This window comes from Neoarius graeffei, chromosome 10 (genome assembly GCF_027579695.1).
Source record: "Neoarius graeffei isolate fNeoGra1 chromosome 10, fNeoGra1.pri, whole genome shotgun sequence".
In the NCBI taxonomy this organism is placed as follows: domain Eukaryota; kingdom Metazoa; phylum Chordata; class Actinopteri; order Siluriformes; family Ariidae; genus Neoarius; species Neoarius graeffei.
In genome coordinates, this window is record NC_083578.1 from 60,947,180 (window position 1) to 61,004,084 (window position 56,905).

Consider the following 56,905-nt stretch of genomic DNA (forward strand, 5'->3'; position numbering starts at 1 on the left):
AGTTGAGCCACTGCAGGGGTGCGCGGTCCAAACAGAGGGTGAAAGGGCGCCCCAGCAGGTAGTAGCGGAGGGGGAGGACCGACCACTTGATGGCGAGGCATTCCTTTTTGATGGTGCTGTACCTGCCCTCGCGCACCGATAGTTTCCGGCTGATGTACAGCACTGGGCGGTCCTCCCCCTCCACCTCTTGGGACAGAACAGGCCCCAGCCCCCTGTCCGACACGTCCAATTGCAAAACAAAGGGGAGGGAAAAGTCAGGGGAGTGTAACAGTGGCCCCCCACACAGTGCAGCCTTTACCTCAGAGAAAGCCCGCTGGCATTGCTCCGTCCACTGGACCGGGTCTGGTGCCCCCTTTTTAGTGAGATCAGTCAGCGGGCTGGTGACGTCCGAATAATTAGGTATAAACCTACGATAGTAGCCAGCCAGCCCCAGGAACTGTCTCACCCCCTTTTTGGTCTTGGGCCTTGGGCAGGCCGCAATCGCTGCTGTCTTATTGATTTGGGAATGCACCTGCCCATTGCCCAAGTGGAAGCCCAGATACCGTACTTCCACCTGCCCAATCGCACACTTCTTTGGGTTGGTTGTGAGACCCGCTCGCCTCAGCGACCTAAGGATGGCCCTTAGGTGTTCTAGGTGCCGCGGCCAGTCATTACTATAGATGATTATGTCGTCTAAGTATGCAGCCGCATAGGTGGCGTGGGGGCAGAGGACCCTATCCATAAGCCACTGGAACGTAGCGGGTGCCCCAAACATCCCAAAAGGAAGTGTGATGAACTGGTGTAAGCCAAACGGTGTGGAAAAGGCCATTTTTTTCTCGGGATAGCAGAGTCAAGGGGATCTGCCAATATCCCTTTGTCAAATCCAGTGTCAAATAAAAATAAGCTGTGCCTAGTCGATCAAGCAACTCGTCAATACGAGGCATTGGGTACACATTGAATTTAGACACCGCATTGACTTTTCTATAGTCCACACAGAACTGGACCGACCCGTCGGTCTTGGGAACCAAGACCACCGGGGTGCTCCAGTCACTATGGGACTCCTCGACGATGCCCATTTCGAGCATGGCCTCGAGTTCTTCCCGAACCACCTTTTTCCTGTGTTCGGGCAGCCTGTAAGGGCGGCTGCGCACTACCACTCCCGGGGACGTCTCAATGTGGTGTTCTATGAGGCAGGTGCGGCCGGGCAGGGGCGAGAACATGTCAGAAAATTCTGTCTGCAACTGGGCAACCTCCGTGAGTTGGGTTGGGAAGAGGTGGTCTCCACAGGGGACCAGAGTGGTAGGCGATGTCAATGTTCCCTTTTGAACCTCCGGCCCCAGCTCTGCCTTCTCTGGAACCAATGACACCAATGCCACGGGGACCTCCTCGTTCCAAAGTTTTAGCAGATTGAGGTGGTAAATCTGTAATGCCCCACCCCTGGCCTTTCGCCTCACCTCATAGTCAACGTCTCCGACTCGCCGTGTGACCTCAAAGGGTCCTTGCTACTTGCCAATCAATTTGGAGCTCGACATGGGCAACAACACGAGTACTTTATCTCCCAGTGTGAACTCCCTAAGGCATGTGCCCCTGTCGTACAGGTGGATTTGTCGTACTTGGGCCTGCCACAAATTCTCCTGGGTTAGGTGTGTGAGTGTGTGGAGTTTTGCGCGCAGGTCGATAACGTATTGAATTTTGTTTTTGCTTGTTGAAGGTCCCTCCTCCCAATTTTCCCTCAGTACATCTAGAATGCCATGCGGCTTACGCCCATATAATAATTCGAATGGGGAGAACCCTGTGGAGGCTTGTGGGACCTCTCGCACTGCGAATAACAGGGGCTCAAGCCATTTATCCCAGTTGTGTGTGTTCTCACTTACAAATTTCTTAATTAAGTTTTTGAGGGTGCAATTAAACCGTTCGACTAAGCCATCTGTTTGTGGGTGATAAACGCTGGTGCGGATAGGCTTAATTCCCAGTAACCCATACAGTTTGCGCAGTATGTGTGACATAAACGTAGTGCCTTGATCAGTCAGAATCTCTTTGGGGATTCCAACTCAGGAGATGACGCAGAAGAGCGCCTCTGCAATACTACGTGCTGAGATATTGCGAAGAAGCACTGCTTCCAGATATCGCGTTGCATAGTCCACCAGAACTAAAATAAACCGATATCCTTGTGTTGACCGATCTAATGGCCCGACGAGATCCATCCTAATTCTTTCGAACGGGGTCTCGATTAATGGCAAAGGGTGTAAAGGCGCTTTGGGAATGGCCGCAGGATTTACTAACTGGCATTCGCGGCACGCTGTACACCGCCTACGGACATCGCCGTGAATCCCTGGCCAATAGAACCGGGCCATTATTCGGGCTAGTGTCTTATCCTGCCCCAAGTGTCCAGCCATAGGATTAAAGTGAGCCGCCTGGAATACAAATTCCCGGCGGCTCTTTGGGATCAAAAGCTGTGTTATCGGCTCCTTAGTCTGAGTGTCCTGCGTCACTCGGTATAATCTATCCTTAATAATGGACAAATAGGTGAAGGATGGGGTGGCGTTTGGCTGGAGCGTTTGACCATCGATTACTCTCACTTGGTCAAACGCATCCCGCAGAGACTCATCTCGCGACTGCTCTAACGGGAAATCCGCGAGGGATTCCCCGAGAGAGAGAGAGAGAGAGAGGAGGAACCTGCTGTTCCTCACTCTGACGGGGTGATGACGTAGACGGCTCTGTGACAGCTGCTCCTGCCAATGCCACACCGGGACCTCCCCCTGCTGAACTATGGCAGGCCCCACTCTTCACTAAATGAGTCATTAATTCCCAAAATCCCAGCCAATCAGTCCCCAAAATTATCGAGTGGGTAAGGCGAGGATTAACCGCTGCCTTTACTCTAAATTTCTCCCCTCGAAATAGAATGTGGACCGACACTAAAGGGTAGTTGTGAACATCCCCGTGCACACACAACACCTTCACCAACTGTGCTCTTCCCAATGCCTCATCTTGCACCAGGCTTTGGTGGATTGAGGTCTGATTATAGCCGGAGTCCACCAAAGCCTGATACATATCCCCTTGGATACTCACCGGTATGCGATATGCTCCAGCCCAATCGAGCGCGGTCCCCGACGCGTTGGGGATCCGGACCACCGTGCCCACCTCTATCGCCAAGCACTGACGCTGGAGGTGCCCTGGCTCCCCGCGGCGCCAGCAAACCGGCCCAGGCTTTCTCTCTGCACTGGTGTTCCGGAGCTCACTCACCTGAGGGGGGGGAGAGACAGACACGGAAGTGGGAAATGGTAGGGCACCGCGGGTGTGGCGGGCCGGCTGGGGTGGAGCCGGCCTCCGCGGGGGGGGGGGGGGGGGGGGGGGAATGGGGCGAGGACAAGGAACAGAAGGGGAGGGGGAGAGAGAGAGGAGAGGGGAGAAGAGGAGACATGCTGTCCTGCCATCGGAACAGCCGCCAAATGGTCCTCCGCCAGCTCAATGGCCTGATTCAGTGACGCCGGGCGATGGCACTGGACCCACTCCGCTGTTCCTTTGGGAAGTCGGGCGATGAATTGTTCCAGCGCCACCAGATTGATGATTCCCTTGGCGTCACGGTTGTCGGCCCTCGGCCACCGCCGGCAGGTGTCCCGGAGTTGCTGGCCAAACGCGAACGGCCGGCCGACCTCCTCCAGGTGCAGTGTGCGGAAGTGCTGCTGTTGTTGCTCTAGAGTGCACCCCACATGCTGGAGGACGGCCCTGAGGAGGTCGGCATAGACCAGCCAGCTGTCGGTGGGGAGCTGTAGCACGGCCAGCTGCGCCTCGCCCATTAGCAGGGGGAGGAGGCGCGCCGCGCGCTGTTCCACCGGCCAGCCCCACGCCTCTGCTGCCTGCTCACAGAGAGCGAGGAAGGCCTTGGGGTCGTCGTGTGGACCCATCTTCGTTAGGGTGAGGTGGGGAGGGTCCGTGGCGGTGGAGGTGGTAGACCCCGCCGACGCGAGTAGGTGCCGGAACGCCTGGCGATCTTCCTGCTGCGCCAGCACCAGGGCCTCGAACCTTTGTTCCTGCTCCTTCTGGAGGGTGACCAGCGCCTGGTACTGGCTCTGTTGGGCCATGGCGAGGGCATGGATCAGGTCCTTGAAGGGGGTGGACTCCATGGGGCTGTTCTCCTCTGCACTTCGTTCCCGGGTTTCGGCACCGCTATAGGAAAGCTCTGTGGTGGGTGGAGCACAGAAGCATGGCAGGCCAGAACTGAGTTCTCTTAAACTCCTTTATTTAAGCTTTACAGCTTTTGGCATCCAGGACACTCTCCCAGGCACGCGCGCACACACACACACACACACACACACACACACACACACACACACACAAGTATTCTGGTTGGGGAGAGAGCTCCCTTCCTCTGCTCTCCCTCTCCTCTTATAGGGCACAGTCACTGGGGAAGACACATAAACACAGGTTAATTCCCATCAGGTGCAGTGATTCTGCCACTTACCTTCCCTGACTCCGCCCTCCATTCACAGACCGACGCTCGACCACGCCCCCGCTGCCACACAAATCTCAAAAACTGATATTGTATTCACAATAGAACATAGACAACATATCAAATGTCGAAAGTGAGACATTTTGAAATTTCATGCCAAATATTGGCTCATTTGAAATTTCATGACAGCAACACATCTCAAAAAAGTTGGGACAGGGGCAATAAGAGGCTGGAAAAGTTAAAGGTACAAAAAAGGAAGAGCTGGAGGCAGGGCTCGAAATTAACTTTTTTTCTTTGTGTCCCCCAGTGGTCCCGAATTCTGTGTTGTATTGTCCCGAATGGAAGCAATAGTGTCCCCATTTTTTTCCTCTCTGAAATAACCAGTGGTTAATATTATCATATGAAGTTACTATTATATTTGTAACTATGCGATTTTGAACCCTTTATATCATTTTTACAATAAGTCACAAAACACAAGTGACACATGTCCTATACATCATCTACTTCAAAATTACAGTTATTGCATTTTCAGTTTATTAAACTTTGGCGATCTCACTGTATGAATAGATACCCATTTATTTAAAGGGGCCAACTAGCTCATTCAGAAAATGTTTCAACTCACTACATCTGCAGTACACTTTAGTTGAAAATAAGACCCCTTTTATGTTCATTTCATCTACTTGTACCTTGAATATCTGTTGGCATTTATAAGCCCAACTTATCATTTTCACCATTACCATTATCCATTTTTATGTAATATACCTGTTGCCCCATTCAGAGATGTTTTGAAAGCCATCAGCCAGACCATCAATAGATGAAACGCCCTTGAGCAAGGCATCTACCCCAACATTGCTACAGGGACTGTAACACTGTAAAAAAACGTAAAGTCACTTTGGATAAAAGTGTCATATCATATAAGTGCAAACAAAGCAATGTAATCCAAGTTTTTTTTTTATTGTAACCTTTAGTCATAGAAATCATTTACATTATTTACAGTGCTTAATTTCATTTTCTCTGACCTAGATAAATTTCCCATTCATTTCTATGGAATTATTTGAAAAACTAAACACATTTTCAAACATCCGCTGCTCTGGCATGCTTTCACCTAGAGACATGATTCAAACTTTAAAACGTAGAGAAACTTCTCCTCTGTGGATCTGGCATTCGACTTTTTGCTAGGTTCTATACTTTTGGATCAGTCCCAGCTCAAACACCATGTGGGTTCCTGGAGAAATTCCGGCTTTATAATGGGTGTTTATTGCGTTACACACCAATGGAGCTCGTTAAGTTAGAGTGTAGAGAGCTTGGAAAAATAGCTCAAACTTTCTCATTTAAACTGTGTTTTCAGCCCCAATTTTCACTCTACACACACAATTTTCTCAAAAGTAGTAGCCACACTTGTCCTGATTCACAGAATGTGTCTACCTACACGATAGGACTTGCAGTTTTTGAATGAGAAGCCTGAAAGTGAGGAGAGGACAGCCGCGCAGCCCCATAGACTGCCATTATAAACGTGGCTGCGCTTTGACTGTTAAATCAGAAAAGCCACTCGTTTTTAACTCGTTCTAGTGTCCTCAATTTTTACACTACAGACAAAAAAAAAAAGTACATCAGTGTGTTCAGGAGACCCTTGTGGCACTCAATGTGAAATAAGTTTGTGAATATCTCCTTCTGTTTTCGTGTAAACCCCGTTGTTTGGAGGGAGCGCTCTGACGGAAAGCTGCCCTTTTTGTGTGCCCCTCCCCCACCCGCACGCTGAGCAGAGAGAGACAAAAATACAGTCCAGCTCAGCTCCGGCAACTGTGACTGCTACGCGCACTGCATCACTCTCACGATTTCCCCCGGGGGAATTGTCATCTCCGGGAAACCATACTGGGTGCCCGTGATTTTCGGGCCCTTAGATGGCACTGCATCACATACATGCATGCTTCTGTATTGGAAATCACAAAATGGGCTCAGGAATATTTCCAGAGAACATTATCTGTGAACACAATTCACCGTGCCATCCGCCGTTGCCAGCTAAAACTCTATAGTTCAAAGAAGAAGCCGTATCTAAACATGATCCAGAAGCGCAGATGTCTTCTCTGGGCCAAGGCTCATTTAAAATGGACTGTGGCAAAGTAGAAAACTGTTCTGTGGTCAGACGAATCAAAATTTGAAGTTCTTTATGGAAATCAGGGATGCCGTGTCATTCGGACTAAAGAGGAGAAGGACGACCCAAGTTGTTATCAGCGCTCAGTTCAGAAGCCTGCATCTCTGATGGTATGGGGTTGCATTAGTGTGTGTGGCATGGGCAGCTTACACATCTGGAAAGACATCATCAATGCTGAAAGGTATATCCAGGTTCTAGAGCAACATATGCTCCCATCCAGATGATGTCTCTTTCGGGGAAGACCTTGCATTTTCCAACATGACAATGCTAAACCACATACTGCATCAATTACAGCATCATGGCTGCGTAGAAGAAGGGTCCGGGTACTGAACTGGCCAGCCTGCAGTCCAGATCTTTCACCCATAGAAAACATTTGGCGCATCATAAAATGGAAGATACGACAAAAAAGACCTAAGACAATTGAGCAACTAGAATCCTACATTAGACAAGAATGGGTTACCATTCCTATCCCTAAACTTGAGCAACTTGTATCCTCAGTCCCCAGATGTTTACAGACTGTTGTAAAGAGAAAAGGGATGTCTCACAGTGGTAAACATGGCCTTGTCCCAACTTTTTTGAGATGTGGTGTTGTCATGAAATTTAAAAATCACCTAATTTTTCTCTTTAAATGATACATTTTCTCAGTTTAAACATTTGATATGTCATCTATGTTCTATTCTGAATAAAATATGGAATTTTGAAACTTCCACATCATTTGCATTCTGTTTTTATTTACAATTTGTACTTTGTCCCAACTTTTTTGGAATCGGGGTTGTACACCATAAATCCACTGATTCAGACAAACACAACCAGTTTACAGGAACTCACTAATTCAAGTGGTTCTTGTGTAGTGGTACCTGTGGTGATATCAGAAGCCAGGATATTTACCTTCATTGCAAAAAGTTTTGCTTATTCTCAATGTAGTTAAAAAAAGAAAATTGGAGGGGGAAGCTTTTAGGAGGGCAAAGGGTACAGGAAGTAAGCTGTTTTTTTTTTCAGTTTCTTAAGTAATTGCATAATGGTTATATTATTTAGAAAAACATCAGTATTTTGTGTTGCATTCCAGCTAAAATTATTGTTTATGAGGAAGGAACTGCAAGATTTATACACACACACACACACACACAATGCTGATTGCTCACTTCATCAAGTCTAGGCTTGTATGAGGTCTGACTGAGCTGAATTCTGGCCTTGACTCATTTCTGTCTGGATGCTGCAGGAATTTCCCTCTTTCCCCATTTCCTCTCCCTAAGCAGCAGTTTACTATACTAAGCTTTTTTGTGCCCATTGTGAAGGGGGATTTGCAGGACTGATGACTGATCTGTGGTCAGTGGGATTACAAGCACTGATACATTTGCATGACTGGTTATATTATTCATAACGAAGCACCATGAAACAGCTGAAATACAGTATAATGTTACACACATTACTGCCTACACCTCTCTCTCTCTCTCTGGGCATCCTCATGTTTGAGGGCCAGAGATCCTAGGACACACACCTGCACTCCTCCAACCCTGCCTGTCCCGTGCAAAGACAGGGCATGCGGCATCGGTCAGGCCCGTCCAGTCTTGAACGTCATCCATCCATCTCCTCCTAGGCCGACCTCTTGATCTAGTCACCTCCACTCAGCCCTCCAAGATGTTAGATCTCCAGCTCTTGTTACGTGGCCAAAATAGGTGCGCTTACATTTGGTGATAGCAGGCAGAAGTTTCCTTCGGGTGTTCAGTTGCTGCAGAATGGACTCATTAGCTCTATGCTCTACCCAACTAACCCGTAAAATCCTGCGGTAGCCAAACAACTTGAATGCCTCATGTAGGCGCCAGATGTCTATTTTACACATTAGAATATAAAATAAGTTAAATTTCATTTAGATTCTTGATTTGCATAATTCATAATTGAAGATTTAGTATTAGTAAATTTCATACGTAATGTACATGGTTAAACTTGGATTTATATAGCTTCTCTAAAGAGCTAAACTGTTTTCAGCTGTGCTAACATGATTGTACAAGGGTTTTCTAATGATCCATTAGCCTTCTGAGGCAATGAGCAAACACATTGTACCATTAGAACACTAGAGTGATAGTTGCTGGAAATGGGCCTCTATACACCTATGGAGATATTGCACCAAAAACCAGACATTTGCAGCTAGAATAGTCATTTACCACATTAGCAATGTATAGAGTGGATTTCTGATTAGTTTAAAGTGATCTTCATTGAAAAGAACAGTGCTTTTCTTTCAAAAATAAGGAAATTTCAAAGTGGCCCCAAACTTTTGAACAGTAGTGTATATAGTGTATGATTTATCATGCTCTCTCTCAAATGATTTTTCTGCAAAGTCATTGTTACATTTAGCTGATAATTAGTCCTTCTGGTGCTGTAAGAACCAGCAGAAACCAATAAGTAATACCTTGCCTTGGCATCATTTTGAAGTCCAAAAATCCCCATCTGCAAGTCCAGTGTATGAGCATTATGTTTGACGTAGGTGGAATGTTCACCCATGTATTGTAGACTGCATATTTCAAAACAACCTGGATTACTACATGGTCCATTAGTCACATGCAGCTGTCAAAATACTGTATACTGGTGTGTGTAATCTTATTTCAGGAAAGTTATATAGTCATGGTTTTTTTTTCACACATTAAATCAACACTACATTTAGGTTGTATAAACACATAACAGGAAGTTCTTTTTCAATAACCCTGTTTCCAAATAATTTTCACAACACACATTACAAAAAAAAAAAAAAAAAAAAAGGGAGACTATGGGAAGTTGCCTATGTAACTGTAGGTTGTGTATGTCAAAATCTGTGTCAGTCAGTGCAAAAGCCAGAAATGTGTATGTCCTTTAAAATTGACTGGAGACCAGTCCTGTACTACACATGTTTTAAGTGCATTTAAAATCTTTTTTGAGATTTCTGATATGACTGAAGTGGCTGGCTTTATTTCCATATGCCCAGTTACAGACTAAACATGTCACATATGATCAAACTGCCTGTACTTTACGTTCTATTAAAGGTTAATTGGGTAGAATTTGCACTCTAGGAAGAGAAAAAAAAAAAACACGATTTGTTTACTCCCATCCTCGTCCAAAGCACACAAAGCCCCTTGTTTGTCCTTTTTTGGGGGGGGTGGGGTGGGGGGTTGTTTTTTCACCATTATGTTTGTGTTCCTAAGTCGAAAAGATGCGGATAGAGTGAAAAGCTTTGGAAATGTAAACAAAATAAAGTTCACTGAATCCAGCACTGACCCATGTGTGTATCCCTGTAGTGTATTTAATACATTTGTCAATTTTTTTTTCCTTATAAGAATTTAGTTATTTCTGCAGGTCATAAAAACCTTTATTTTTCTGACCACTCTTTGGCTGGAAATCCCTGATGCTTCACTTTTTGGCCTATTTAACAAATTTGTATTTAATGCATTAAGATTTTTATTTATTTTTTGATGTGCAGGTTAGGTTAATTGGTGGCTCTAAATTGACCGTAGGTGTGAATGGTTGTCTATGTGTCAGCCCTGCGATAACCTGGTGACTTGTCCAGGGTGTACCCCGCCTTTCACCCGTAGTCAGCTGGGATAGGCTCCAGCTTGCCTGCGACCCTGTACAGGGTAAGCGGCTACAGATAATGGATGATTTATCTTTTTCAAAACTCAAGTGTAACCTACTGTATAATGATATATATATATAAATAAAACACACATACACACGTTTTGTAACTAAGGATTTGCCCTTACTATAGCAAGTTCAAAACAGACATAATTTGCAAAAATGTACATTTTAAAATGCACCACACAAATTATAAAGAGGGAATTTTATTTAATGTGACATATGTAATTCAAATATACAAAATTCATATTCAAATATTTTGACAGCTTCCAAGCTACATGGTTGTTTGTTTTTTAAACTGCCATTAAAACTTACTCCTTTGAGCTATATGACTCTGTGCACTTCTGAAACAAAGTGATCCTGAAACTGGCCATGATCCAGCAACAGGATCATTGCCAGCCAAGGCTCACTGATACATATGGGGCATGAAGGGAAGGGAACCTGTCTGGTTAGATCTTACAGAAGAGCTACTATAACTCAAATTGCTAAAAAATATTAATGTTGGCTATGATAGAAAGGTGTAAGAACATGCAGTGCATTGCAGCTTGCTGTGAATGGGGTTGTGTAGCTGCAGACTATTTGGCGTGCTCATGCTGACTTTTGAAAGCACCTACAGTGGGCACTGAGGCATCAGAACTGGACCATGGAGCAATGAAAAAAAGGAGGGCTGGTCTGATGAATCATGTTTTCTTTTACATCATGTGGATGGCCATGTGCATGTGCCTCACTTACCTGGGGAAGAGATGGTGCCAGTGTGACCCCAGAGGGTGAATTGAAGGGTCTTGGCTAAAGTGTTGGACTACACCACCTGTGGCCTTGCACCACAAGAGATATTGTACCACAGTATTTCCCCAGACCAGGTTTTAGACAAGAGGGCTCTCCCACACCGGTAAGTAAGTGAATACAGAGATATGAGGTTTGTCTAAATGTCAATATTTATTGAAAAATAAATAGTAACAATATTAAAATGCACTTTGATTTATTGGATAAAACAGACAAGACAAATTATGACGGTAAAAAAAGGAAAAAAAAGAAACATGGCACACGAGGGGGAAAGTAAGGGCTGCCACCTGGATTAACAATACTATGTATTAGCAATATAGACTAGAGCAGCTTCAAAAGTTGGTTACCTGTCCTGGAAAGGTGAGGCTGACACACCAAACGTGCTCTGGGTTTCCGGTGCCTACCTACACACACGGGAAGATACTCAGCCGTACAAACAGCACAGATACTGCAAAAAGGTGATCACAGCAAACAGTGAGGTGCTCGTTACCACTACAAGTAGGTGAGGTGCACGAAAAGGAGGACTCAGATCCGGTAACCTGCCCCATGGAACTGCCCAGGCTATAGAAAGATCAAGGGTAAGGTAAAACCAACAGTTCGAATCAAACAGCAGCTGAAAGTAGCCAGATCAATTACTAGTGGTGGCAGCCAGTACTTCCCCCATGGCCAACAACGTTAGACCAACACGTCTACAGCAGCAGCAAACACAAAAAAAGGGCACACCTAAGCATAGGCTGGAGTGGAGTCAGAAAGACACAAAATAAAGAAAATCCAAAGTAATGCAAGAAAGGTCAAATACTAAGGGCAATAACCGAACTCACACAAAGTTAGGCTAGGCAAAGCAGCAGTGGCATCACTGATGGAACAAGCAACAGTTAGATGCATGGTCACAAGTGTGCTTACAAGTTAAAAAGGTTTACATTACTAGGAGTGCTCACACAATGTTATTAAAAAAAACACGCAATTAAGAATCACACAGTTAAAAGTCACACAATGTTAATATCACCCAGGTAAAAGTAGTCAACACACCTAGCACATATGAACTGGACGTAAACAAAACACTGATTTACCTCCATGCATCAGACTCCGGCACAAACAATGGCGTCAGGCATCCCAAGCAGTCACAATGTTCACCTACTCACATGATGGCAAGACAGTGACAATTACATGCTAGCCAAACATAGTCAAGCATTGAAAACATTTACTCCTTGCCTTAATATACATATGAGCACAGATACAATAGAGTGCTTCGAGGTCAGCGCAAACCCAGCGGCGGCCATATTGGGAGTCAAAGCTCGCTATGTCAGTGCATTGTTGTTGTTCAGCGAAGCAAAAAGGGGTGACAATGCCGAATACGTGTGTCATTGTTGGCTGTAGTAGCCAGGGGAAAAGGGTGGCAAAAGCTTCCACAGACTTCCTAAAGTCGTGACTAACCCGGGAATTGCAGCACAGGAGAAAAGCGAGCGGAGGAGACGACAGTGGCTGGCTGCCATTAACCGATCAAATTTAGGACAACTTGACTGTATCCGGATTTGTTCTGATCACTTTGTGACAGGTAGGTTAATATTGTCTTGAATTTCATAGTTACTAAAATAAAATGTGTGATACAAACTATTACCTTTTCTATGTACTTTCAGCAATGATTAATGGATACATTTGTCACATTAGGTAGCTTATGTCTACTGCAGTGCATTGTTGTATCAAATGGCATTTAAGATCTAGGCCTAGTAATGTTTATGTACACATGCTTTAGTTCACAAAATGGGCTTGGGTGAAACACTAGATAGTTCACAAGATCAATGTATGTCACATGCGGCAACAAGCTGGGGTCAGCTTTCCATTCCTTCTCACCAAGTGTATGGATCTACATTCCCAATGAAATGTACCTTCTCGGCATAACGCTCCTGTGCCTGCTTATCCAAACTTTCACAGTAGTGCTCAATCACTTCAGATGTCTAAATTCTTAAAATCCAAGCTTCTAAGCCCTCTAACGCGGAAATGAATCGGTGAATGTATACTCTGATGTTAGTGACTTCCAAGATGGCCACGCAGACCACAGTGTTACTATTTTTAGCATCATCTCGGAGCACTCTATATTAAAACATGCAGTTAGTGTGCTACCGGAACTTTTGTCAAGACCACAAGCAGCAAAGTGCTCCCAGCGTCCTCTGGACCAAACCTCGGTTTGAAAATAACAGTTTTAATGACATCTTTGTACTACATGCGTGCATGTATGAATGGGAAATAACATTTAATCAGTGTCCAAATACCTTCGGTAGTTCAACACTACCCGGAAGCATTAGATGGTGTACTGCAGATCACCTGTTTTTAAGAACAGGTGTCAAGTTTGATCACAGATAGATACATGCTAGCTAAAGTACACAGATATAACACATACCTCCAGTGAAAGTAGTGAGGACCAAAGCAGAAATGCAAAAAACCAAGGCTTGTGTGTGACCTGCCGGTGAGTGCAGTTTTATAGATGTAATGCTAATCATGAATGAATAGCCACTGACCTGCTACCTGGGGGTGTGTCAGCTAGGTGCAGACCTACGGTGGCTGCAGGAGGACAACCTACCGAAAGATGCCGGTTACACCAGGATGCACTATGTGAAGAAGGCAAGTCGGCAGGAGCAGTGTTATGGTCTGGGCAATGTTCTGCTGGGAAACCTTGGGTGCTGGCATTCATGTGGACATTACTTTGACATGTACCACCTACATCAGGGGTGTCAAACCTGATCCATAAAGGGCCGTGTGGCTGCAGGTTTTCATTCCAGCCATGCAGCAGCACCCTGATTTGGCTTATTCAATCAACTGACACACCCACCCTTTAATCAAGGGTGGGTGTGGCTGCAAGTATTTGACTGTGTGAAGACAGTTCAGTTGATTGAATGAGCCAAGTCAGGTGTGCTGCTGCATGGCTGGAATGAAAACCTGCAGCCACAAGGCCCTTTATGGATCAGGTTTGACACCCCTGACCTACATAAACATTGTGCAGACCAAATATACCCCTTCATGGCAACAGTATTTCCTAATAGCAGTGGCCTCTTTCAGCAGGAAAATGCACCCTGCCACGCTGCAAAAATTGTTCAGGAACAGTTTGAGGAACATGACAAAGAGTTCAAGGTGTTGACTGGCCTCCAAATTCCCCAGATCTCAATTCGATTGAGCATCTGTGGGATGTACTGGGCAAACATGTCGAATCCATGGAGGACCCACCTCACAACTTACAGGACTTAAAGGATCTGCTGCTAATTTCTTGGTACCAGATACCACAGTACAGCTTCAGAAGTCCTGTGGAGTCCATGTCTCAATGTGTCAGAGCTGTTTTGGTGTTACAAGGGGCATCTACACATTATTAAGCAGGTTATGTTATGGCTGATCAGTGTATAGACCCCTTCGCAGTAAACGTCATTCATACGTAAGCGGAAATTGCGCGCGCAGCCTGGACCCAAAAAAGACTCAGAAATGCCTAGTTGTTGTGTTGTCGGGTGTCAGAATCGTAGCAGCGATGGGGTTAAAATGTACAGAATTCCAGCAGGATCTCACCCATTCCAAAAAAATCGCCGACGTCTATGGCTACAAGCCATCAAACGTGTAGACTGGGATGAAAGCACCATCAAAAATGCGCGGGTTTGCAGCGCCCACTTCATCACAGGTAAGATCAGGCTATTTATTCAATCTTTCTTTTTTATTCTTTCTAGTCTTCGTTTATTGATGTAGCAAAATACTTTGGTAACGTTTGTCTGATTAGCTGGGTCATAGTTACACAATGTAATGAATATTGTTAGCATGTTAACTTAGCTTTGCATGCAGTTTTGTTTGTAGGAGAGGTCTCGCTTGACTCAAGCAGTCCAGATTTTGTGCCATCATTATTTGTGTATGCCGAAAATCACAATTTTAAAGCAAGGATGGAAAGGTAAAATTGTGTGCCCTCACTCTAAATGCCAACTTACGCTGACTGCTCTAACCTAGCTCCCGTCCCGTTCAGTTTCATTTCTGGTCTCTGCCTCTCGCTTTTTACGCAGCTCTGATTTCTCTTAGCTGCACTCTTTACACTATCATTCCTTTCATGCCATTACCTCCTGCAAATTGCTGTTTAGTGTTGGTATTTGCTGTTGTAGCTAAAGCCACATTGCCATCATATCACTGGCATAATTTGATTAAAACAAATTGAATATGAATGTCCCATTGTTAATCAAGTTGTACATGCCCGCACATAACATATGCATATGCATCTAAACATAACATATGCATCTAAAGACTTGTAGGCACGAAGTTTTTCGTGGGTGTACACGGAAGTCTTGTCAATAAGGTACGAGTATATATCTGGCCATTGTATACCAGGGAACTTAGTAACATCGTCCGTCCACTCTTTTTTATTAAATGCGAATCCGGTAGGCGATGCCCACTTGTTAGAGTTAACTTATTTATGTAGCATTCTCGATCTTGTAACGACAATTGTTTTGCATAATCTGACAGCTCATAATGCCGGTCTATGGGCAGCGCCATTGTTTCTGGGTCCAGGCTGCGCGCGCATCCTGGCAACGGTCAGTTTGTTTACAAACATGCGAAGGGGTCTATATCTGATATATGTAAACAAATAAGCTAATGTTGCCAGTAGGTTATTTATATGTAAGCTGTTTTATACCAAAATATTGCATACAACTACAAAAATATGAAGTCAGAATGTTTGAACTGCACTGACCTCATTGCAAATTAAAAAAAAAAAAAACACCTATACGGCTAAAAGTATGTGGACACCTGACCAGCATACCCATATGTGCTTGTTGAACATACCATTCCTTATTTAGTCCCTCTGTTTTCCGTTATAATAGCCTTCACTCTTCTGGGAATGATTTCCACTAGATTTTAGAGTGTTGCTGAAGGAATTTAGCCATTCAGCCCAAAAGCATTAGTGATTTAGTGATTTCACATTGATTATAAAATACTGTTATTGACCTATAAAGCACTGAATGGTCTCACACCACAGTACCTGAGTGAACCTCTGGTCTTTTATGACCTGTCACATCTACTTAGATCAAAAGATGGAGGCTATTTTTTGATACCTCAAATAGTGAAGGCTACATCATGGGGCAGAGCTTTTTCTTACAAAGCACCACAATTATGGAACAGCCTTCTAAGTAATGTTCAGGACTCTGATACAGTCTCAGTGTTTAAGTCTAGGCTCAAAAACATATTTGTTTGGTCAAGCCTTTTGTTAATAGTTTTGTATTAAGTAAAGTAGCAGATCTGGAGGGTTCTCGGGCATAGAGTGTTTTGATAAACAGGAATGTATGGATGCTAGCCCCCCCATACACATTCTCACGCATTCACTCAGGTTTGTTGACAGTGGAGTAGCTGGCCGCTTTATGTCCCAGGATGCCCTCATGTCTGTGTTACCTTCTGGTTCTCCCTTTTAGTTATGCTGTCATAGTTAATCTTGCTAGAGCCCCTGCTTGCACTCGGTGCACAATGTCTACTGTTCTTAAACATTAGGTGAGAACAAGCATACCTAACAACCTATGTTTTCTCTCTCTCTCTCTCTCTCTCTCTCTCTCTCTCTCTCTGTTGAGTTACACATCAATGCTGAGACACCAGCCATGCTGGCCTCTCCTGCTCTTTGGACCTGCTTGATCCATCAGATTGCTCCTGTGGAGGATGGCCCCATATAGACAGTCTAAAGATACACTTAGAAGATGGCTCTGGACACTTATAGTTTTGATATAATGGGTGAGGACTACAATTGCCATAATAACTTTAGGACTTCAGTTGTCATGAACAGTCTTGTCACCATCAATTAACAATTGATAACTTCAACAAAATATTCATGCTAAAACTATAATGAATTTCCTGATTACACAATTTCACTTTGTGACTATATAGTTCACACCTATAAAAGCAAGTTATTTATAATCACCCTATCTGTTATCACCCAAATGAAGATGGGCTCCTCTTAAGGTTTCTTCCTCATGTCATCTGAGGGAGGTTTTCCTTGCCACTGTCACCTTAGGCTTGCTCATAAGTGATAAATAAATTTATTAGGGATAAAATTATTAGTTCATATGTTTAAGGTCTTTATTTTTCTGTGAAGCTCCCTTGCGACAATTTATATTGTTAAAAGAGCTGTACAAATAAATTGACTTGACTTCATGTCAGGTGAGGAGGTCTGGGATACAGTTGGCATTAAGGTTCATTCTAGGGGGCATCGTAGCTCGGGTGGCTGGGGTGCCGTGCCGTGGGTCCGGGGACCTGGGTTTGGTTCCGACCCGGGGTCGTTTCCCGATCCCTCCCCGTCTCTCTCTCCCAATCATTTCCTGTCCTGTCTCTGCACTGTCCTGTCCAATGGGGGGTGAAGAAGCCCCAAAAAAATCTTTAAAAAAAAAAAAAGGTTCATTCTAAAGGTGTTCAGTGGGGTTGAGGTCAGGGCTCTGTGCAAGCCACTCGAGTTCTTCCACTCCAACCTTGGCAAACCATGTCTTCATGGATGTCCGATATAATTGTGCACCTCCAACTTTGTGGCAACAGTTTGAGGGGTCCATAATCTTTTGGTTCATCTCATTCTCATTATCTCTAGCCGCTTTATCCTTCTACAGGGTCGCAGGCAAGCTGGAGCCTATCCCAGCTGACTACGGGCGAAAGGTGGGGTACACCCTGGACAAGTCGCCAGGTCATCACAGGGCTGACCAGTTACCAGTCACCAGTTAACCTAACCTGCATGTCTTTGGACTGTGGGGGAAACCGGAGCACCTGGAGGAAACCCACGCGGATACGGGGAGAACATGCAAACTCCGCACAGAAAGGCCCTCGTCGGCCACGGGGCTCGAACCCGGACCTTCTTGCTGTGAGGCGACAGCGCTAACCACTACACCACCGTGCTGCCTCTTTTGGTTATATAGTGTATATTAAAGTCACAGAATGGGCAGCTTGAACTGTATAAATCCCAGGTCTCATACTTTCTAATGTATGAATAGTGCATCAATTCATACAGCTATCCTAGTTGGTACACAGGATTGCTTAGAAGCCCATGGCCTTAAAAATTCAGTTTTACAGTGCATTTGAGATAATCTCTAACTATATTAGTACAAGACTGGAGATCTGAAAGGTCCATCCACCACACACAGAGAAAACAGAATTTAAAAAGGTCTTCAAGTGATAGCTGGTAAACAGCATGGGAAGCATGCACTTTGTTCCCTTTCACCTAGATGTTATTTTAAAATTACTTTGGAGGGACAGGAAGTGTTGCTTTTTATACACACACACACACACACACACACACACCCCCGAACATATAGACATGTGTGATATGAAAATATTTTTGCAGAACTTCTTACAGGCCAGACTACATAGTCACCTGAGTCACATCAACACAAGCGCTTTGACTAATTTCTCCCAAAGTCATCAGACAAAGTGGTTTATTTTAGTTTAAGTGTTATTTATGTTAATGTCATTTTCAAGCAGTCAAATATGTTACAGAATGTTACATGTTACAGAAAATAAGGTGATACTGAACACTGAAAAGCTACAGTATATCTTGGAACAGGTGCTACAGCAGCCTTAAAATTTGGTGATGTCATGTCCACTATCAACATTTCCACATTTCCATTCAGGAAAAAAGACTGCCATTATCTTTAAAGTCTATCCTATTTGCAAAGCAGAGTTGTCTGCAGAAATCCTTTAATGCTTCAGGGAGAGGAGGAATGTGTTGAGGGTTGGTGAGAGCAAAAAAGAGTAAATTAAAAACAATTTAAAAATGAACAAACATTTTAAAATAACAAAATAAAGCACAAAGAGAATTTGGAGAAACAACACAAAGCCCAGTCTGGCCTCCGTGAAATGATTTGCAAATATGAAGAACCAGGATATTTCAGGAATAATAAACTGTGATAAATAAAAATGGGATATGTGGGAGGCATGTAATATTATTCTCTTGCCCCCATCCCCCACCCAAAAAATATACACAGCTACATTTGAAACATGTGGAACGTGTCATCGTCAATTATTTATGCACTTATCACCATAATTTTTGACATACCTTCTTTAGATCTTGACTTGTGAGTCAAAACTTATGGCATACCAAGGTTGAGTTAACCAAACACTTAAACTTCACACTAGTTTTAATTTCATTATATAGAAATGAAATGCACATACAGTGTTTTGCAAAAGAATTCATTGGTGTTTATATGGTTTTGTTGCATTACAAGATGGAAATAAAATTAATTTTTGGAGAGTTATCACCATTTGATATACACAACATGCCTACCACTTTAAATGTGAAAATTGTTGTTTTATTGTGACACAAACAATAATTAAGATGAAAAAACAGAAATCTGGAGTGTGCATAGGTATTCACCCCCTTTCGTATGAAACCCCTAAATTAGAGTTGATCCAACCAATTAACTTCATAAGTCACATAATTAGTTGATTAAGATCCACCTGTGTACAATCAAAGTGTCACATGATCTGTCACATGATGTCTGTATAAATCAACCTGTTCTGGAAGGGCCCTGATTCTGCAACACTACTAAGCAAGCAACATGAAAACCAAGGAGCACTCCAAACATGTCAGAGAAAAGTTGTGAAGAAGTATGGATCAGGGTTGGGTTATAAAAAAATATCCCAAACTTTGAATATCCCACGGAGCACCATTAAATCCATTACAGCAAAATGGAAAGAATATGTCACCACTACAAACCTGACAAGAGAAGGCTGCCCACCAAAACTCACAGACCAGACAAGGAGGGCATTAATCAGAGATGCAACAAAGACACCAAAAATAACACTGTAGGAGCTGCAAAATCCACAGCGGAGATGAGAGTATCTGTCCATAGGACCACTTTAAGCTGTACAGAGAGGGGCTTTATGGAAGAGTGGCCAGAAAAAAACCATTGCTTAAGAAAACACATTTGGAGTTTGCCCAGTAGCATGTGGCAGATTCCGCAAACACATGGAAGATGATTCTCTGGTCAAATGAGACTAAAATTGATCTGTTTGTCCACCATGGGAAATGCCATGTGTGGCGCAAGCCCAACACCCTGAGAACACCATTCCTATAGTGAAGAATGGTGGTGGTAGCATCATGCTGTAGGGATGTTTTTCATCTGCAGGGACAGGAAAGCTGGTCAGGACTGAAGGAAAGATGGATGGCACAGGGCAGTTCTGGAGGAAAACCTGTTTGAGTCAGCCAGAGGTTTGAGACTGGGATGAAGGTTCACGTTCCAGCAGAACAATGACCCTAAACATACTGCTAAAGTTACACTGGAGTGGTTTAAAGGAAAACATTTAAATGTCTTGGAATGGCCTAATCAAAGCCCAGGCCTCATTCCAATTGAGAATCTTTGGCATAACTTGAAGATTGCTGTACATCAAAACAACCCATCTAACTTGAAGGAGTTGGAGCAGTTTTGCCTTGAGGAATGGGCAAAAATCCCAGTGGCTAGATGTGCTAAGCTAATAGAGACATACCCCAAGAGACTTGCAGCTGTAATTGCAGCAAAAGGTGGCTCTACAAAGTATTCACTTGGGAGGTGAATACCTATCCACACTCCAGATTTCTGTTTTTTCATCTTAATTATTGTTTGTGTCACATTAAAACAACAATTTGCACATTTAAAGCTGTAGGCATGTGGTGTAAATCAAATGGTGCTAACTCCCCAAAAATTCATTTTAATTCCATTTTTTAATGTGACAAAACAGGACAAACACAAAGGGGGATGAATACTTTTACAAGACACTGTAACGGTTTCACTTTGCAATTATCTCTTTTATTGTTTATTTTGTTTCACTGTGTAACTTTGTTGCCACTTCTGTGTCAGCAACTCCTGAGATTGCAGAAAACAGCTCCCATCATCATCAGCCCACAACATTACTGCGTCTTCTAGTCAAACTCACAGTGACCTTATTACTGACAGAATTCAACTGTTTGCAATCACATTAGTCCTTTTAAACAATCCAAACTCTCTGTGTTATTGATTGCCTGACTATTTGCCTGCCTCATGTTGTTGAGTTCTGCCTAGACCTTATTTTTTCTGCTATACTGGTCATAGTTAAAGCAGAAAATCTGCACTTCCATTCATGCGCATTCCAACTGTTGGAGTGGATTTCACTGCCAACATGGCCACAACAGGATGCAGTGAATCAGTTCTGTTGAAGGTTGTGTAGCCAGCAAAAAGCAACAACAAAAATTGGCTTTCCACATAATACTGAATAGCCTTTCCAGGTTAAAAGGAACCTATCCCAGATTTCCTAATCCCAGATTTATCCCACAAAATTACAGAGTTGGCTAACTGGCCATTCACCTACACAAACTCCTTGGCAAAAGGAGAGTCTTCATTCTGTTCCAATGACTCTTGGCAAAGGTTAGGTGCTGCATTTTGTGGGATGGCCTGATGAGGCACTTCTTTCCTGCAACCCTTCCAAATGATCTCGATATATCTAACAGTTGGTTTTGAGACATTGCTTTCCTCTACCATCTTCCCCACTGTGAGGAAGGCAGCATGCTTTTCTGGATAATTTTCAGTTTTACCAAGTTCATGGCCATGGTTGTACTCAACTTTTAATAGCCTATAGTTATATTTTATTCCCGATAAATGGCTTATATAGGACAACATTATCTCTTTTTGCATTGAAAGATTTTTGGATTTCCATTTGATGATGAAAAAGGATGACAGAGTGATTTTACACGTGTGCGATTTTATATTTGGTCAAAAGCAGCCAGAGGGATTTGGGGGACTAATAAAATAATAATGCTTTTCTTTAGTACTTTTTTGTAAGTACAAATAGATGAGCACCTGTGCACACAGCCACTTAGTCACATGTGCTTTATTTGAAAGACTGTCAGTAAAACAGCATGCTTAGCTTCCAGGTAGTGGCTGTTAAAGAAATGCATACACCCTCCCTCTCTGTGACTGCAGTTCATTAGAACCCTGTGGTCCTATATTCAGCAAATTTCTACATAGTGGTCACATATGCCAACCACACATATGAGACAGCTGTACAAAAAAAGCTGTGGCTGTGCATTTCTCTCCACTTGGCATAAGCCTATGTCAGGGAAAAGTCCTGTATCGTACTTGTGCTTGTCATATGTGGTTTTAATTCTGTTTTTGTGGAAAAAAATCCCCTAACATTTGTCTTGTGTTAAACAGGACTACACATATGTCATGTAAACACAGAATATAAAAGGAAGGGATTTTCACTAACTATGTTTAGAAACAATGTAGACAAAACATTTATTCAATTTCAAAAGGAGAAAGGATATGTATGTATATCTAAAAAATCCCAGTAAATCTATTTTAATCCTTAAATTCAAGGGCATAATGTCACATAGAAACAAAAAAAAAAGACTAAACTGTTTTAAATGTGGGCATAGATGCAACCTTCCCTTTAATATCATTATGACCATTTATTATTGCTAAGTTATGCCATAGAAAATTACTTTTGCATCTGTAGATATTTACACAGCCATTAAATATTTTATACAAACCAATGTACCAAGCATAATATAAAGTCTTATGGGAATACTTTTTTCCTTGTCTGATACTTACTTGTGAGTTTTAGCCAAGTGTTTGTGTGCATTCAGGATCTTAGTGGGATTTTGGCTAAATGAGATTTGGGCTGAAAGGGTAGGGCATATTCTGCTGTGTGGTTCTTTTATGGCCCAACTTCTCTGCCTGCAGTGTTTAAAGCATAATTTTTAATGCTTGAAACTGTGGTTTTTAAAGAAACAAAGCTCTAGGCAATATCTTTTCCTCTCACTACTCTCTTTTTTCAGGACTGAAATTCTAGAGCTGAACTGCATAGATAAACTCTTGAGGCTCATAGCCAACATAAATCCAATAAACCACCAGAATATCTATTTTGTAAGCAAACAGCAGTTAAACCATGCTGTCCATGGATTATCTCACTTAAAATGTGTAAAATCCAGCAAACCAATACCCTGCCCTCATGTAGTATACTTTGCATGTTTACATAAGTCATGTAAACTGCTGCTGTCAAATGAGGGGGCGAATATTATCGTTATCAAATAAAGATGTGAGAAAATTTGTTTACAGCAGAGTCAGGCTTTTTGGAGCAGAGAAACAAAAACATGGTGCCATCCGGTACAGCCTCAGAGCCAATTTCATTAAGTATTTGACGCCAAGCTTAAACAGTGGCAGATGTTGGTGTTTTCTTTGGGATTTAGAAATGTCTAAGGTAAAAATAGATCAAGATATATATATGGTTGTGTCTAAATAGCCTAAGCTGAAATTAGTGTATATATTATATTTTCACAGTAAAAAACTCATAATTCCTTATGTAATGACTTTGTTTACAAACATTAATACATGATTTATTTAGCCTTACCACAATAAAAATGCCAAGCAAGTCAGAAAACCATGAGCTAAGTTTCCTGTGTTATAACCCAATGATTTTATAATCTTTGTCAGTGTCTGGAAGTGGCTTAAGAAAGGGTGTGTTGCAATAATTATAACCAAGTCTTTGTGCTGTTACTTTAAATGGCAGACATTGGATTTGAATAGTCTTGTTTTAAAAGCATTTTATAGGGATATTTCTGTCAAGGAACCCACGTTCCACTTCAAAGCTATGATGACATTTGTATGGTTGAATAACAAAGTATTCATGGTTCATTTGAAAATCTATGGACCTGCTCCATTGTTATAATATACTTGTAATCTTTTTGACTTCTCTCTACATTCATCAGCTTTTCACACCTTGGAATATGTGCAGATATTTAAATTCACACACACACACACACACACACACACACACACACACACACACACACACACACACAATACTTTGTAGAGCCACCTTTTGCTGCACTTACAGCTGCAGGTCTCTTGGGTTACGTCTCTATTAGCTTAGCACATCTAGCCACGGGGATTTTTTCCCATTCATCAAGGCAAAACTGCTCCAGCTCCTTCAAGTTAGATGGGTTGTGTTGGTGTACAGCAATCTTCAAGCTATACTACAGATTCTCAATTGGATTGAGGCCTGGACTTTGATTAGGCCATTCCAAGACATTTAAATGTTTTCCTTTAAACCACTCCAGTATAACTTTAGCAGTATGTTTAGGGTCATTGTTCTGCTGGAACGTGAACCTTCATCCCAGTCTCAAACCTCTGGCTGACTCAAACAGGTTTTCCTCCAGAACTGCCCTGTATTTAGTGCCATCCATCTTTTCTTCAGTCCTGACCAGCTTTCTTCTCCCTGCAGATGAAAAATATCCCCACAGCATGATGCTACCACCACCATTCTTCACTATAGGAATGGTGTTCTCAGGGTGTTGGGTTTGCGCCACACATGGCATTTCCCATGATGGACAAACAGATCAATTTTAGTCTCATTTGCCCAGAGAATCTTCTTCCATGTGTTTGTGGAGTCTGCCACATGGGGTTGGGCAAATTCCAGACGTGTATTCTGAAGCAATGGCTTTTTTTTCTGGCCACTCTTCTATAAAGCCCTTCTCTGTGGAATGTACGGCTTACAGTAGTCCTATGGATAGACACTCCCATCTCCTTTGTGGATCTTTGCAGCTCCTTCAGTGTTTGGAGTCTTTGTTGCATCTCTGATTACAAAGATCACACAGATCTGATTATGCTGATTTGTGAGTTTTGGTGGGCAGCCTTCTCTTGTCAGGTTTGTAGTGGTGACATATTCTTTCCATTTTGCTGTAATGGATTTAATGGTACTCCCTAGTATATTCAAAGTTTCGGATATTTTTTATAACCCAACCCTGATCTATACTTCTTCACAACTTTGTCTCTGACCTGTTTGGAGTGCTCCTTGGTTCGCATATTGCTTGCTTAGTAGTGTTGCAGAGTCAGGGTCCTTCCAAAAAAAGTTGATTTATACAGACATCATGTGACAGATCATGTGACACTTTGATTGTACACAGGTGGATCTTAATCAACTAATTATGTGGCTTATGAAGTGAATTGGTTGGACCAGCTCTTGTTTAGGGTTTTCATACAAAAGGGGGTGATCTCACAGCAAGAAGGTCCTGGGTTCGAGCCCAGTGGCTGGCGAGGGCCTTTCTATGTGGAGTTTGCATGTTCTCTCCATGTCCGCGTGGGTTTCCTCTGGGTGCTCCGGTTTCCCCCACAGTCCAAAGACATGAAGGTTAGGTTAATTGGTGGCTCTAAATTGACTGTAGGTGTGAATGTGAGTGTGAATGGTTGTTTGTCTGTATCAGCCCTGCGATAACCTGGAGACTTGTCCAGGGTGTACCCCGCCTCTCACCCAAAGTCAGCTGGGATAGGCTCTAGCTTGCCTGCTACCCTGTAGAACAGGATATGGGGTTGCAGATAATGAATGGATGGATATTGTTTGTGTCACAATAAAACAATAGAAGTTGTAGGCATGTTGTGTAAATCAAATGGTGCTAACCATCCAAAAATCCGTTTTAATTCCAGCTTGTAATACAACAAAACAGGATAAACATGAAGGGGGATGAATACTTTTACAAGACACACACACATTTTATATATATATATATATATATATATATATATATATATATATATATATATATATATATATATATAAAATCAGTCACAATACAACAATGCATCATCATTATTTTGACTTCCCGTGAAGCAAAATAAAGGGAAAAATCAATGGTGAGATTAATACTGGTTGTGCTGTTATGGTACAGTATGTGCTTTCTTGACTGCTAGTAGCTTTAGCAAAGCAAAAGAGAATACAAACACTGCACTTCCTTAGAAAAACACACCTTTACCCTCATACATATTGATACACAGGTTCTCTGTTTGTAGATATGGGTAATGCTTGGAAGCCACTCCATTCTGAACAAAGGTTTGGTTCCTAAAGGGGCTTTATTTCTTTCTGTCAGGGAAACACTTTGAATCTTTTGAGCATTCCCCTAGCAGTGTAAAGCAAAGAACTCATAAGGATTCTCAGTGTCATCTTTTTTCATTGTGAATGTACCAGTTTCTCCTTTGAGAGTCATGTCTACCTCTGGAAACCCATATCACTCATCCCCAGTCACATTCCAGTTTGTTTGTCATTTTATATTAAAATTTTCAGGATATATTTTTGATGTCAGTTAAACATCTGAAACATTAATAGGAGGCATTTCACTGTAAGTTAGATTATAATGCTATAGGTACAGTGGTGCTTGAAAGTTTGTGAACCCTTTAGAATTTTCTATATTTCTGCATAAATATGACCTAAACATCATCAGATTTTCACACAAGTCCTAAAAGTAGATAAAGAGAACCCAGTTAAACAAATGAGACAAAAATATTATACTTGGTCATTTATTTATTGAGGAAAATGATCCAATATTACATATCTGTGAGTGTCAAAAGTATGTGAACCTTTGCTTTCAGTATCTGGTGTGACCCGCTTGTGCAGCAATAACTGCAACTAAATGTTTCCGGTAACTGTTGATCAGTCCTGCACACCGGCTTGGAGGAATTTTAGCCCATTCCTCCGTACAGAACAGCTTCAACTCTGGGATGTTGGTGGGTTTCCTCACATGAACTGCTCGCTTCAGGTCCTTCCACAACATTTCCATTGGATTAAGGTCAGGACTTTGACTTGGCCATTCCAAACCATTAACTTTATTCTTCTTTAACTATTCTTTGGTAGAACGACTTGTGTGCTTAGGGTTGTTGTCTTGCTGCATGACCCACCTTCTCTTGAGATTCAGTTCATGGACAGATGTCCTGACATTTTCCTTTGGAATTCACTGGTATAATTCAAAATTCATTTTTCCATCAATGATGGCAAGCCGTCCTGGCCCAGATGCAGCAAAACAGGCCCAAACCATGATACTACCACCACCATGTTTCACTGATAGGATAAGGTTCTTATGCTGGAATGCAGTGTTTTCCTTTCTCCAAACATAATGCTTCTCATTTAAACCAAAAAGTTCTATTTTGGTCTCATCCGTCCACAAAACATTTTTCCAATAGCCTTCTGGCTTGTCCACATGATCTTTAGCAAACTGCAGACGAGCAGCAATGTTCTTTTTGGAGAGCAGTGGCTTTCTCCTTGCAACCCAGCCATGCACACCAGTGTTGTTCAGTGTTCTCCTGATGGTGGACTCATGAACATTAACATTAGCCAATGTGAGAGAGGCCTTCAGTTGCTTAGAAGTTACCCTGGGGTCCTTTGTGACCTCGCCAACTATTATACGCCTTGCTCTTGGAGTGATCTTTGTTGGTCGGCCACTCCTGGGGAGGGTAACAATGGTCTTGAATTTCCTCCATTTGTACACAATCTGTCTGACTGTGGATTGGTGGAATGCAAACCCTTTAGAGATGGTTTTGTAACCTTTTCCAGCCTGATGAGCATCAACAATGCTTTTTCTGAGGTCCTCAGAAATCTCCTTTGTTCGTGCCATGATACACTTCCACAAACATGTGTTTTGAAGATCAGACTTTGATAGATCCCTGTTCTTTAAATAAAACAGGGTGCCCACTCACACCTGATTGTCATCCCATTGATTGAAAACACCTGACTTGAATTTCACCTTCAAATTAACTGTTAATCCTAGAGGTTCACATACTTTTGCCACTCACAGATATGCAATGTTGGATCATTTTCCTCAATAAATAAATGACCAAGTATAATATTTTTGTCTCATTTGTTTAACTGGGTTCTCTTTATCTACTTTTAGAACTTGTGTGAAAATCTGATGTTGTTTTAGGTCATATTTATGCAGAAATATAGAAAATTCTAAAGGGTTCACAAACTTTCAAGCACCACTGTATGTTGTTAACACCATATTGCAATTTTCTGCATGATATATACATGATAGTATATTTGAGTTTCTGTCTTGGTTGTACATGGCTTTAGGTGTTTATATTATTATAGCAGGGGGAAAAACCCACATAGCTCAGTGCATCTGGCTTTCCTGAGTATAAAACATGTACATATTATATATTTGGAAATGCACGGTGTCATCAATATAATGCATCCTTTTTATTATATTACATTATAGGCATTTAGCAGACACTCTTATCCAACATGATGTATAACAGGACTCTGACATACCCACAGCAGTGGGCAGCCCAGGGAGCAGTTGAGGGTTAGGTGCCTTGCTCAAGGGCACTTCAGCCATTCCTGCTGGTCCAGGGAATCAAACCATCAACCTTTTGGTCCAAAAGCTTTACAATTCAAGCTCTTTTTAAGCTCTATTCCTAATTAAACTAGTGCACACCAGAGTAGCAGTGATGCATGAAACATGGTTATTTAGAAAGGTTGTCGCAATCAGAAGATCCGGTTGATGTGGTTAGATATGTCCACATTGAGGAAAAAGCAACATTTAGACAATTTTCTAGCTGTATATTTAAATGTGGTAGCCGGATCTTGGTCAACATCCTGCTTTAGTATGTCACTCCCTGCTATTCCCTGAACACATACATAATATACAGACTTACCTCATCATGAATACAGTCAGCTTTGTTGATTTCACCCTCAGTGCAATACTATTGTGCCAGACATAGTACTATTATTGAAGACATATCACAGGTTTAATATCATGGTTTGAAAGTCAGAGGCCATGGTGATTCAGTGTTTGTTAATAATGTACAGTAGATGTGATAGGTTTATTTTTTATTATCTATTCAAGTTCAGATAATTTCTAGATGCCTTCACTGAAATATAATCCACCATAAATATAAATACCAAAAATTTTATTGTTTTAGCAAGCAACCCCCCCCCCCCACACACACACTACTTCTTCTTGCTAACTTTAGATCCAAATATCAACACCAAACCATTTATTCATTCATCTTCAGTAACTTGATTCTGGACAAACAAACTTAACTTAATCCAGAGACTATACCAGGACATTGGGTGCCAGTCCATTGCAGGTCACCATGCATACACTTACACACTCATTCATACCTAGGGGCAACAATGTTAGCATAGCCAATCCACCCACTGGCAATTCTTTGGAATATGGGCAGAAACTAGAAAACCCTGAAGAAGCCCAAGTAAACATGGGAAGAACATGCACAGAAAAACCGCACAGAATTGAACCAGGGATCCCAAAGCTTTTTGGTGGCACCAGGGATCTTGGCATAATGATGAATCAAGACATGCAGTTAGGTTAACATGGGGTGGCCTTGGGCTGAAGTGCCCTTGAGCAAGGCACCTATCCCCCAACTGCTCCCTGGGCACTGTAGCATAGCTGTCCACTGCTATGGGTATGCATGTGTGCTCATTTGCTCACTTGTGTGTGTGTGTGTTCACTGCTTCAGATGGGTTAAATGCAGAGGACAAATTTCACTGTGTTTGAGTGTGCATGTGACATAAAGCCTCCTTCTTCTTCTTCTTCTTCAGTATATAAGCTATACAGATTAAACAAAAAAGTAATTGAAATGTACAGTATCTAGAGGCAGGATGGAAGGCTTCTATATTAGGGCCAATCTAATATTCATAGTCATAATCCATAGTTACAAACAGGCAGCATCAAACATGGTAGGGGAGAGCAGGACGACTTGGGACAAGTTTTCAACTTTTGTAGATTTTCTGAAATTCTTTGCAGGTATAGCATCAAATTCATATTACATTAGAAAGTATTTACTATATCCTCTTGCCACAACATTAGTTTCTCAGCTTGTCACATGAACTGGCTTCACTTTTTCTGTCATTATTTTTTGCAGGGAGATATGAGACACTGAGGGGAGATATGGGACATTATGTTGGGAGATAATGGGGAGATCTGGAACAAAAATAAAATACCAAGGCCTACAGGTTTAATTTTTATTTATTATCAAAACTTGTACAAATTGTAACATATGAACACACAGTGCTGGTACAGCTATAGAAAAATGTCAGTTTACCCAAAACCTGACTCGACTAAACAGTTCCATTCTCAAAAAGGAATGAAATAATCATAATCCTCATGCAAGTACATGCCCATATTTTTAGCAAAATATTTTAAACTATTTCATATTTGGGGCGGCACGGTGGTGTAGTGGTCAGCGCTGTCGCCTCACAGCAAGAAGGTCCGGGTTCGAGCCCCGTGGTCGGCGAGGGCCTTTCTGTGTGGAGTTTGCATGTTCTCCCCGTGTCCGCGTGGGTTTCCTCCGGGTGCTCCGGTTTCCCCCACAGTCCAAAGACATGCAGGTTAGGTTAACTGGTGACTCTAAATTGACCGTAGGTGTGAATGTGAGTGTGAATGGTTGTCTGTGTCTATGTGTCAGCCCTGTGATGACCTGGCGACTTGTCCAGGGTGTACCCCGCCTTTCGCCCGTAGTCAGCTGGGATAGGCTCCAGCTTGCCTGCGACCCTGTAGAACAGGATAAAGCAGCTAGAGATAATGAGATGAGATTTCATATTTTTAAATCACAAGAAAAAAGTCTCCCCACTCTCCATAATCACAAACCAACATAGACACACAGAAACAAGGTTTGGACTTACACGTGGAAGTAACACATGCACAATAAAGGTGTGATTAATGCATAGCATGCTTTGAAATGTGCACTGAAGGAATTTGTGGCAGTAATTTGGACTGCATTTGATCCAAACTGACCTTATGCTGTAATCCTACAATACACATTTATACTACCTTGGCATAAATATATTCGTCTGCTAATGGATAGTGATGTAATGAGCAGCAGTGATGCATAACCTAGTGGTTAAATGACATCCAATATTATCCAGTCTGACTCTTGCTAAGGCTGATATAATTAACTGGGAAACGCTTTGTATTATTCTGTATTTAATCTAGCTCCCACATTTCAACATGCAGTAATTTTCTTTTATTAGAATATTTATAAGAATAGGAAACAAATAATATAATTACAGAGTCTCTGGGTGGAAGACATTACTATCAAATATAAGTACATTGTGGATTTTCATAAATCAAACAAAACTAAAGCAAAGATTATTGAATATCTGTTCATTTTCTTACGATGAAGTGTGCTCAACTTTATTTGCGTCTGAGAAAAAATATTACATTCTGAGTATATTTCTAAGCACATGGATGTTGTTTGAGAGAAAATATACTATTAAATTAATAATTTATTATAAAAATACTGCATATATTGTTTTCTATAGGTATTCAAGACCATGATGGGTTTGAGGAAATAAACAAGAAGTGGCACAAAAATATTGGGTTTTGCAATCAAAATAGGACGTCCTTGTTTTCTCTAAAATCATTACTGGTAGCTCAAGTGTTTTGTTTTAAACACTTAAAGGTTTAAACTTTAAAGGTTTTAAAGTGCCTCAGATGTTCATTTTGTTTGTAATGCTATTTCCTACTGCTCCTACAATAGGTAGGAGCAGTAGCCTAGTCTAACAATAAGCAATACTGGACAATGTGCAATATAATGCGCAATATAAAGTGCAATATCTCTCCTGCTGGCCCCTTTTTTTTCCTCCCCCTCCTCTCTTCCCCATATCTTATTCTTTTTATATTTGTATATGTAAATACTTAATTTAATTTATCTAGAAGTTTTTTCTCTGTTTTCTATTCTCTGTTTATCTTGTAATGATGCTGTCGGAATCTTAATTTCCCTGAGGGAACTCTCCCAAAGGGATCAATAAAGTTCTATCTAATCTAATCTAATCTAATCTAATCTAATCTAATCTAATCTAATCTAATCTAATCTAATCCTTTAACACCACGGTCATCCTTCACCTGTTCTCTAAAATAATATAAAATAACTGAAATTCAACGTATTATCATATTAATGAGAATTTGCTTAGATAGTAATTATGACATAAGTATTACATTAAATTAAAATAAAAACAATATGTATTAATATCTAAATTTGTATCGAAAAAAGTTCAGGAATGATAAAATAAATCTATTCTATATATTCTAATTGTGTAGTTAAGTATGTTTCATGAAATCCCCTTCTTGGAATGAGTACTAGAGAATTTAAAAAAAGAAAAGAAAAAAATTCACTACACACTCTTTGGTGGGTGTGGGGTGGATGAAGTGGGTGGCATAAAGGGGTTGAGGTTGAGTAAGTTATGTCTCATCAGACTATAAATGTTGGGCACAGAACTTCAAGGCTAGACAGAGAGTAAGACCAGCCAGAAGACAAAGACTAAAGAAGGCTCAACTTCAAAGTCTTTGACAGCCTTTCAGACAGCTGTGCTTTATTTTACAAATCAGCGGCTGAAATCTCTCACCATGAGAATACGTATCTTGGCGTTTATGGTTCTTGGAGCCTGCACTTTAAGTGCATGGTGCCACCCAATTAAATCCGTCTTTGTGACCTTCCCCAGGGATGTAATCAAAAACATGACAGACATCGAACTGGCTGAAGTGAGTATTGCTTGTCATCCTTCATTTTTTTTTAGATTCACACAAATGTACACAGAACACTGCTAAACACTGTAGTAAATAAATGATTTAACTTTACACGAAGGATACTTCTTGTCTGTCTGTAACAATCCAGACATGCACAATATGTATGTGATCAAGTAGCATATTTAAATATATTACCAGAGGAAATTATACATGTGTTCAAGTAAGCTTGATTGTTTGCCTTTTTCTGTTTTGTTTGCCTCCAGAGCTACCTGAAGCGCTTTGGTTATATGGAGGTTCTGGAAAAGAGTGGACAGCAGGGAGCAGTGTCTACTTCCAAAGCTCTGAGGAGGCTGCAGAATCAGCTGGGTCTGGAAGAGACTGGCAAGCTGGATCAGCCGACAATCGATGCCATAAAGAAGCCACGCTGTGGTGTGCCAGACATCCGCAACTACAATACCTTTGAAGGAGACCTGAAGTGGGATCGCAATGATATTTCATACAGGTAACCATTTTATTTAATTAGATAAAAAGCTAACACATGAAACACTTAGCACCTAGATTAAATATTATATATATATATATATATATATATATATATATATATATATATATATATATATATATATTTATTTTTTTTTTTTTTTATGTGCCTTTGCAAACAGTCTTCTGCAAACAGAATATCCAGAATACTCAGCATCAGACAATACAGCTACAAGACTGGGTCAAAAGTTACAGATTGTAATACCAGTTACTTTCTATATTATTTTTCTTGTAGAATTCTGAACTACTCACCAGACTTGGATGCCTCTATTACTGACGATGCCTTTGCCAGAGCCTTCAAAGTGTGGAGTGATGTCACACCTCTAACTTTCACACGTCTCTACGATGGCACTGCTGATATCATGATCTCATTTGGAAAAAAGAGTGAGTTTTCATCATTATAAGATGAGTCTATCTCCCAGCTACTCAAGAATGAAGCATAAATACAATCAAACCAGATTTCCCTAAGTAGTGCCTTATCACTGGGGTAACTGTCTAGTGTTGTACCTTATGCAGTTGTGTGATACAAATACAAAACAAAAAGGGAAAACTGTTTAAATAGCATATGTATATTGCAGATCATGGCGATCCCTACCCATTTGATGGGAAGGATGGCCTACTGGCACACGCTTATCCTCCAGGTGAAGGGCTGCAGGGAGATGCTCACTTTGATGATGATGAATACTGGACCCTTGGCAATGGACCAGGTAAGAGTCTTTTACTTAAAAACATAGATTTATCATATTTAATCAATTTACAAACCATATTTGTCGAATTGTGGTGATGCAATGCAAATGCCAGAGAATAGAACTGCAGCGCCCTCTGGAGGTTTGATTATCGACTTACTCAAACCCAAAAACCCACAGGTGCATATCTTCCTTGAGAGTGTGGGCTGATTGTCACAGTTTCATGTAAGTGTGAATGTGTCTTTTTTTCCTTCAGCAATCAAGACCTACTATGGCAATGCAGGGGGTGCTTTGTGTCATTTCCCTTTCTGGTTTGAGGGGAAGTCGTATTCCACTTGTACCAGTGAAGGTCGTGAAGATGGCCTGCCATGGTGTGCCACGACTGCTGACTTTGACAAAGATAGGAAATATGGTTTCTGCCCTAGCGAGCGTAAGTTCTCCATCATCTATAGTAAGATCTGACCATCATTTCAGTGTATGTGAGATGAAAAAGTAACTGAGCTTTTCTCTCTTTCTCCACAGTTCTGTTCACATATGATGGAAATAGTGATGGTGCAGCTTGTGTCTTTCCATTCGTGTTTGAGGGGGAAACATACACCAGTTGTACTACTGAAGGACGTAGTGATGGGTATCGCTGGTGTGCTACGACATCCAACTTTGACCAGGACAAAAAATATGGGTTCTGTCCTAACCGAGGTGAGAGCCTTCAATGCACCATTTCACTTTATCATATCAGAGAATTTAATTATTATGTGTTAGCATTTTTAAAGCCGGGCATTAGGTCAAACTTACTCAAAGGAAGTGCTACAACATACTGTTGATGTTCTTTAACAAATAAAATGCATGTGTATACATTTTGGCCAACAGATACTGCTGTAATCGGTGGAAACTCTGAGGGAGAGCCATGCCAGTTTCCTTTCAGCTTCCAGGGGAAAACCTATACTTCCTGCACAAGTGAAGGCCGCAGTGATGGAAAACTATGGTGTGCCACAACCAGCAACTATGACAAGGACAATAAATGGGGATTTTGCCCAGATAAGGGTAATTATTTAGCCTTTAAAATTTGTATCAGTGTAGCTAATAATACATTTCTTACTCACTGCAGCTAAGACATATGCAGAAATCTAGGACTGTTATGAACCTATACCTCTGCTTCTCACAGGATACAGTCTGTTCTTGGTAGCAGCCCATGAATTTGGACATGCTCTTGGTCTGGACCATTCCAACATTCAGGATGCTCTGATGTACCCCATGTACAAATATATAGCGGACTTCTCTCTGCATCAGGATGACATTGAGGGCATCCAGTATCTCTATGGTACGTAAATGTACATGAATATTAGATACTCATCCATTTTTATAACCCTGACCTTACAAAAATGCATGCTAGCTACAACTATTATGATAAAAAAAATTATGGTACGGTACCTAATAATATTCACATATTTTATCTTATTCAGGACCCAAAAGAGGCACAGACCCTACTCCACCCAAGCCATCAACCACTACATCTTCCCCAGTTTCTACTCCCAAACCCACTAAAAAAACACCGAAGACTACTCCATCCACCACAACTCCATCTGTGTATACACCTGTGGAACCTTCAGTCGATCCTTGCACGGTGGACAAATTTGACACAATCACAGAGATCCAGGGAGAGCTTCATTTCTTCAAAGATGGGTAAGAATAAGCCACCTTCATACAACAGTAGGATTTATTATTATAGTGAATATTTATGGTCAAGTCCTCCCAATAAATAATCACAAGAGCACCTGATCCGTTCAAATTGTGAGTCTTTGAGGTCTGTTTGGGGTGCTTGAGAACTAGAGCAGGTGTAGCTTCAATTAATAAAATAATTATGAGTACAGCAAAACTCAAATGTTTTGTCAATATTATTCATGAACCTATATATTAATCCATGATCTCTCAGGAAATTAAAGGAACTAATCTTTCATTCCTATTAGTTACTACTGGAAGTCCTCAAACCATGGTAACAGGGACCGCAAAGGCCCTTTCATGGTCTCTGAGAGATGGCCTACCCTGCCAGCTAAACTCGACACTGCTTTTGAGGACCGTCTTGCTAATAAGATGTACTTCTTTGCAGGTAAAACCCGATTGAGATAATTAGCTATAATTAATCATTTCAAGTTATTTAATTTATCAGATTTACATCTGAGGTTTTCCATCTGTTTCAGACACTCAGTTCTGGGTGTTCACTGGAAAGGACGTACTGGGACCACGCAGAATCGAGAAACTTGACTTGCCTGTCAGCTTGAAGAAGGTTGAAGGAGCACTGCAGAGGGGAAAAAACAAAGTGTTGCTTTTCAGTGGGGATAATTATTGGAGGTAAATATAAGTCTATCCAAAATTTTCTGATTCTCTTACTTTAAAGACTTGCTTATCTTTTGTATAAACTATAAGAAGTAGAGCTAATTTCCACTGTTTTTGACCTTTGTTTATTTTCTTAGGCTGGATCTGAAGACTCAGCAGATAGATAAAGGATACCCTCGTCGCACTGACATAATCTTCAGTGGGGTCCCAGTGGATGTTCATGATGTGTTCCTCTATAACGGTAAGTTGCTTTTCTTGGAAATAAAATACTTGATATGCATTTGCAAAAAATATCTAAATATCAAATTTCAATTACATTTAAATGCGTTCAAGTACAGTTTTTAGAAATCATACTCAGAGGTCATGAATTGAACAAAAATTCCACTATTTTTTGTTTCATTTCAGGACAATATTACTTCTGTCGAGATATCTACTACTGGAGAATGACCAGCAGGCGACAGGTGGATAGAGTTGGATATGTCTATGAACTCCTGAACTGTCCCAACTACTGAATCTGATTTCATCAGACTGAAGTATTATAAGGAAAAAGCATCTAACTGAAATGCAAATCCCAGATACGTGTTTCCAAAAAGAAAGTACAGTGTTATTGAAAGAGTAGAAACTATAATGATGTTTTTATGAGTTATATTCAGAAACATTTGCCTGGCGCAAATGAAAACGTTAATTAAGGTTAAGTTAGTTAAGGTTATATTGGTTAAAATATATTAAAATATATTTTGTCTTCTCTATTCTATTTCTTTTTCTCATAGCCTAAATTTGCACAAGTGAATGTTTTTCACAGTTGTCTAATTTATTTATCAAATCAGTAGTATTTTGTCATATGAATAATGAAAATAAATTTTTATTTAAGTCCCTATATGTTTTTTTTCTAATCTTTTTGGCTATTGTTATTGTGATCACCAATGTCAGTGAGAATTTTCACTTACTTTTCTTTTTGTTGTTGTTGTTGTTATTATTATTTCTTTTTTGCACCATGGCATACTGTTAAAAACTGTTTCAAAATCTACACATATATCCAATATTCAGTAAACAATTACTGTAAGCACAGACATTTATACCATTGCAGGGCTCTACATTAACTTTTGAAACCACTTGTCCTGTCAGGCAAGTTGAAAGGAAATTTACTTGTCTGAATGTGAAGTTGACTTGTCCGAAGAAATATTTGAGAAAAAAAAAAAAAACAAAACACAAAAACTATTTGCAACCCAACAATTTTTATTACCTCCGCCAAGGAGGTTGTTTTCAGTAGCGTTGGTTTGTTTGTTTGTTTGTTGGTTGGTTTGTCTGTTTGCAACATTACGGAAAAAGTTATGAACGGATTGCTCTGAAATTTTTTCCCAGGTGTGAGACTGGGCACAAGTAACAATCCATTAAATTTTGACGGTGATCCGGATCACCTTCTGGATCCTGGATTTTTTTAAAGGATTCTTAGCAGAGGTCTGCGCTCTCCGAGTGCTTTTCTAGTTGCATTTGTTTCCGAATTCACAACATATGCATAATATCTGTGAATCAAAAGTAATCAATACTTGATATACTGAGGCAAAAGTTCAAAAATATAGTAAAACAGACTGATACCATAATTCTCCAATTATTATGCTGAAGTTCAGAAGCAATATATTCCAATAGAGTAGAAATTATGAACATAAAATTTTAAGAACAAAATAACTATACTATGAGATCCAGAAACACTAACCATTATATATACACAGATCAGTACTCTGCAGTTCAGTAACAAATATCACAAAAAGTAACATTATCATAAAATTTATGACTTGATGAGATATCACTAGTTTGGACAAGAGAAACAAATAACATATGCTGCAAATAAAAACAACTGATAACAAAATTGACTGATTAATACTGTAAATCACTGATTATTATACACTGAAATCTAGTTATCAAATGACAAGATAATATATCTTGTTATGAAAACCTCCACACTTCTATTGACTCACAATAAAGAAATCATTTCACCAGAATTACTTTAACACAAAAATCTATTCACTGCAGAAAAAACTTGGACTCCATCAATCATTAATTTATTTATGAGAAATTGATCTCATCTCATTATCTCTAGCGGCTTTATCCTTCTACAGGGTCGCAGGCAAGCTGGAGCCTATCCCAGCTGACTACGGGTGAAAGGCGGGGTACACCCTGGACAAGTCGCCAGGTCATCACAGGGCTGACACATAAGGCCCTTTTCCACTACCCTTTTTCAGCTCACTTCAGCCCGACACGGCTCGCGTTTCGACTACCAAAAACCAGCACGACTCAGCTCGTTTCAGCCCTGCTTAGCCCCTAAAACCCGCACCGTTTTGGAGTGGGGCTGAAGCGAGCCAAGCCGTGCCGAGTGAGGCTGGGGGCGTGAGGAGACACTCCCCTGTGCACTGATTGGTGAGGAGAAGTGTCCTCACATGCCCACACACGCCCCGCGAGCGCGCTGGGATCTGTAAACACCGCAAACCCGGAAGAAGGAGAATTACGAATTACGAGAATTTCTGAAGCCTTATGCGCCTCACCTCATCTATACGCTCTTGCCAGTATCTGTCCGCGTTGTCGGTGACAACAAGCCACAGCACCAAGACCAGCAACACTAACGACTCCATGTCCTCCAGGTTTATTGTTTACTATTCGGGTCGTGAGACTACCGCTTAAAAGATCACTGAATCAGTGACATACAGAGCATCGTGGACGAGTTCGCGGAGCGCAAGGCTCGTCGTATGCCCTTCAAATAATGCGCGCAGTAGGTTATTGATGTTTTATTATGAGCCATGTACAGTATGTCGCCTAATGTTTTTTTGTTTCTGAGTTACATGTTCGTTTGAAGGACTTGATGTACTAAATAACATAGTTGCACCCCGTAGTGTTGAAATTGGTAAACACAGTGTATTCAGTGAGGTTTGCACCGCCCTCCTTTTATTTCTGACTCTTCCTGTCACCGTTGCAGCCTCTGAGCGCTCATTCGTATGCCCTTCAAATAATGTGCGCAGTATAGGCTATTGATGTTTTATTATGAGCCATGTACAGTATCCTAATGTTTTTTGTTTCTGAGTTACATGTTCGTTTGAAGGACTTGATGTACTAAATAACATAGTTGCACCCGGTAGTGTTGAAATTGGTAAACACCGCAGTTGCGGACATTTTGTAGCCTAAAATGATGTTATGATAAGCTTTAATAAAGGGCCCGGTCATTTGCCCCGCCCCCGGCCCGGCTCTGACTTGTTCCGCCACTGTCACTGATGTCACTGTTTGTGCTGCTTAACGACATCACGTGACGTCCACCCACTTTTGCTAACTCCACCCAATGTGTCCACCCACTTCCAGCCAGCACGGTTCAGCGCGGTTGTAGTCGAAATGCAACTCCAACAGCCCCGCTCAGCTCGACTCGGCACGGCACGGCTCAGCCGCGTTTGTAGTGGAAAAGCGGCAATAGACACAGACAACCATTCACACTCACATTCACACCTACGGTCAATTTAGAGTCACCAGTTAACCTAACCTGCATGTCTTTGGACTGTGGGGGAAACCGGAGCACCCGGAGGAAACCCACGCGGACACGGGGAGAACATGCAAACTCCGCACAGAAAGGCCCTCGCCGGCCACGGGGCTCGAACCCGGACCTTCTTGCTGTGAGGCGACAGCGCTAACCACTACACCACCGTGCCACCCTATGAGAAATTGAAAACCAGAAAATTAAAATTATATATATTTTCATTTTAAATTATTAACTTTGAATATATATCCTCCACTGATTAATTGTTGTTGTCTAATTATTCAGTGTGGCTCCTGTATGGTATTTAATGGTCAAAAAAAGATAATTAATAATTTAAAATAATCCATAATTATATCTAAATTATAGAGCCCTATGTTTCAAATCCCTAAACTCCCATTACTAATTAGTTAATTAATACAGCCGGTAACCTAATTAGCAGCCATTTGACAGCTTGGTATTTCATAGATAACTTTCCCCACCCCTACCTCACTCCCTGTCAATCCGCACACATGCAGGCACATTCCAAGCCCAGCACACCCCGCCACACATGCTCGGCTATATAATGAACACCATCAACAATTCAAAGATTTGGAAATTACCACATACTCAACGTAAATATACAGTTGAATAATGATCCCGCCAACAGAAATGTCAACAAATCCACGTGTATGACACGATTAAAACCAATCATAAACGACCGTTTACTTTTCAGCTCAAATACACGAAGCAGTATAGACCTCTTGCAGTCACGTGACCGGAATGTAAACAGCCGCCATCTTGTCGGTAAAAAACACAGCTGAATATTGCTGCACTCATGTACAAAATGGATCAATTTCAACCGACGGACTACACGGATCATTTTTCTAATGAACAGATAACTAGATATATGTCTAAAATAAACGACCTACAGATTAGTGACCCTTATCGATTACCGGACGTAGTTTTCACGACCATGTCAGTGGATATTGAACTGCCAGAGGTGGAATACCCAGATGTGTATAATTACCTCATTAACTTTCCCTCGCTGTTCAGTGGTGAAGCACTGCGTGCTTATAAATCTCTGGACAGTTATCTCTACAGAAATTCAGGATTTGTCAGCCCCCCTCAGATGTGGCATCTTGTAAACAAGAAAATAACAATCCTCATTGGACGGGTAAGTCACTTAAGTATTGAGACCCCGCTGGTCTCGCTATCTCATCCGGAATGTTGTGCATGCGATGGAAATCGCTACAAACCGTCATTTTCTGCTGGAAACCAATGTCCAGCAAGTCCATACGGTTGTAGTGGATACTGAAGTCCGGTACAGACGAACAACACGCAAAAATACACACAAAAAAACAAAAACCGTGCACAGGTAGGGAGAGCTTGTTGCCGCAGCATCCCCATCATGCGCTGCCATATCCACTATTATGGTTGAATATTTTATATTATCAGTTAGATCAAGTATCAGTAGTCTATCACTATTACTGTATATATGGTATACCTGATAGCAGCAATCCATTTTGCACGCCTGTCAGGGTCCCGTGGCAGCCTACTGTCAAGTGTATGTGAGCATCATGGGTTTCCCACACTTGAAAGGGAAGGACTCGGACACAGGATTCCACTCGTCTTATGTTTTATTGATTTTCAGTGGAGTTGACATTGTACTAGAATTGTATATAGTAGGGTTTTCCAGAAGAAAAGGTAGAAGTAGAAGGCGGAAATATAGCGTTTGACCGACAAGGTGGCATCTGTTTACAATCTGGATCGGATGTGACGTCACATGCAAGTGTTCCATTTTTTTTCGCAAGTGGAATATTGCGCATGCGCACATCGCTCTTTCCGAATAGAAACATCCGACAATTCATCAAAACAATATGTCGAGTGAGATGCTTCGGAAATCATGTGAATAAACTGATAAATTTGATATGTAACCGGAATATCGGCGTATTTTGGCACTTGTCCGATCGGACAAGTAACTGAGACGATGAACTTGTCCGACATACAGTATCACTTGTCCCAGACAAGCGGACAAGTGTTAATGTCGAGCCCTGCATTGGTCCAGATTCACATGATTATAACAATCAGGACTAGTGAGAATATACAAATTGTATGATTAAGAAGAAGACAAGAAGGGCCAAAGGAACCCAAGCAAAAAATCTGAGAATATTTCTAAAATTCAGTCAGATCCCCTTTTATAGCCCATAAGCTAAACCATGGGTGAATACTAATGACATAGCTAAGAATATAATAATAATAATAATACATCATCCATAATCACTTATCCTGTGCAGGGTCACGAGCAAGCTGGAGCCTATCCCAGCTGTCTATGGGCAAGAGGCAGGGTACACCCTGGACAAGTTGCCAAATTATCACAGGGCTGACACTAGATACAAACAACCATTCACATTCACATCTACGGTCAATTTAGAGCCACCAATTAACCTAACCTGCATGTCTTTGGACTGTGGGGAAAACTGGAGCACCCAGAGGAAACCCACGTAGACACGGGGAAAACATGCAAACTCCACACAGAAAGGCCTCCGTTGGCCATTGGGCTTGAACCTAGAACCTTCATGCTGTGAGGCAACAGTGCTAACCACTACACCACCGTGCTGCCAATAATAATAATAATTAGTAGTAGTAGTAGTAGTCTGCATGTTCTCTCTGTGCCTGTGTGGGTTTCCTCTGGGTGCTTTGGTTTCATCCCTCAGTTCAACATGCAGATTGGGTCAATGCTAAATTGCCCATTAGTGTGAATGTCAATGTGAAGGCTGGCTGACTCTCTGTGCTTGCCCAGCCATAGATTTGTGACCTCTCCAGGGTGTACCCTGCCACTTGCCCAATGTCAGCTGGGCAGTAACCACAGAGGATGCAGACTTGATTATTTATTGTTTGTCTCTGGTGGGAAGAGGAACACAAGGCGTTTTGAAGACTCCGACTCATTGTCAGTCAAGGCGCGGGACATGAACTTAGTTTGTTATATCCGAAAGTTCATAGTAAAAGAGTTATAGTGGGGTTGCAGTGGCAGTGTGTATGTATGCACTTGTGTGTGTGTGTATATATATATATATATATATATATATATATATATATATATATATATATATATATATATATATATATACACACACACATACATATATGTATGTATGTATGTACGGTATGTATGTATGTGTGTGTGTCTTGGCTCTAGGCAAGGCAAGGCAAGTTTATTTATATAGCACATTTCATACACAGTGGCAGTTCAATGTGCTTTACAGAAGTAAAAGCAAAACAGTAAACAATAGAGAATAAAATTACATAAAATAAATGGGAAAAAAATATAATAAGAATTAAACAATAGTAGAAATAAAATAAAATGAAGTAGAAGTTCAAATAGGGGGAGAAAAAAAACAGCAGAATAAAATAGAATAAAAGTTAAGTAAAATTTGAAACATGCAGAAACTGTAAAAGTACAGATTATAAAACATGCAAAGAAGACAATATTAATTATTTAACAGAAAGCATCTGAAAACAGCTTGGTCTTTAACCTAGATTTGAAGCTGCCAACAGCAGGAACATTTTTAATGTCCTCTGGCGGTTGGTTCCATAGCTGCACTGCATAGTAGCTAAAAGCTGCTTCACCATACTTTGTTTTAACAACAGGTTTTAATAGTAAATTTTTCTGTTGCGATCTGGTAGATCTGATTGGGTTAGGCCGCTGCAACATATCAGAGAGAGGTAACTGGGCCCTGTACCATTTAGAGATTTGTACACCAACAGCAATGCTTTAAAGTCAATTCTTTAGCTTACTGGAAGCCAGTGAAGGGACCTTAGAATTGGAGTAATGTGCTCTGTTTTTTTTGTTCGTGTGAGAACCCTAGCCGCTGCATTTTGCACCAGCTGAAGTCGTTTGATGGTCTTTTTTGGCAGGCCTGTGAAAAGGCCATTGCAGTAATCAACCCTACTAGAGATGAAGGCATGTATCAGTTTTTCCAGATCATTTTTTGACATAAGTCCTCTTAGTTTGGAAATGTTTTTTTAGGTGATAGAATGCCGTTTTAGTGATTGCTTTCATGTGACTGTCAAAGTTTAGCTCGCTGTCAATGAAAACACCAAGATTTTTAACCATTTCTTTAGTTTTAATCCCTTTTGTGTCAAGAATACTGGTAATCCTGAGTCTTTCATCTTTTTTTCCAAATAGAATTACTTCTGTTTTATCTGAGTTCAGCTGAAGAAAATTTTGTGCCATCCAGTTGTTGATTTGATCGATACACTGGTAGAGACATTCAAGGGGGGCATAATCATTAGGTGATAAAGCAAAATAAATTTAGGTGTCATCTGCATAGCAGTGATACAAAATTGAATTGTTATTGATAATTTGCCCAAGTGGGAGCATATAAAGGTTGAAAAGTAATGGTCCAAGAATCGACCCCTGGGGGACACCACAGGTCAAGGACATTGACGTTGAGGAACAATTTCCCATGGTAACAAAGAAGCTTCTATCTTTTAAGTATGAATTTAACCAATTGATAACTTTACCAGTCAATCCAACCCAGTGTTCAAGTCGATATAGCAGTATGTTGTGATCAAAAAAAGCTGCACTGAGGTCCAGTAATACCAGGACCGATGTTTTGCCTGCATCAGTATTAAGACGTATGTCATTTATAACTTTAATCAGCGCTGTTTCAGTGCTATGATTGGCACGAAAACCTGACTGAAAATTATCAAAATGGCTGTTTGATATCAAGAAGGCAGTTAATTGATTGAAGACAATTTTTTCAAGGATTTTCCTGATGAATGGTAAATTTGATATTGGCCTGTAATTATTTAATACTGAAGGATCCAGATTATTTTTTTAAGTAGGGGCTTTACAACGGCTTTTTTCAGAGACACAGGAACAACGCCAGTCTCTAGGGATGTATTTATAATTTGAAGCACATCTGTAATTATAAGATGAAGAACAGACTTAAAAAAGTTGGTGGGCAGAATGTCCAATTCAGATGTTGAGGAACTGAGATTTTGTACAGTTTTTTCAAGAGTCTCATAATCAATTAAACAAAATTCTGACATTGTGTTGAAGTTATCTATCTGTGTCATTGGTGATTGCAGTTTTTCAATTTTTTGCAGCCGAGATATATTATGAGCAATATTCTGCCGTATTTGATCAATTTTACCTTTGAAGAAGGATGCAAACTCATTGCATTTACTAACTGAGAGAAGTTCAGGTGCTAATTGTGGTGGGGGATTAGTTAGCTTCTCTACTGTTGAAAATAGCACACGGGCATTGTTCATATTCCTGTTTATGATATTGGAGAAGAAAGACTGTCTTGCTTTACGAATTTCATAATTATAATTACAAAGCATCTCTTTATGGATTTGATAATGGATGTGAAGTTTAGATTTGCGCCATTTTCTTTCAGTCTTTCTACATTCTTTCTTTAGCAGTTTAACAGCCGGGTACTGCTTCCATGGTGCTTTCTGCTTATCATTGACTCTTTTGATTTTGAATGGAGCAATATCATCCATAATTTGGGTCATATTTAAATTAAAAATTTCCAGTAAATCATCTGCAGAGTCTGACATTTTGGTTGAGTTCTGAGAGAGAGCTTGCTCAAAGAGAGCACGTGTTGTCTTTTATGACTCTCCTACCCATAGTCGTTGAGCTGTTCTGAAATGTGAGGAGACATAGAAACATCAGAGAAAACACAAAAATGATCGGATAAGGCCAGGTCAACAACAGTAGTAGAAACAGTAAGACCCTTTGTGATGACGAGGTCAAGGGTATGACCACGAGAGTGGGTCGGCCCCTGTACATGTTGTACTAGGTTGAAGTTGTCAATAAGTGCAAGTAGTTCTTTGGCATAAGTGTTTTCAGTATTATCTACATGCAAGTTAAAATCCCCAGATATAATAAGACAATCAAACTCTAAGCAAATGACTGACAACAGTTCACCAAACTCTTCAAGAAAGACTTTGGCTGAATGTCTCGGAGGCCTATAAATAGTTAATAATAAGATGTTAGGAGAGCATGTAACAAGTGCACATAAGTATTCAAAGGATGTAAAATCACCAAGTGAGGATTGTTTACATTGAAAAGAGACTTTGAATATATTTGCGATCCCTCCACCTTTCCCTTGTCGGGTAACATTCAAAAAATTAAAATTTGGGGGAGCTGCTTCAATAAGGGTGGTAGCACTATTTGCTTGATCCAGCCAAGTTTCAGTTAGAAGCAAAAAATCAAGATTGTGTTTGCAGATAAGATCATTAATTAAAAATGACTTGTTTAAAAGTGATCTAACGTTCAGAAGAGCTAGCTTTACAGAAAGTCTAGAAGTAATATCTGCTTGTGCACTCTGATATTGTTTTAAAACAGGAAGGAAATTAGATTGGTTTACCCCCTGGGTTAAATGTGCTCTATGTTTTCTATTTCTTATCAACACAGGAATAGAGAATGGCATAGGCATATTGGGTCCCAGCTGTTTTTCAAAACTACACCCATTTGCAGGGACCCAGAGTACATCAAACAAGACTTTCTAAATGTTCTATTTGGTTTGAGGGTGAAAGGATTGGAGATGACATGTATCTTTTAGATGGTGAGCCAGCTGAAAGTCCTGGGCGAACACAGTTTTGATGAACTGGGTACACTGCTTGTCGCGACAGATTTGGGCTGGAAAAAGGGAGTGTAGCCATTGGGAGCAATCTCTGCATACTATTTGGGAAATCCATGCGTGTGGAAGATGAAGATGGCGTAGTGAAGTCAGAAGAGCGAGAAATTGGTGAGTTCTTTGTATGGCAGTTTGTCTCTGATTTTTGGCAGTCTGTCTTTGAATCTTGGCAGTCTGGCAGATCAGATGTCTGTGTGTCCTTGATGACAACTTGCAAAGATGATTGTTTTGTCTTTGCAGAGGTATTGTTTGTTGTAACTATGTCAGTCTGCGACATCTTATCAACTGTTTTCCTCAATGCTGGCTGAGAAAATATTGCAAGTCTGTAATGGTCTACTAAGACCTTAGCTCCAATCCAGCTGAGTTCAGTGCTATTTGGCTTGCAGAATTCTCTGCGATTCCAGAAAAGGTTAAAATTGTCTATGAAGTTCATACCAAATGAAAAACAAGTTTTTCCAAGCCAGGTGTTAAGACTGAAGAGTCGAGAAAATGCAAAACTTCCTCTCGCTGGGAGTGGGCCACTAATAAAAGATTGTATTTCAGTCTTATAGAGATCAGAAAAAAGTTTTCTGAAATCATCTTGGACAAACAGCTGTTCTCTGAAAACATCATTTGCTCCCACATGCACAACAATACGTTTGATAGTTTTATGCTCGGACATGAGTTTCAAAATGCTGTCTTTGGTGTCAGAGATGGATGCATTTGGAAGGCAGCAAATAATCATCCCATGACCTTTTAAATGTTTTACAGTGGAATCACCAAGAACAAGGGTTGTGGGATCAGGTGGTATAACGAGCTGCTTTTTGCCTCTTCCCACAGCTCTTCGATCTTGGTGCGATCTCTTTTTACGATGTGTTTGTCCGCTTGAAAAATCCTCTTCCACATCCCTGAGGCATTCAAATTTGTTCTGAAGCCTTATGGGCTGTGAATTTTCCATAGGATTGTAAATCCTATTGTAATTTATAGAACGAGCTGGTGTTGAGATAATTACTCTTCTGTTTTTATTTTTGGGCTTGCCACCCATCATTTGCCAGTTTTCTGTACTCACATTTTGCCCAGCTTGATCAATGAATTCATACACTCGATCTGCAATGCCACTGGTCTGTCGGAGTGCAATCTCTGCATTCTCAGCCACTGTTTCTGTACTCCTTTCCTGAGATATCGCTTTTAATTCGTCCGTCTTTGGCAGAGCATCAATCTTTGATTCCAGGATAGAAATCCTCTGTTCTAGTTCCATGCATTTTCTGCAGGATATTTTGCCCCCTGGCATTTTGTTTTAAAAGCTAACTTATATCTTATAAAGATGAAAAATAAAATGAAAAAAATAGTGGAAATTAAATTAAAATTAAATTAAAAGCTGATAAAGATGAAAAATAAAATGAAAAAATAGTGGAAATTAAATGCCCCAATCTCTTCCCTGTAGGCCAGTTCACACTTAACCACAGTGTGGGGAAATAAGGATTTTTAAGCAGACTGTCACAAGACAGACAAGTCTGAAATGTTGTCTGTCCATCCAAATTTCAGCCTGTCTGAATGATGGGCCAAAGGCCTGGAACAATGTGGCTGGGGGTCCAGGGCCCACCTTAGGGCCCCAGAAGCTGAAGGGCTTTAGATGACTGGAGATGGCTTCTCAGCTATTTACAGGCACATTTTTGTGATCTTCAAAGGCCAAATTACACTAGACATTAGTTGGCTAATTACACTACAAATGTAATATAATTTAAAAGAAAATGTCAGAAGATTCAAGAAAAATATGCTTAAAGTTATACTCAAGAAAACAGTAGCGCACACAGGTCAGTTCCATGTTGAGAAAAAGTACGCGGGGGCGAGGATGTTCCAGTTAATTACAACTTACTGGTACTCATATGTAAGTACTATAATAACACTCATAAAACATTATGTCAACAATGACTATTTTTATACTATGTTTATAATAAGTCTATAAGAAATTTAGTAATTAAAAATACAACTATTCTTACAGAATAGAGTTAAAATTTTGAGTACAAGATTCCAAGTAATTTTGTAACAAAATGACTTTTAAAAGGACTCAAATCTAGACATGGGAATATCATTTGGCATTCAGACTAAAATCTGCTGGATGAGAACTGAGAAAATAGAAGAAAATAAAAACTATTAAAATATAAATCTACATCCTCCAAAGCATATGACTATGACTGTCATTCTTCTCATCTCATCATCTGTAGCCGCTTTATCCTGTTCTACAGGGTCGCAGGCAAGCTGGAGCCTATCCCAGCTGACTACGGGCGAAAGGCGGGGTACACCCTGGACAAGTCGCCAGGTCATCACAGGGCTGACACATATGGCCCTTTTCCACTACCCTTTTTCAGCTCACTTCAGCTCGCTTCAGCCTGACACGGCTCGCGTTTCGACTACCAAAAACCAGCACGACTCAGCTCGCTTCAGCCCTGCTTAGCCCCTAAAACTCGCACCGTTTTGGAGTGGGGCTGAAGCGAGCCAAAGCGAGCCGAGTGAGGCTGGGGGCGTGAGCAGACACTCCCCTGTGCACTGATTGGTGAGGAGGAGTGTCCTCACATGCCCACACACGCCCCGCGAGCGCACTGGGATCTGTAAACACCGCAAACCCGGAAGAAGAAGAATTACGAATTACGAGAATTTCTGAAGCCTTATGCGCCTCGCCTCATCTATACGCTCTTGCCAGTATCTGTCCGCGTTGTCGGTGACAACAAGCCACAGCACCAAGACCAGCAACACTAACGACTCCATGTCCTCCATGTTTATTGTTTACTATTCGGGTCGTGAGACTACCGCTTAAAAGCTCACTGATGTCACTGTTTGCGCCGCTTAACGACATCACCTGACGTCCACCCACTTTCGCTAACTCCACCCAATGTGTCCACCCACTTCCAGCCAGCACGGTTCAGCGCGGTTGTAGTCGAAATGCAACTCCAACAGCCCCGCTCAGCCCGACTCAGCCGCGTTTGTAGTGGAAAAGCGGCAATAGACACAGACAACCATTCACACTCACACCTACGGTCAATTTAGAGTCACCAGTTAACCTAACCTGCATGTCTTTGGACTGTGGGGGAAACCGGAGCACCCGGAGGAAACCCATGCGGACACAGGGAGAACATGCAAACTCCGCACAGAAAGGCCCTCGCCGGCCACGGGGCTCGAACCCAGAACCTTCTTGCTGTGAGGCGACAGCGCTAACCACTACACCACCGTGCCGCCCGACTGTCATTCTTATTATGAATTTTAAAAAAATGCACATAATAATAATAACATAACCATTGCTTGGCAGTTTGGCACTTAACATAATACTGTACTGCAAAGTTTCATGGAAAGTGAACTCTTAATCAACTGACTGAATCAATCAGATATTGTCAACCCTAAAAATGCATCGTGCAATAAAAACAACAGTGAATACTGAGTGTTATTATTGTCTTATTTAATGTGCCACTCGGGGAGAGGGAGGTGACTGTAAATTTTGGTGGGGCTCGGACCTTAGGTGGCAGAGTTATGAATTTTAAACACTGGCTCAAGCCAGGGCTCATATTATAATTCTCAGCGAGCAGCGCTCATGTGGGGGTTTCAGTGGCGAATAATGGGCTGAGGTGGGGTCGTAGCAGGCCATGCCTGTGCTGGTTCAAAAGGGCTCAGGGAAGGGGTGGTGCCTCGGGGAGACCATTGGTGGCCGAGTTATGAATTTTTATAATTGCACCCACGAGGGCCCCCATTTCACAGGCCGTGTTACGACATAATGTATTCACCCAGTGTAACATTTGGAAGAAAACTGGAAATAGATTAGACCCATATCTTTAAAAATTTTTCATGGGCCATCCGGTTTGATGCTTTTGAAATACAGTCGGACAAATGCGAAAATTACCGGTCAATGTCCGCCAGTCCAGCTTTATTTCCCACACTGTAACCATATTCAGCTTAAAAGGAGAGTCTGTAAGGATGCTGTATCATGGGCCCAGATAGCATCACTAGATTGAGCATCATGCACAGCAAGGGTGGTGATATCACACCTCGGCTACACCCCTCGCCTCTCCATAACAGCTGATCAGGTGTTGAAGGAGCTGAGGAGGATCAAGACAAGGAAAGCTGCTGGCCCTGATGGTATCAACTCCAGATTGCTTAAGGACTATGCAGATCAGCTCTGTGGGATTCTTCTGTACATTTTCAACCTGAGCCTCAGTCTGGAGAAAGTTCCACTTCTGTGGAAAACATCATGTGTGGTTCCAGTTCCCAAGACTGCGCACCCCAGGGAGCTCAACCACTTTCGGCCAGTAGCTTTAACGTCTCACCTAATGAAGATCATGGAGAGGATTGTTCTCTCCCACCTCCGACACCTGGTGAACAGCGAGATGGACCCCCTGCAGTTCGCATATCGACCGGGCATTGGTGTGGAGGACGCTGTCATTTACCTGCTACACTGGTCACTTTTGCACCTGGAGGGCACTGGGAGCACTGTGAGAATCATGTTCTTTGACTTCTCCAGTGCTTTCAACACAATCCAGCCATCACTGCTTAAGGGGAAGCTGGAGGGAGCTGGTGTCGACTGCCACCTGGCTGTATGGATCATCGACTACCTCATTAACAGACCACTTTATGTGAGGCTCCACGACTGTGTGTCTGATGTGGTAGTCTGCAGCACAGGGGCTCCACAGGGTACAATGCTCTCTCCTTTCCTCTTTACACTTTACACATCTGACTTCAGCTACAACACGGACAGCTGCCACCTCTAGAAGTTCTCAGATGATACAGCCATCATTGGACGTGTGTCAGAGGGGGACGATCTGGAGTACAGAAAGGTCATCACCAACTTTGTCGCCTGGTGCGAACTGAACCACCTGCGCATCAATGCCAGCAAGACAAAGGAGGTGGTGATCGATTTCAGAAGGGCAGTTCCTCAAATTGCACCAGTGAACATCCAGGGTTTGGACATCGAGATCGTGGAGGAGTACAAATACCTGGGTGTTCACCTCAACAACAAACTGGACTGGACTAACAACACAGATGTCCTGTACAAGAAGGGCCAAAGTCGTCTCCACCTCTTGAGAAGACTGAGGTCTTTTGGTGTGTGCAGGACACTGCTTAGGACTTTTTATGACTCTGTGGTAGCATCAGCAATTTTCTACGCTGTGGTCTGCTGGGGCTGTGGAAGTTCAGAGAGGGACAGGAAGAAACTTAATAAACTGGTCAGAAGGGCTGGCTCAGTCTTGGACTGTCCTCTGGACTCCATTGAGGTGCTGGGTGAGATGAGGATGTTAGCCAAGCTGACCTCAATCATGGATAACCCCTCTCACCCCCTACATGAGGCTGTGGGGGCTTTAAGCAGCTCTTTTAGTAGTAGACTGCTACAGAAGGAGAGATACCGCAGGTCATTCATACCTGCTGCTGTCAGACTGTATAACACCCACAACTTGTAACGTAGCAACAATAACCTGTTTGTCGTTATACTTGCACTACTTCACCACTACTACCTCTGCCATCTCTCATCGATGCAATTATTATGTGCAATAATATAGGCCTTAAACTATTTTTATGCATACTTATATCAATATTTTCCATCAGTTATTTAAGAAAGTGAAAATGTTATATATTATAGACTCATTACACATAAACTAAAATGTTTCAAGCATTTTTCTATTTTAATTTTAATCAGTATGGCATACAGTACAAAAACATAAAAAAAACATCTCAAAATATTAGAATATTTCATTTCAGTCAGTGTGTCAAGACCCATCACGAACAGACATCTTCAAGAAAGGGGATACAACTTTCACATTCCTAATATCAAGCTACTCCTGAGCCAGAGACAATGTCAGAAGTGTCTTATCTGGGCTAAGGAGAGAAAGAAATGGACTGTTGCTCAGTGGTCCAAAGTCCTCTTTTCAGATGAAAGTACATTTTGCATTTAATTTGGAAATCACGGTTCTAGAGTCTGGAGGAAGAGTGGAGAGGCACAGAATCCAAGGTGTTTGAAGCCCAGTGTGAAGTTTCCACAGCCTGTGATGATTTGGGGTGCCATGTCATCTGCTGGTGTTGGTCCACTGTGTTTTATCAAGTCCAAAGTCAACACAGCCATCTACCAGGAGATTTTAGAGCACTTCATGCTTCCATCCGCTGACGAGCTTTTTGGAGATGCTGATTTCCTTTTCCAGCAGGACTTAGCATCTACCCACAGTGCCAAAACTACTACCAAATGGTTTGCTGACCATGATATTACTGTGTTTGATTGGCCAGCCAACTTAACTGACCTGAACCCCATAGAGAATCTATGGGGTATTGTCAAGAGGAAGATGAGAAACACCCGACCTAAAAATACAGATATGCTGAAGGCCACTATCAAAGCAACCTGGGCTTCAATAACACCTCAGCAGTGCCACAGACTGATCACCTCCATGCCACACTGCATTGATACAGTAATTCATGGTAAAGGAGCCCCAACCAAGTATTGAGTGTATAAATGAATATACTTTTCAGAAGTTGGACATTTCTGTATTGTAAATCCTTTTTTGATTGATCTTAGGGAATATTCTAATAATTTGAGATACTGGATTTCTGATTTTCATGAGCTATAAGCCATAATCATCAAAATTAAAACAAAAAAGGCTTTAAATATTTCACTTTACATGTAATGAATATAGAATATATGAAAGTTTACCTTTTTGCATTAAATTATGAAAAAAGGAACCTTTTCATGGTATTCTAATTTTTTGAGATGCACTAGTGTATTTTATATATATATATATATATATATATATATATATATATATATATATATATATATATATATATATGAGTGATTCCACGCTTATGGGTACTGAAATAGGGACATGAACTTATTTTTAAAAATTCACCTAAAACCATTTCTTTTTTTACCATCAGGTCACAAAACATGTAATCTTTAATGAATGATATGTTAAAAGATAACTTTAATTTTCTGAGATGTAATAAAAACATATTTATATGCCAAAGTCAGAACATAACAGAAGTGTTGTGGACATATATATTCTCAATTTTAACAATGTAGAATTACTTTTTGAAACATAGGAAGGTGATGTTTTAGCAAATATAATTAATAAACATGTGTAGTAGAATAAACATACACATTCTTTCAATAAGATTAACATCGTATATAGATAGATTGTAATTAATTTGTAACAGACGCGAGATAGACAATCGTAACAGAAGTAATGTAACAGACATCATTTTGGAACTCATAGGCTTGATTTTGGCATATAAATATGTTTTTATTACATCTCAGAAAATTAAAGTTGTCTTTTAACATATCATTCATTAAAGATTACATGTTTTGTGACCTGATGGTAAAAAAAAAAGAAATGGTTTTAGGTGAATTTTTAAAAATAAGTTCATGTCCCCATTTCAGTACCCATAAGCGTGGAATCACTCATATATATATATATATATATATATATATATATATATATATATATATATGGGCGGCACGGTGGTGTAGTGGTTAGCGCTGTCGCCTCACAGCAAGAAGGTCCTGGGTTCGAGCCCCGGGGCCGGCGAGGGCCCTTCTGTGTGGAGTTTGCATGTTCTCCCCGTGTCCGCGTGGGTTTCCTCCGGGTGCTCCGGTTTCCCCCACAGTCCAAAGACATGCAGGTTAGGTTAACTGGTGACTCTAAATTGACCATAGGTGTGAATGTGAGTGTGAATGGTTGTCTGTGTCTATGTGTCAGCCCTGTGATGACCTGGCGACTTGTCCAGGGTGTACCCCGCCTTTCGCCCGTAGTCAGCTGGGATAGGCTCCAGCTTGCCTGCGACCCTGCAGAAGGATAAAGCGGCTAGAGATAATGAGATGAGATGAGATGATATATATATATATATATATATATATAAAATTTATGTATATATGTATGTATATATACAGAGTCTACCTGTAATGTGCAATTTTTCCGAGCCTCTCAATAAGACAATTTTTCTATACTTTTTCACGGTAGATAATGCAAATAGCCCTTTGTATTTAATCCTTTGTTTGTCTAATTTTTATTTCAGTTTTATTTGTTATCTGTTTGATATTTTCTTGCTACTGTAACACGTGAATTTCCCCGATGTGGGATGAATAAAGTGAATCTAATCTAATCTAATCTAATCTAATCTAATCTAATCTATCAGGCCTGTCCCCAACACATTTCTGGAAATTCACTGATCAAAGCCTGAACAGCTTGGCCCTTTGCCATGTGAGCAACAAGCAGATGTTCAGGCTTTAATCCTACCAAGGAGCATCTCACTTTGCATCGATTTCTTACTTGTATTAAATTAACTGAGTCTTCCACCTCTTCATCGCCACAGACTGTAGACAAGCACATGATCAGTACTTCAGCTGCATGGCCATGACTTGAGGGTTAAAGTGCATATCACGGGTAAATTCAGGAGCAAGATCAATGTAATTCTCCTATTTTATATTAAACTTTGGTCAAATATCTGTCACATTTTGAATTTTGTGCAATTTTTTTACCTTGCACAATACCAGAAAAATTCAGTTGAAATCAAGCCATTCGAGGCAAATTCATCTGCCTCTGAAAAAACTTGGCATTTGGATTTCCAGGCAAACATTGATTTTCGTGACATCACGTGTGGGACGCCTCCTTCTGAATCCTATGTCAGCACTGGTTTGTTTATGAGAAAACGACCTGGTGGTTTTCTGCAAATTTCTTCAACGTTATCACGTAATTATTAAAATGGTTAACAGATGTATCATAGGAGGGTGTAGCAACACCAATCTTAATGGGATTAGTACTCATTGTTTTCCAAAAGACCGGACAATGAGAGAGAAATGGGAGCGCTTGGTCTACACAGGCTGTGCACTGAAACCATACAAGCTCTCGCAGCCTGCTGGCACTTCCGCAGGTAATGTCACGAATCTGGCTCCAGACTCCCTTGGGATTTTTCCAGACGCGTTTTGTTATTTTGTTTTTTCTGCTGTAGACAGATGGCCTTGTGTAAAATTACCCTTCTGGATGAGTGTGTAAAGGGACATACTTTCATATTTAAAAAAAAACAAAATTGGTCCAGGATATGCACTTTAACATGACAACCTGGACTTTCTCCTGCCATCTGGAATTTCCACCACATAAAGTTAATCGGCCACCTTCTTTATAACAGACTATAAGCCATAAAAAGCTGAACTAGAATTAATACCTCTCTTTGGTGTCAACAGCAACATTTTAGCCCCCATTTCACAAGGTGATGAGAAGAAGGCACAGACTGTAGGAGGCTGCGGTCTGGTTCCTGTTCTGGACATTGCTCTTTGGCACTTTTGAGGGGGCCTTGAACTTCATGTCTGAACACAAAGGCAAATGAGTCTGTGAATATCTCATAAACCTTGTTGAGTCATTCATGAAGTCTCTCACAGCAAGCAAGAAAAGACATTGAAAAACATTTAAATGCTTTTTTTTTCAGTTTCCAGGAAAATTAACAGAATTTTTATCATAAGTTTCAGTGTTTGATGGTACTATTCTATAGCTCCCTGAAACTGTGAATGAATGCAGAGGACACAATCTGAGTAATGCTAAATTTATGCATGGTGTGCTGAAGAACTCCAGATGCAAAATTAGGCTGATTGCATCTTGGTCCGATTGCACCTACTTAGGGAAGCTGGAAGCCAAACCATGAAAAACAGTGCATCATTAATTTTTCATAAAAATCCTAAAATGCAGGCAGCACAGTGGTGTAGTGGTTAGCACTGTCGCTTCACAACAAGAAGGTTCTGGATTCGAGCCCAGTGGCCAGCGAGGGCCTTTCTGTGTGGAGTTTGCATGTTCTCCCCGTGTCTGTGTGGGTTTCCTCCAGGTGCTCCAGTTTTCTCCACAGTCCAAAGACATGCAGGTTAGGTTAATTGGTGGCTCTAAATTGACCGTAGATGTGAATGAGAGTGTGAATGGTTGTTTGTCTCTGTGTCAGCCCTGAGATGATCTGGTGACTTGTCCAGGGTGTACCCCGCCTCTCACCCATAGTCAGCTGGGATAGGCTCCAGCTTGCCTGCGACCCTGTAGAACAGGATAAGCAGCTACAGATAATGGATAGATGGATGGATCCTAAAATGCCTTGCCATAGGGGACTCCTTTGCCAACCACAACATCTATGCCCAAAGACACCGAGGGAACCCTATCAGCTTCACCATTTCCACTCCATAGTAGCTGGATGGTTGGGTGGTCTCCAATTGCACATAAACAGATTATAATATGCCTCAGCTATCTCTTTAAACATCTCTCCTCAAAAGATATCGAGAGCATCATGGCTGAGCTTATAACTATTGATTAACTATACCATACTTGCCAACCCTCCCGATTTTGGCGGGAGGCTCCCGATTTTAGCCTCCGTCTCCCGCCTCCTGATCATATTTGTTAAAAACTGGATAATCTCCCGGTTTTGGGAAATCCCTACGGCCAAGTTAAAAATACTCCCGATTTTGTCCAATCAGAATCGTATGAGAAACACTGTTGACGTCAACTGATTTTTAACCAATCAACGAACAGAACGACAGTCACTTCCGTAATGTAGGATTCACCCCATAGATATACATAGAAGACTAGATGCCTCACCGCATATTCCAGAACGTCCGCACAGGGCGGCCATCTTACCACAGGCAAGCTTTTCCACAGAATTTGAGGTACACTGAGGTAAGACCATTGAGATGCTTAAATGTTTATACTCTTATCTCGCTGAAATTTTGACGTATATACAAATGGTTTGATTTCTTAAAACATTATTAATGTGGTTGTAATTCTGGGTGCTTGAACATGCTAAAATCGTACCTTTTCTCTTCAAAAACGACTTACTGCAGCTTTGTCAAAGTTGTGTTTCATGCTAGGCTAGCTCGTAGCACCAAGTAATTTTACATGGAAGGTCATGAGAATATTTTCAATAACTGAAGTTGCACTTGCACATGGTTTTCATTTTCGGGTTGGTTAATTTAAAACAACTTACATTATGATTTCTAGAGGAAATCAAAGTACTGACTTTGATGACAAGAT

The 56,905-nt window shown here is 41.2% G+C and overlaps 1 protein-coding gene across 1 annotated transcript; it reads left to right on the forward strand.

Moving 5' to 3' along the window:
- Positions 1-31,951: 31,951 nt before the first annotated feature.
- LOC132893163 (matrix metalloproteinase-9-like) lies at positions 31,952-37,632 on the forward strand. The gene is made up of 13 exons (XM_060932011.1): positions 31,952-32,223; positions 32,472-32,710; positions 32,984-33,132; positions 33,327-33,455; positions 33,691-33,864; positions 33,957-34,130; positions 34,302-34,475; positions 34,597-34,752; positions 34,895-35,114; positions 35,399-35,538; positions 35,630-35,780; positions 35,903-36,006; positions 36,171-37,632. Exons 1-13 carry the CDS (start codon positions 32,089-32,091, stop codon positions 36,275-36,277), a joined length of 2,052 nt encoding a protein of 683 aa, XP_060787994.1. The 5' UTR covers positions 31,952-32,088; the 3' UTR covers positions 36,278-37,632.
- The last annotated feature ends 19,273 nt before the right edge of the window (positions 37,633-56,905 follow it).

Coding starts and splice junctions, on each gene's coding strand:
- LOC132893163 (XM_060932011.1), top strand. CDS start 32,089: ATGAGAATACGTATCTTGGCGTTTATGGTTCTTGGAGCCTGCACTTTA. Junction 32,224..32,471: donor CAGACATCGAACTGGCTGAA/GTGAGTATTGCT, acceptor GTTTGCCTCCAG/AGCTACCTGAAGCGCTTTGG. Junction 34,131..34,301: donor TGGGTTCTGTCCTAACCGAG/GTGAGAGCCTTC, acceptor TTTGGCCAACAG/ATACTGCTGTAATCGGTGGA.